A 57,558-nucleotide genomic window follows, 5' to 3' on the forward strand; every position below is an offset into this window, starting at 1 on the left:
CGGCTACAGTATCTCTTCGACCATCCTCTCCTCCACTCGCAGTCTTGCTGCACCCTGCTGCTCAATGCGGGCCGATACTGTTATAAATATGTGCTCCGCTGGGTACCCCGTCAGGAGCCAGCTCTTCGCTCACTGCTCATAGCCCAGCTCCGTCATTTCGGTGGTTGGGGTCTCGGTACCTTTGTTGTCTGCCATTTTGTGTGAATACGTGCCCACCAGGTCACGCGCATAAAAGGCTACAACTCTGGAATGCTTACACCGATAAGCTTGTAGTTTGCTGATGCCGTGGGGCACACATTCCGACGCCTCTGCTGATGTTTTCAGGGACTTTTAGATTGATTTAAGCGTGTTACTACGGATCGTCATCGGATCAACAGGAGCTGCTGCACCGGAGCACGTCCTACTTCGTGGCTAGTTAGCCACGCCCCCAGGTCACATATGAGAGGTATATAGCTTGCATTATTTGGCATGGGTTGTGGAGTTGTATGACACGTATTATAGTTATATAGCCTGCTTATGTTGGCATCAGTTGTGGAGCTGCATGTCACATATTACAGTTATTTACCTTGCATTATTTGGCATGGGTTGTGGTGTGTAGTTCACATATTAGAGTTATGTAGCTTGCATAATTCGGCATGAGTGGTGGAGATGTGTTGGGTGAAATATAGACCCTGGGTGCCAGAAATAGGCCAGGGCAGAAAGGTGCCTGACATAAGGCCGTTGGAGCCCAAATCAAAATGAAAGAAAGTGGGCCTCAATTTCAAAATGCAGAGAAATGAGCAATGCATTTCATGAAGGGAAAAAAAGATACATGGCAATGATGTTTGACAAATCCATGGAGATCTACACCCACACATATGAAACATCAGTGCACAGTATCTTCAATGGGATGCCAGAATTGTGTTCAAGCAGCAGCAGTGAAACTGAGTATTTTACATGTAAAATAAATAAAAGAATGTCATTTTCGTTTTTCCCTCATCTAGATTAACAATATGCCCAGCAAAATGCCCACCAGACTTTCAAGCTTGGGCACAGTGTTCTCATGTACATGTACCATTGAGAAATAATATGCCTATATTGTTAAATTGTGTGCCGTATGAGATGTCATTTAAAGCAATTGTATGTGAGTTTGAAAAACCATGTGCTGCTGGCCATTTCTTCAGAGATTAAACTAAACTCCAGGACTTTCTTCTGTTGCCCCTGGAGTTTCAGGCCTGGTTGTCTTCATCCATCAGTGCCCTTTCTTAAATATATAAGAAGGAATACTTTTGAGATCAGAAATGCAGTGAAGACCAGATAAAGTTAGGTCGGTTCTGCGGCACTAGTCCCTTAAAGAAAATCCATTAGTGGAATATTAGGCAGCTCTGCTTGTGTCATGTGCCCAAAGAGGAGAAGAAGTGAAATTTTAAAAAAGGTAGGGTCCCAGCAAAGGAGGAGGGAAACTGCACCTTGATGTCAAATGGGAGAAATGTATTTTATTGCATAAAATGGACAGTGTACATCACACAACAGTCATTCCAGACTGTTATTAAAGGTGACAGCTAACCCATTATAACCATGTTAAACAATTTTGATGGGATAAACACAAGAAGTTATTAATGAAAATGTGATTTGGGCCTTCCTGTGATTACCAGAGATGTGAAAGTCAATAAAAAGCATGACAATAATAATTAATATGATGCCGGTAAAGTGAAGTATTTTCAAGAGATATGGTTCCTGAGTAAATGAAGAAAAACTGTATCTCTGCACGGGAAGGGCGTGCAGAGTCCATGCTAATATTGCCCGATTTGCCTTAAAATATAGTTCTCAAAAATGTATTCATGCATGTAAAGATTTGGAAATTAAGGGCACTTGACATGTTGAGAAATTTTGTGAGCTCAATGCAGACCAAGTCCATCTGTCAAAGTGGGATGATGAAGCTGTCTCCTCCCACAGCTAACCCAAAGCACTGCCCCATGCTCTCGTCCAATCAGCACACAGGTGGGAGGGGTGTAATGATGACTAGCCAATCCCTTTCACGAGAATCATGACAAGTGAGTGATGTAATTTGCCCTATATATAAGCCAGTTTGCATCAGAGTTGGACTTCTTCAACTTATTCCAAGAGATGACCTGCTGCAGAAATCTGGCGAGAAACATCCCAGCAAAAAGAGCCTAATCTTGCAGTGGAGACAGGAGCCAGGAGACATAGAAACTGACTGGGACCACTTGTAGGAAAGAGAAGAGATCCTTGACAGATGCCCTTGCTGTCCCAGTGCTGTGTTCTGATGCTCCCTGATGCCAAGTCCAGACATCTGAAGGTGGTCATTCCCCAAAACACAGATCCCAAACTCAGAATAGATGGACACACCCCAATAGGGAATGCGACCAGGAGAAGGATTGCAAGTTTTTATCAGGTATATATGGAGTATATGGCGTTGCTGTTGGTACTCTTGTTCAGAAAGGAATTGCCATAGCATTTTGTTGCTGGACTGCCCATGTGGGCGGGACAAAGACTGATATGCAAATGGATATTTCCCATCTGTGAAAGGTACAGTGAGCAAAAAGCGTGTGCTGTAAACTCTCATCTCAGAACAGGTTATCATGCCAAAGAGAGCTTTCACTTGTGCCAGTGCAACAGCAGACTATTCATTGAAGGTGCATTGCATTTAGTGGATAGAAAGTTGTATTGCATTGTGTAGGCACCATCCAAACCTGTGCACTGGGTTTCAGGGTGGTGTGTTTATATAAACGTAATAATTGAGTTGGCATTACACATATAAATTAAGCAGGAACAGGGTTGAGATGTTGCCCTGGCATTTAGAGCTCATTAGGTGCAGAACACATATCATAATGAGCACCGTCGAAATCAATATGGCTAGGAAGCACCTTCTATCCAAATCGTTTATTAAAGTTGAATAGGTAGAACAGGAGAATGACATGTGGTAATCTAGAATGATGCAGGAGGTTACCTCTATAAGTGTGGTAAATGGCAGGATAATGGACAGTTGCACCAGGTCCTGACAGACCGTTAAATAACACAGACCACCAGAGATGATCAAATTAAATGGCTCAGCTCACAGCATATATGTACGTCCATATGGTGATCTTGGAAGAAAGATATGAGAAGATTGTAGCGTCTTTCCAAACCAAATCTGAGCTTTTGGATCATGCACAGAGAGAGTTGATGGAAGTAGAGGAAAAAGTGCAACAAAGTCAAAATTCTGAGTTAAACTTAGAAAACCTAATTCAGCAGCTAAAAGATGAGTTAGTGTCACAGCAGTAAACACGTTTAGAGGGGAAAGTCCCAATTTGCTCCACTGATGTGGGAATATCAAGAAGGTGTGGAAAGTCTGAGAGAGAGTCAACAAAAAGTAAGTGAGGAATTGATGCACAATAAAGCCTGTTTAGTGGACATTTGTGCATTTCAAGTGCAAATTAAACAACTGAAAGATGTGAATAGCCAGATGATCATAAGGGAGGTCGATTCCCAGGCGGAATTCGATCAGGAGCGCCACAATCTGAACACTCTGAAACAACAGAGAGAACACCTAAGCAAAGAGAATAGCAAATTGTGTCAGGAGAAAAGTGCTCTGTGTTGGGAAGTGTGTCAGTTAAGGAAGGACATGGAGAAAAGCAAGTTATGTTCTCAGGAACTGTCTAACATGAGGATAGAAAATGAAAAATGAATGGGACATGTGAGGCAAGCAGAATTTAAACTAGAGCAGGCAACAGAGGCCAAAAATGTGCAAAGTGAAGAGATTAGTCTCCTGCAAAAGAAGAGGTCTGAGTACGCCGAGATAATACAAGCCTCACATATGGAAAATGAGTCCCTTTGTGAGGAGAACAAGGGACTCAGTGACCAAGTAAGGTCACAAAACAACGTAATAGAAGCTACTCAAGCCCTGATAGCAGAGCTGAAAACTCAAGCCTCTATCAATCACGAAGAGATAGGGGCTGAGAAAAACAAATCTGAGAGATTGGAGAAGGAAATGGCTAGATACAAACAGGCTTTGAAGCACCCAGAACAGTTAGAGTATGTAAAGGCACCCTCAAATCAGTTTGCAAGAACAGGGAAACATGAGGCTGCTGGACTCAATCAGCTCTAGTATAACTGAGCCAGAAGGCTAGTCCCTATCAGATATTGACAGATATTCATCTTTTCAAGACTTAAAACTACCCTAGCAGATACCTCTGACCAGGAGGGCTCCTATGATGAGAAGATCAGGGAGTTAGACTGTCAGAAACACAAGTTAAAAAGGGAACAGCTGGTCCGCTTTGCAGACAGATAAGAACCAGAGTCCAGGCCTCAAAATAGTATTTTGAAAATGTTCACAAATTCAGGGAGATGGGGAGAATTCTCCACCACACCCAGAAGAAGGGATGAGGAAGATGAGTACTCCCTTGTGTGAAAAGGGGAGCTCGAGGGAATTGACCCAGGGAGTCCACAGCACCACAGGGGAGAAGAGGCCAGACCCCGTCATTCTAGGAGGTATTCCTGGTCTCATAGGGATCGGGAGCACCTAGAGGACAGGCTGTGGACCACCAATAGTAGCAGCTCTGAGTCAGAGGGCGAGTGGTCTCAGGTGCAGCGAAAAAAGAAGGCTGCCAAACAGAAGAGAGGTCTGGTACTGGACCAATTTCGGCAAATAAAACCCACCAAGAGCTTTACAACACCATATCACAAGAATGACCAAATGATGATAATGTAATTTGGCATCAAAAATTATCAAAATTCCATAGAGTTTGTCAAATGGACATTCTTCCCGGAATACTACAGCTTCTTTGCAGTGCTGTAGGACCAAGATCACCAAAGATGGTCCACCTATAAGGCCACCATCTTAAAGCATTTCTCTGTTCACAGGAACCCTCAGAAGGCATGCAAAGTGGCCTACAACCTGCAGTGTAGAGAAGACCAGGCACCCAGAGAGTCTGTGCAAGAACTGAAGTGGGAATTTGCCCAGAATTCTGTACTGGTGCGCACAAATAGCTGGGAGTTTATTAATACTTATTTCCAGGCACTCGCAAAATAAATAATGACCCGACTGGTTAGGGACTTCCATGAGCGTAGGACCCTGATTGGGTGATAGAAAAGACCCAAACACTGCAAACCATTTAACACACACGCTGCTGAAAATGTGGCAGAGGTGGAGAATACCCCCATTTTGGACATAGAAATGGGGGGGCCTATAAATACTCCTCCCAATAATAGGCAGAATGAGAGGCAGAGGAGACACTCTGATCCAACACAATCAGGTGGTAGCCAGGCAGGGTATCCAAACAACTCTTCACCTATATCAGCCCTACGTACAAGGGCAACAGACCCATCTTGGGGCATGTATGGACTCCTCCAGCACACAGGGGTTCCAATCAGGTAAGTGCTGCACTAGGAAACATCCCTCAAAACTTCCCACACAACATCCCTCAGGAGGGAAGATATACTCCACCCTCAACTTAAGCTTCTTTCCCACATAACCGCCAAACCCCAACTACCAGAACAATCTTCCTCTCTCTCCCGCTTTCAGGCCAATATAACCTCAAATTAGGGAGAAGGGAGACCAAGGATGGAGGGTTATCAGGGAAACCCTCAATACCCAAGCTTATCTGGGAGAAGGGGCATCTACCCCTTCCGAGAGCAGCAAAGGTATAACTCTAGAACCACATACCAACCAGTAAGGATGCCGCAACTGGAGCGCCAGGTCCAAAATTTGACACAAGACCTGGGTCGCATGTTGAGGGCTCAGCAAGTACCATACAAGCAGACCCTGAGTGAATGAATGTGAAGAAATGTGTGTGAGGAACTGCAGACACCCATAAGTGAGCCCTACATCCTTAGAACCGTAGTGCTGCCTAGATGACCCTGCACGTGCAGTGCATCAATGTTAGGGGCAGGGGATAGACATCCATAGCCATGGGACAGCTACGTAGAGTATGAGTGTGCAGGAATACATTCCCAAGACCCTGAGCACAGTGCACCCCACCCACGCATGCAATCTTGTCACACAAACCATTCCATGCAGTGTACCTCCATACTCACTCACACCAAGCACCACATGACGACTGAACAAAATGAAAGTTGAATGCATGATTGATACTGTCTTCAATCCTACTTGATAGCATGAACTGCATGACGCTAATGTAGGTGGCCTTGAACTCAAACCACACCCTATGCACCCCACAGGCACACGGCAAACCCAACGGGATGAAGATGATGGGGAGGAGGCCACACCATCACAGCGCCCAAGGCAGCGATCCACCACCAGCACCACCACCCCACAAAGAGGCCGCACGGAAGGGAGCCGACGCAGGGCACCACCCACTTCACCACAGCGCAGCCCTTCCAGACTGCAGCAGCACCCATATGCCCACAGGGAGGCCATGGCCAGCTCACCCCAAGCCGCCACCAGGCATATCCCTGATGCAGAGGAACTGACCTGTGGATCGGAGCCTGACGTAGGAGTGACACCTCCACGTGCGCATCATGCAGGAGGACTGCATTCAACCGGAAGCAGTGACACAGAAGGGATGGTCACACCACAGGGAACCCCAAGGCCAGGCACACAGCAAGCACAAAGCCCACACGTGCATGTGCGTCATGTCTCCACACCACAGCCTGACGAGGACACGCCATCATATGGCAGCCTTGAAGACCAGCACTCAGAGCCTGGCAGCCCAATCCCAGTCGGTGACATGTCCCCATCCAGCCCCCCCCCTGACAGGGTACAAGTGGCAGGCCGGCACCTGCCACACCAGGGGTGCCCTTCATCACAGGGGAAGCAGTGATGGGCCGACTGGACGTGATTGAGTCTAAACAGGCCAATGTAGAATCAATGGCCAATGTGCACAGCCGGCACATCAAGGCTATCAGTGCATCCATATTCCATGGATGCAATTACATAGCGTGTGACGTAGAGCAATGTACCGCTGCCCTGACAGGGTTTGGACAAAGGGTGAGGGAGTTGTGCGAGGCAGTGTCAGCACTTGCTGAGCAGACAAGGCAGGGAAACAACCTCATCCGACAGCACATGCAGGCAACCGGGTCAGTCCCTTCAACCTCAACCACACCCACGGAAGGATCCCTTGAGCCATCTCCTAGGCGCCGGTCTATGCACCACCTGAGGTCACACACACCAGAAGGGCCCAGACAAGGAAAGCGCCCACAACCATCCTAGTTGTACATGGCATTGTTGTGGGTGTCCTGATAAGGAACAGGCACCTACCTGCACTGTTGTGGGGAGTTCACTGGGGGGAGGGGGATTGTGTGCTGGGTGTTCACTGGGGGGAGGGGGATTGTGTGCTGGGTGTTCACTGGGGGAGGGGGGATTGTTTGCTGGGTGTTCACTAGGGGAGGGGGTTTGTGTGCTGGGTGTTCACTGGGGGAGGCGGGATTGTTGCACTGAGAATACATTACTGTTCACAAATCACAAAGCATGGACATTAGTGATTGTGTAATATTGCTATTTAATGTTGAAGTGACATTTGTTCAATTTAGCCATCACCCATTTTAGAAAAATACATCAATCAATCCCTGTCTGGCCAACCTCCCCTCCCTCAGCCCAACCCTTTGTGCACGTGCCACACCTTCAGGCACGCCATCACCCTCACTCTCATCCTCAGGTGGCTGCAGATGAGCATCAGGGGGCAGTGGCATATTTCTGCGACAGCAGATGTTGTGCAGCATGGCACATGTCAGTACAATTTTGCCAACCTTTTCTGGTGCATACATCAATGCCCCTCCCGTGCGGTCGAGGCACCGGAAGCATGCCTTCAGTAGTCCAAATGCCCTCTCTACGCAGATCTGTCTACAAGCATGGGCAGGGTTGTATGCCCTCTCCGCTGCAGTGTGTGGATGACGCACAGGGGTCATGAGCCACGTGTACTGGGGATATCCAGAATCACCTGCAAGGGAGAGAAAGCCGGTATGGGGAAAAGGTAAATCCAGTGGGTGTACAGAGCTCAGTCATCAGTGTCATTTTGGCATACTTGTCATTAGGTCAATAACATTATGGAGTGTGCTTTGCTTCGAGCAGCATTGAATCATTGAATGGAAGGAGACACCTAAGCACTACAGGAGGCTATTTAAACCACACCCGATGGATGAATCTTGCTTTGCGTTATTCTGCATCCTCTGCAGCAGAACGCTCATCGTGTCTTCTGCATCTGATCCTGGGCCTAAGGAAAAAGGCTTACCATCCTGAATCCAGTCTTCAGCAACACCTATAAAGACAAGAATGAACAGGTTAGCATTACGGGCTTCAGTGACAGCTCTTCACTTACCTGGTCCATCGGCTGTCACCAACGCCTCGCGCTGCATTCCGGCATCTGAAAGACAAAGGCTTACCTACTCTTCGTGCGCTCCGGAGGTCCTCACACTGCATTCCGGCATCTGAAAGACAAAAGCTTACCAACTCTTCGCACGCTCCGGAGGCCTTCGGCGCTGCATCCCGCATCTGAAAGACAAAACAAGGTACGTTTAAAGACATTGGGGAACTTTAATACTCACGTGCCATTACTCCTTTCCACATCTAACCCAGTGGGTATTCCGGCACCCTGCAGCCGCTCCGAACTGGTACCTGCAAAATAAAAAGACAGTTAGAGCGCATCGTGAAGCAGGCAACAAGCGCTTACTTACGTGCTTCCAGGCGCTTCTATTCATCACACGGGCTCCATCTTCAACTCACTTCAGCCCGTCATCCGCCATCGCCGGAACCCTGCAAAACAAGAAACATCATTACTAAAGACTTTAAAGACATTAGAATTACTCGAAACTTACCGTTCGTGCAGTAAACGACAGACAGCAGTCCTCTGAAGTCAAGAGGCCTGCTCCCCTTATCCAGTGAAGAAACTGGTTACAGCACCCTGCCCCGAGGCAGATGGAGAGCACGGCGTTCACTTACCTAAGGTGAGAGCGTTAACCTTTGGGGTTCTACAGGAGAAGAGAAAGGGAAGAAGAGAGAGACATTCAATAACCCAGTTCCTTAATCCCATATTTTCTATCTGCAGACATCTTACCCTTCAAGACAGACATACATTGCACAGAGGTCCAGCCCAAAGAGCCAGCCGTGTGTTACACATCACCTTTGAAGATACGGTATACGCCCAGTCAAGACCGGCGCCTCTACGGGAATCAGGTGAGCGTTACACCAACTGACCATCACTCAGGGACCAGGGTGTTGGCCTGACCCTGGGGATGGCTGCCCGCCTTGCTGGTGCTGCTCTGCTCCTCCTTCTCCTCATCCCCACCACCCCCTCCTCTACCAGGGCCCTGGCCTGGTTGGCTGGCCTCTGTAGCTCCAGGAGCAGCAGGTAGAAGTCCACATCAAGGATCCTGGCTCCAAATGGCAGCATGGTGTTGGGGAGGATGTGTTGTGCAGGGGTGGGTCCTTTGTAGGCCTCTGATTTTCATTGGTTTCACCTGGGCCATTATTGCTGTCTCCTCCCTGCTCCTGCTGGTGTAATGGTGTAGGGTAGGGTGTGTTGTGCATGAGTGAGTCCTTTGTAGGCCTCTGATTTGCAGTGGTTCCACCTGGGTCCTTATTGCCGTCTCCTCCCTGCTCCTGTTGGTGTAATGGTGTTGGGGAGGCTGTGTTGTGCAGGGGTGGGTCTCTTGTAGGCCTCTGAATTGCATTGGTTTCACCTGGGCCCTCTTTGCTGTGGCCTGTGTTCTTTTACCTCCAGCTTTTTTCTGGGCGTATTTTCGGCGGATTATCTGCCGCTTTTCTGGCGCTAATTGTGCCTACGCCGGACGTGTGATTACAAATGTTTTAGCGCCATTGGTTACTGGTGCTTTTACAGCCGACGCTCGTACAGCCGGCTGTACTTGCGCCTTCTGTAATGGTGCTGGCGGTATTTGGACTCGTGATCCGACAAACCCTTAAAATCGGCGCTGATAGCGTTAATGCCGATTTTGAGGGTTACCGCCGAACTCGTGATGAGGCCCAATGTCAGGAATGGGTTCGTGGAGTAACTGATTAATTGGAAAAATTTGAGGCATGCTGTGTGCGAATAAAAAAATGCTCAAGCCTGGGAAATTAATCCAAGCCATTGATGATCTGGTCATCTCTAATGAGAAGACCATCTACTGGAAAAAAATCAAAGGTCACTCCAGAATTATGGCACCAGACAAAACTGGAAATGACTTGGCTGACCAGTTGGCCAAAACCAGAGCCATCCACAGGGATCTCATAGAAACCACATCCTTGTTGGGGGGAAATCCAGGTCTCTGCTGTCACCAGGTCACTAACAAAGACCCAAAATGAACTCTCAACTGGCCAGTGGAGTAAAGAAAGCCCAGATGCTGATTTGATTACTGCACAAAAAGGGTACCCGATTATTGGGAAAGGTAATCAACTGATTGAAGAACCCATGAAGTTTTTCAAAATGTTCTGAATCCAAGATGGTTTATTGGTACAGAGATCCATCTCTGAATGTGACCAGTGGGTGGTACCTACCTCATTGCGAAGCCTGATGTTAAGTTACGCCCATGACGCGGCTACTGCCAGTCATAGGGGGTTTCATACAATGTTAGAAATCTTGCCAGAGGTCGCATACTGGCCACACATGGGTCAGGACCTTGACCTATAGTTAAAGGGGTGTCTTGTCTGTGCTCAGTTTCAGCCAAGTTCCCTCACACATCGAGCTCCCATACAAAAAAGGGGACTGACACTGCCTTGCTTGGACTTGCAAGTCGATTTCATCGGGCCCTGTGATTAGCTCCTCTAGAGGAAATAAGTACATGTTGACTGTGACATGCTTGTTTACCAAGTGGGTGGAATGTCTCCCGGCCCCAAATTGCAAGGTAGAAACAGCTGCTGCCCTAAGGATCAATCACATATTCTCACATTTCGGCCTCCCCCAAAGGATTGAGTTGAAACGAGGAAGTCATTTTACCAGTGAGGTGATGACAAAGATGTGGGAGATACTCGGGGTAAAGAGAAAACTCTACATTGCCTACTGAGAAGCCTCAAGTAGGGGAGTTAAGAGGTACAATAAAAATGATTGTGAGCATCTTGAAGAAGTTTATGGCGGTCTCTGGACCTAGTTGGGACATCCATTTATCACTTGTCCTGGTGGCCATCAAGTGTACACCATCCTCTGTGAGAAAAATGTCACAATTTGAGCTCATAACTGGACGGAAAATGGTGCTACCTCTGCATCTGCTCTACAGAACTCAAGAGCAGACCCAGATAAATGCCTCCACGTTCCCTGAGTACATTGTGAATTTATGAAAACACCTTCAGCATGCTTTTGCTTACGCTCAGGAAAATTTAAAAAAGTCAGCAGAGGGGATGAAAACCCACTATGACTTAAAGTCCACCAGAAAGAGTACCAAGTAGGAGACAGGGCTACCTGTACAATTTCCCAAGGAACCAGACCAAAGACCAAAAGGTTCCTCCCCTCCTAGAGTGGCAACGTTGAAATTGTAGATGCTATCTCACCTGTTGCCTATAAGATCCCCATCCCTAAAGGAGAACAGACGGAAGAGAAATGGGTTCACATCAATCAGTTGAAAAGCTGCCATCCACGACAGATTTTGCAACTGATTGAAGAACCCAGTGAGGGTAGAGCTCAGAAACCATCTGTAGAGTAAAGGTAAAGAATGGAAACCCAGATGGAGAAAATCACACATTTACATGGAGTAAAACAATGTATACTTATTTTGAAGTTATTACGAACAATTGTCATGTTCCAAAATCGTGATGCATAAAAAGGCTTGTGTATCTTGTTGTTTTGTTGTCAATCTGCACATCAATATTGGGGGAAATTGTATTGTATGAAATACTTAACCTCTCTTTTATTCTTGACAGATTAAATAGCTCCTCACTCTACAGGTCAGAGGTGGAGGTGCCGGAAAGGGAGGGTCCCAGGACCAAAGCCCAAAATCCGAAAAGAGTGGAGTGCAGACCAGAGCATCACTCCCTCAGGACCAGGAAAAGTACAGACGTCCTCCCACAGAGATCCCTGGAACAAACCCAGGCCACAAGAAAATGGACACCACACTCTCTCCTTGCTCTTCTCTCTGTCTCATTAATCAAAGATCCAGGAGGGGCAACTTGTGAGATGAAATATAGCCCCTGGGTACCAGAAATAAAAAGGCCAGAGTCAGGTATGAGGCTCAGCAAAACACAAGGCCAGCGCGGAAATGATGTCCGACATAAGGCCTATGGAGCCCAAATCAAAAGGAAAGAAAGTGGGCCTCAATTCCAAAATGCAGAGATGTGAGCAATGCATTTCATGAAGGGAAAGAAATACACATGGCAATGATGTTTGACAAATACATGGAGAGCTACACCCACACATATGAAACATCAGTGCACAATATCTTCAATGGGATGCCAGAATTGTGTTCAAGCAGCTGGAGTGAAACAGAGTATTTTACATGTAAAATAAATAAACAAATGCCACTTTAATTTTCCCTCATCTATATTAACAACATGCTCAGCAAAATGCCCACCAGACTTTCAAGCTTGGGCATGGCGTTCTCACATACATGTACCATTCAGAAATACTATGCATATATTGTTCAATTGTTTCTTATATACGATGTCATTTAAAGCAATTGTGTGGGAGTCTGAGAGGCAACGTGCTGCAGGCCATTTCTTCAGAGGTGAAACTAAACTCCAGGACTTCCCTCTGTTGCTCTGGAGATTCAGGCCTGGTTGTCTTCATCCATCAGTGCCCTTCCTTAAAAATGCAAGCAGGAATACTTTTAAGATCATAAATAATAAGTGAAGACCAGATAAAGTCAGGTATGTTCTGCAGCACTTGTCACCTCCAGTACCATAAAGAAAATCCATTAGTGGCAATTAGGCAGCTCTGCTTACGTCATGTGCCTTAAGAGAAGAAATGAAACTTTAAAAAAAGTGATGGCCCAGCAAAGGTGGTGGGTAACTGCACATTGACTTAAAATTAGAGAAACACATTTTATCGCATTAACTGGACATTGTACTTTGCACGACAGTCATTCCAGGCTTTTATTAAAGGTGATAGCCCACCCCTTCTAACCATGCTAAAACGATTTTGGTGGGATAAACACAACTAACTTTATTAATGAAAATGTGATTTGGGCGTGCAGAGTCCATAAGAGTCTTATCTTATTTTCGTTAAAATATAGTTCTCAAAAAATGTATTCATGTATGTAAAGATTTGGAAATTAAGGGCACTTGCCATGTTGAGATATTTTGTCAGCTCAATGCAGACCAAGTCCATCTGTCAAAGTGGGATGATGAGATCCCTCCTTGCACAGCTGTCCAAAGCACCCCCCATGCACTTGTCCTATCATGACACAGGTGGGAGGGGTGTAGTGATGACTAGCCAATCCCTTTCACGAGAATCATGACAAGTGAGTGATGTAATTTGCCCTATATATAAGCAAGTTTGCATCAGAGTGTGACCTGCTGCAGAAATCTGGCGAGAAACATCCCAGCGGAGAGAGCCTGATCTTGCAGTGCAGACAGGAGCCAGGAGACATAGAAACTGACTTGGACCACTTGAAGGAAAGAGAGGTCCAAGCAGTGTGTTCTGATGCTCCCTGATGTCCAATCCAGATCTCTCCTGTAAGTAGAACTACCCCCAAAGCCCTAGATTGTTTCGACCGTATATTTTTCAAGCATTGTGTTAGTTATTTCCCCATTGAAAATATCCTGTTTGCTTCTGTAGATCGTTAGCCTATTTATTGAAGTAAATCAATTAATTCCCCCATTAAATCCACGTGATCTGTACTGTTTGCATTCAAAACCAACAATCTTTAACAAATGTGTTGTGAGCCGGTATAGACATAAATATTTGGCAGAAGAATTAACCCCAAAAGCCTTGTTCCACGTGTGTGTTCAGGGTGTAAAAACAAAATTCCCCTAAAAACAAAATTCCCCAGTGACCCCTTCAAGTGGGTATCCCAGTATTGCCTGTGCATATGCAAGGTGCAAAACAAAATTGCCACCGTGTACCCATTGTGCTCTGCAAATGAATTTTCTATCTGCATTTTCTTTCTTCCATTGCAGCTGTGCTAAACATCCCAAAATCGATTTTCCCATTGTGCTCTGCAAAATTATTTTTCCCATTTGCATTTTCTGTCTTGCATTGCATCTGTGATTTCAACCCAAAACCAATTTTCTCATTCTGTCCTGATAAAAAAAACAAAGCCCTGTGTGTTATTGTTAGGTGTAGCAAAACACATTTTTCCCCTTTGCATTATTTGGCATGGGCGATGCAGATGTAGGTCACACATGAGAGTTCTATAGCTCACATAATTTGGCATGGATGGCGGAGATGTAGGTCACATATTAAAGTTAGATAGCTTGCCTAGTTTGGGATGGGTCGTGGACTTCACTCGAAGTGCAATGGTTGCATTCACATAACACAGCAATGTAAGCAACAAAGTGTTAATTAGGCATGACCTGCATCAGAGTGTGGCATGTTTTGCATGACAAGGCTTATTGTGAGACGTTCTACCACTGGTCATGCTGGTGGACCTTGCAGCACAGACCTGGACGCGGAAGTATCCGGCATGCAGACTAAGTGCATAGATGTGAAGTGCCAGCAGGAAGGGCCAGCAAAGACCTGTCTCTGGCAGTGAGCCCTGCCTGGCCCCTGCCTGCCCCCTGCACCACCCATTCTGTAATGGGGAGGGACCAGCGTGCAGAGGGATGATTGAACAGCATACAGTTATGAAGAGCAGGAACAAAGGTCAGGTTTCACTAGTCTTCTTGCTAGCTGCTGGCAGAATGGACTAGTGGTTTGGGTGTAACTGTGAGTGCTTCACCCTCATCAGTCCAAAAGGCTAAACGCAAGGCCACTGTTTCACCACAGGAAAGGGAGGTGGCCAAATAAACACACACAATGGGTACTCTTGAGTTTTATCTCAAGCAAGTCTGAGCTAAGGTTCAGGGACAAGGTTTAGCCGAGCGCCATAAATCGGGGAAAGATATTGATCCCAAGTGATAATGACCCTCCAGAGGCCCATAAGGCTGTTTATGTTAACACACGGTGGAGCAATACAAAATGAGGACATGTTGTGCTGAAGTAAAAAAGAATTGCTTTAATACTGCATAAATAGACAACCTGCATTACTACCTTAAATGTGGTTTTGTTTTTTAGATTCTAAATAACATTGTTGTCCTGAACTTACGCATGTCAATTGCAACTTGGTTGAACTAGAGCAGGTTTACCATGACCTTGCATGAGGTGTTATGTAAAAGTAAATGGTTTCTCTATAAGAAACTGAAAGGGTTTGCCACTGTCTTTCTCTCTCTCTCTTTCGTGTATTAATTAGGATGTTGCAGCAAAAAAAGTACTCACAGAGGGGAAGTGTCCTGTTGAAACAAGATCTTACCTGACAATTGCATTGTTATTTCCCTCGGTTCTTCAGAAGGAAAAAAAAAGATTTTCAGAATGCAGTCAATTCCGGTAGTTATTGGCTGCACTCTACATATTCCGTTTGGCTGAGAGGATGCCATTAACGATTTCCATGTGCTAAGGTTATTGCCTATTCTGTCTTTACCCACCAACTGTCTGCTGATCAGATGTTGAATGTATTCCCATGTATTCAGACTGATAAGTATATTGAACCCATCTGCCAGCTACACATGTGGAGGGCTAAGTTCTCAGGCTGGCAGAGCGAGAGGACCTTTCAAGTCTCCTTTAGAGAGGGCTTAGAAATACCAACCTGTACTGCTGTGTAGTGTTTATCTTCAGGTTAGAGTGACTCTCGCCATGGCAACGTGGCAGAGCACCCCGACTGCACTCTGGGAAGGAGAGTGGGGTAGTCATACTTAAAAATAGTTCATTTGAATGTACATTTCAACCCCTTTGCACATTTACACAAGTAGGGGTCTGTTCTTGTGCATTTCAGTGTGCAAAGCCCAGATCTCGAATGGGCTGTGGGTTGAAATGCACTAAAAACAAACCCGTCCGCTGAGCCTGTTTTACAGGCACAGGAGGGCGGGGGAGGGCCGCAACATGATGGGGTCCTTTCTGATCCTTTAATGCATAAGTGTGCCAGCAGAGGTATTAAACACCACTGTCACATTAATCGGTCCTACAACCATTCTGAATAAGACCGGGGATAGATGGGCAATGTTGCCCGAGGGCGGAGGCAATGTGGGTGAACCAAGCTCCATGTTGGCTTTGCTTCTCTCTGCCATTTACCTCTCATCACACTGGTGTGTTGTGACCACAGTCTCCTCATTCCATATTTTCAGCTCTGATAACGAAGGCAATCATGGTTTCATGAAAACACACGGCTCTTTATTGGTTTTGCATGTTTTACACACACTGATTGTTTTCTATAATCATCATTGCAATTTGTTTGTTCATTGAACTTAAACATTCAAAAGGAGTAATGTTCAGGCGATTGGGGCGAGGCCGACGTAGTTGTTAGTTCGGTCAAACACCACGTAGTATTCCCTGATGAAGACGTCGCCCAGGATCCAGAGGTCCACGGGGGTTTGCTGGACGTTGAGGGTGCAGTAGTTCTGTGAGGGGACAGGGACACATGTGTTAGCCTCAGGCTTGTGGCGTGACTATTCACTGCATGCTTTGCTCGCTGAGGTATCTCGCGCGGACACACGGAACCTTCTACCTTCAGCAAGGCTTGCACCAAACATTAGATGGAACTCACCCATGTTACATTGCTATATTGTACGCCGTGATACCCAAGGGTTTGGGCGTGTAATTAAATGAAATAAATAAATAAAGAACAATATATTGCTATTGCGATAAATCCATGATGTCCGGGCTCCTATCTCAAAGAGCACGGCCAGGTCTCAGGTGGCTGCAGGGTCACACAGAGGTCAGACTTCCAAAAGCTAGACACTGTCATCTTTAGAGCCGGTGCTCAGCATTGGCTCTTTAACCCCTGCTACCGCCGACCCCCTCACACTCTTTCTGCCACCTGATATCCCGGTGCTAACAGGATATCATGAGTAGAGGTGGAAGGGTAAATCCCCATTGTCGTGGAATCCCACAGGACTCCACAGGAACGGGGACACTGAAGAACCGGCTCCGTTGCTAATGGTGTCGGTGCTTCAGTGAAAACTCTGCTGGTAGGGACCTGAACATGGGAGTTCCATGGCCCCTACAGACAGACTCGTAGTTTATGGTCAGGAAAGGCTGTTGGTACATTGCTACCGGCACCCTTATTTCCAGACTGCCAAACGTGTAATGAGGCCCCTTAAATGTATGGGCCTCATTACACGGTAGGCGGTGAGCCATGGCGCTATTAGCGCTATTAGCGCCATGGCTCATGCCGGTAAAATACCGGCACCGCCTTGGCGGAAAGGGGATTTACCGCCCCATCCCAAGGTTGGAGGGGCAGTAAATCCCCCTTCCGCCATTGCCCTTCCCCATTCCCATTTCTGCCCCATAGGGCTCTATGGGAATGGGGAAGGCGCTAATTACGGCACCGCAATTTTGCGGTGCCGTAATTAGCTCCGAGGTCCTTTAGCGGGTTGGTATTTAACGCCTGCAAAAAGCAGGCGTTAAAACTCCAACCCACTAAGGGACCTCGTAGTAAGGCGGCAGGGATTTACCGGTACCGGTATTTTACCGGTGCCGGTAAATCCCTACCGCCTACCGTGTAATGAGGCCCTATGTCTTTACTTTATCTGCAGCCACTTTGTTTTTTTAACCTATTGTTACCTTATCGTCCCCTCGCTTTCACTTCTTCTAAATTTCAGTTTGTCATTTCAGGGGAAACCCATTTTACCCCCTTCTTTTAACACTCTAATCCTGCTCCTAGTCCAAACTCTAATCCTATGCTAATACCTTACCCAAGCCCTTATCATAACTCTAATCTTGATCCTAGCCCTAATAACTTATATTTACTTAACTACCATATTTCCCCCCATTCCAATCCTGTACCACTCACCCTCTCCTTACCCGCACCCTTAAATATAACCCTAAACCAAACCCTTACCATAACCCCAATCCCATCTCTTACACTGATACCTAACCTAAAGCAATATCTAATCCTTGATATGTGCCTGACCCTGTGACGATGCAGACATGTTAAAGACAAAAAGTACATGTTTAAAACAGTGATTGTAGAACAGGCAAGTACACCCACTCAAGTCTGAGGAATAACAAGAAACACAACATGAATCAGTCCTTTACCTGGTTGATGTAGGCACTGGCAGGGACCGGGTACTGAACGCCGTTGATGTTGAAGACCATGTCGGGCAGAGAGCCAACAGAGTTGCAGTTAACCACGTACTGACGTGCAGAGGAAGAAACGAGATTGTGTTACACTCATGAGTGACCACTACAGAGATTTCTGGTGGAAGCAGTCCAGCTATTTTCAATTCTGGGCACTCACTGTAGTTCATATTTACAGCCTATGGCTTAGCTCTGTTCAGACTAGATATTGTATAGAAAGTATGGAGAAAGTGAAAAAGAATATTTAACTGAAAACCATTTTTTGCCCTACAAAAACATTCATGCTTGAAGTACAAGCCACCACACAGCAAGTGCAATTGTCAGTTCCTACTATTACAAAATAGGCAGGACAGTCTTATTTATGACAGTCTTAGTCATGAAGGTCTTAGCAATGACAGTCTTAGTGATGCCGGTCTTAATCATGACAGTCTTAGTCTTGACGTTCTTAGTCTTGACAGTCTTAGTCATAACGGTCTTAGCAATGATGGTCTTAGTAATGAAGGTCTTAATCATGACGGTCTTAGCAATGATGGTCTTAGCAATGATGGCCTTAGTAATGATGGTCTTAGCAATGATGGCCTTAGTAATGATGGTCTTAGCAATGATGGTCTTAGTAATGAAGGTCTTAATCATGACGGTCTTAGCAATGATGGTCTTAGCAATGATGGCCTTAGTAATGATGGTCTTAGCAATGATGGTCTTAGTAATGAAGGTCTTAATCATGACGGTCTTAGCAATGATGGTCTTAGCAATGATGGCCTTAGTAATGATGGTCTTAGCAATGCTGGTCTTAGTAATGAAGGTCTTAATCATGACGGTCTTAGCAATGATGGTCTTAGCAATGATGGCCTTAGTAATGATGGTCTTAGCAATGATGGCCTTAGTAATGATGGTCTTAGCAATGATGGTCTTAGTAATGAAGGTCTTAATCATGACGGTCTTAGCAATGATGGTCTTAGCAATGATGGCCTTAGTAATGATGGTCTTAGCAATGATGGTCTTAGTAATGAAGGTCTTAATCATGACGGTCTTAGCAATGATGGTCTTAGCAATGATGGCCTTAGTAATGATGGTCTTAGCAATGATGGTCTTAGTAATGAAGGTCTTAATCATGACGGTCTTAGTCATGGCGGTCTTAGCAATGATGGCCTTAGTCATGACGGTCTTAGCAATGGTGGTCTTAGTAATGATGGCCTTAGTCATGACGGTCTTAGTCATGATGGTCTTAGCAATGATGGTCTTAGCAATGATGGCCTTAGTCATGACGGTCTTAGCAATGATGGTCTTAGCAATGATGGCCTTAGTCATGACGGTCTTAGCAATGATGGTCTTAGCAATGATGGCCTTAGTCATGGCGGTCTTAGCAATGACGGTCTTAGTCATGACGGTCTTAGCAATGATGGTCTTAGCAATGATGGCCTTAGTCATGACGGTCTTAGCAATGATGGTCTTAGTCATGACGGTCTTAGCAATGATGGTCTTAGTCATGGCGGTCTTAGCAATGATGGCCTTAGTCATGACGGTCTTAGCAATGATGGTCTTAGCAATGATGGCCTTAGTCATGACGGTCTTAGCAATGATGGTCTTAGCAATGATGGTCTTAGCAATGATGGCCTTAGTCATGGCGGTCTTAGCAATGATGGCCTTAGTCATGGCGGTCTTAGCAATGATGGCCTTAGTCATGACGGTCTTAGCAATGATGGTCTTAATCACGACAGTCTTAGTTATGATGGTTGTAGTAAGCATATTGTAACAGCATGTGTGCTATAACACTTCAGTACAAAGTGTAACTGTTCGCAACTTGACACTGTGGCTTATTCTACTTGTGAATATGTGGGAGTCCGTTAAGCAAGTCATTGGCTTCTACTTGAGCAAATAGCAGAGATCAAGGTGCTCGGGTCCCTTCACAGAGCATGTTAGTGTGTCCGACTGCCATATCTCGCCAAACCATACAAATGCGAGTCAATGACCTAAGGGTTTTCTGATTCATTCAAACTGCAAGAAACAACCACATGGCAGCAAAAGTGTCTTTGGATTTGAGTGACCAATTACAGCAGAATTTAGAAGTAGGGGAGATCCATTCTAAAATGAAAATCCATCTCAGAAGATAACATTTTCCTTGCAAGCTTTCTGAGCTAGAGCTTTGGTGCCTTCTCAGCTTTGGCTCTGTCTCCCAAGGATCTCTTGAAGATATCACTCTTTGGATTCTACTTTGCTGGTCCAGCTAGAATGTAATGCTGTTTCTTATGTTGGTAACAGCTATTTGTGATCTTATTCTCGGTCTCAGCTTCCACCCGGACCTCTCTGCCACGTAGCTCCCGATATATGGCACTACGTGGTCTAGTGCTGAACTCCTCCAAGTTTGAAATAATCTACTTTCCGGCCTCCAAGTCCTTCCTCTCATTCTGTATCCCATCTCGTTTCCACCTGAACTAGTGTTCCCCTCCCGCACCCAAGCACCATACGTTGGGGTCCATTTTGACAGTGACCTTAACTTTTACCACTTTATTACTGCTTCTTCAACTCTGGCGACGGTTCATCTGATGAGCATCAGTAAAATCCACTCCCTCCTTACTTACAGAACTACTACAACCCTTGTCCTAAGCCTGCCTAATGGCCCAGACTCCTCTCTCACTCTACATCTTGTGTACTCGTGTTAAGGCACTCAACTTTACGACCCATGGACAATATATATGGTTCCCCACACTTTTCCTCTTTCGATCATCCTCTGATTGTTTTCAAATCGCTACATTGGCTTGCCTCCCCCTCCCACTTGCCTCACCAATAAATACAGGCCTGAATCAAAAGTCTCAGTGCATGGTATGTGAACATAGAGTGCATAGGTCAGGCCGATATATAATACAAGTACAAATCTCACCTCGCCGTTCGAGTCCTGATAAGCTCCGACAGCATTCTGGATGTTTGCTACCCCAGAGGATGAGCCGGCGATGAGAGACGTGCCAGTGTCTACGATGGCCTGGCAGCCGCCATTGCAGGCGATGACGTTTCCGTTCATGGTGACGCTGAGGTAGGAGACAAAATGAGAACAGTTACAGAAAGTTCCTACACATAACGCTTAGGTGAGCGTAAACTATTAGTCTGCCAATCCTGTCCTGGGAATGGCCTCCGTGTTTTTACTTGCTCCAATATCATATGTCCGTTTCATGGTAGCATCCCCCGCATAAGCAGGACACATGTGCCCACCGCCATCTTCTCTGATGGCCTCGCGAGACTGTATAATAGTCACATGCAGAGAATGTGCTATCAATGTGAGACACATGTCTGTCTTCCCTTGAGGATACTGGGGTGTGTGTGTTTGCTCTACAGGTCCTGTGAAGCCAACCTGCATTGCATCTGGCTCCTCTTCCATGTCACAGGATGTGCAACCATGAGGACCATCCACAACCCCCAGCTGCGGACACTCAGACACGAGAAGCAAGGGCCTCCCATTGGCTCCCCCGAGCAGGTGACACTGAGTTCTGGCCTCATATTGGCCTGTCTCTCACAGACATCTGCTGAGGCTGAGGGCTAGGCAAGAGATCCTGGACTTGCAGAGCTAGGCCTGTCCCTCTTCAATGCACGGGTAGAGGCTCCTCAGGTCTTCTTTCTAAGGTTTGAGTTACATCCTGTTGGTAATAGTAATGATACTGTTTTCCAGTAGTCATGTGACCTTGCTGCCTTCACTGTGTACCTTTTGACTACTGTGTATTATGTAATCTTTCATTAACAGATCTATTTTTGGATTGGAACCTCAGGGGATCATATTGCCTTCTCTTTTCCCCTCACCCCAGTTGAATCCTGCGCTGAGGCGGTTCTTGGTCGTTGCATGCATGTGGGTGGGGCAGTTGAATCCTGCGCTGAGGCGGTTCTTGGTCATTGCATGCATGTGGGTGGGGCAGTTGAATCCTGCCCTCAGGCGGTTCTTGGTCATTGCATGCATGTGAGTGGGGCAGTTGGATCCTGCGCTGAGGCGGTTCTTGGTCATTGCATGCATGTGGGTGGGGCAGTTGGATCCTGCCCTCAGGCGGTTCTTGGTCATTGCATGCATGTGGGTGGGGCAGTTGAATCCTGCGCTGAGGCGGTTCTTGGTCATTGCATGCATGTGGGTGGGGCAGTTGGATCCTGCCCTCAGGCGGTTCTTGGTCATTGCATGCATGTGGGTGGGGCAGTTGAATCCTGCGCTGCGGCGGTTCTTGGTCATTGCATGCATGTGGGTGGGGCAGTTGAATCCTGCGCTGAGGCGGTTCTTGGTCATTGCATGCATGTGGGTGGGGCAGTTGGATCCTGAACTCAGGCGGTTCTTGGTCATTGCATGCATGTGGGTGGGGCAGTTGGATCCTGCGCTCAGGCGGTTCTTGGTCATTGCATGCATGTGGGTGGGGCAGTTGGATCCTGACCTCAGGCGGTTCTTGGTCATTGCATGTATGTGTCTTGGGCAGTGTAGATCTTTCGGCAGGTCGTGCTTATTAAATACGTCTGAATTTCTCTTTAGTTTTAAATGGTTAAGGCCTTCCCGCCTGGAGACAGATGGACCAGACTGGGCAATTCTCGGGGTTGCACGTGGGGTGGGGGTGTTTGCCTTGCAGGGAGCAGCTGGAGCCCCTCATTGTGATCACCGGATGTGGTCCTGGATGCTGCTTGGGCTTCACCATCCAGTTCATAGTCACCTCAAGCTTTGTGCGAGTGATGACGTGGGATGTGGTCCTGGATGCTGCTTGGGCTTCACCATCCAGCTCATAGTCACCTCAAGCTTTGTGTGAGTGATGACGTGGGATGTGGTCCTGGATGCTGCTTGGGCTTCACCATCCAGCTCATAGTCACCTCAAGCTTTGTGTGAGTGATGACGTGGGATGTGGTCCTGGATGCTGCTTGGGCTTCACCATCCAGCTCATAGTCACCTCAAGCTTTGTGTGAGTGATGACGTGGGATGTGGTCCTGGATGCTGCTTGGGCTTCACCATCCAGCTCATAGTCACCTCAAGCTTTGTGTGAGTGATGACGTGGGATGTGGTCCTGGATGCTGCTTGGGCTTCACCATCCAGCTCATAGTCACCTCAAGCTTTGTGTGAGTGATGACGTGGGATGTGGTCCTGGATGCTGCTTGGGATTCACCATCCAGCTCATAGTCACCTCAAGCTTTGTGTGAGTGATGACGTGGGATGTGGTCCTGGATGCTGCTTGGGCTTCACCATCCAGTTCATAGTCACCTCAAGCTTTGTGTGAGTGATGACGTGGGATGTGGTCCTGGATGCTGCTTGGGCTTCACCATCCAGTTCATAGTCACCTCAAGCTTTGTGTGAGTGATGACGTGGGATGTGGTCTTGGATGCTGCTTGGGCTTCACCATCCAGTTCATAGTCACCTCAAGCTTTGTGTGAGTGATGACGTGGGATGTGGTCTTGGATGCTGCTTGGGCTTCACCATCCAGTTCATAGTCACCTCAAGCTTTGTGTGAGTGATGACGTGGGATGTGGTCCTGGATGCTGCTTGGGCTTCACCATCCAGCTCATAGTCACCTCAAGCTTTGTGTGAGTGATGACGTGGGATGTGGTCCTGGATGCTGCTTGGGCTTCACCATCCAGTTCATAGTCACCTCAAGCTTTGTGTGAGTGATGGGAGCTTCTTTTAGGATAGGTGACTCCCACACTCTCTTTGCCTATGCACGTGCTTCCCTTTTGTTAATCTGCTTTTGGATCTGTTCTGTGTTTTCCCTAGTCCATATTGGCTTCTTGCTACGTGGTCAGAGTTGTGAGGAAATTATTGGTAAAGATGTATACGGTGCAAAGACCTGCATTATTCACTGACCCCTTTGATGGGCCTCGCAAAGGGATACCGGGCACCGTTAAGGACATCGGTGCCGGTAATCCCATTGTGCCCTATACCGAGGTCCCTTAGCGGGTCCCTTCCTTAATGCCTGGTTTTACCAGGCGTTATGGACGGGGCCCGTTAAGGGACTTGAGAGCTAATAACGGTACCACAGTTATGCTCAAATGGGAATGGGGAATGGCTTTTTCGATGAGGACTTACCGGTCCCGCAAAGGTCGGAATAGACCGGTAAGTCCCCATTGAACAAGGGCGGACTCGGTACCAGTATTGGAGGTAGTCATGGCGTTAATAGCGCCATGACTACCTCCAACCTCGTAATGAGGCCCGATGACTCCTTTGCCTATACCCGGGAACTCTCCATACTGTCCTTCACCTACCCTCTGCTGGTCTATTGCTTTACAACTGGGATATCACCTGTGTGCTCTATAGAAGGTCACAGGACAAGAAGTCCAAGGTATGGGAGTTGTGTCAAGGGTTGTTTTTTAGGAGCTTGTTGAAGGGTCAGCCAACTTCCTAACTCTTGGACTTGACCAGATGTGTAAGCATTGCGATAAAGAATAGCGTGGCTAGATGTGCGGACGATAGCCTGAGAATGCCTTGGCATTCCGGGATATCCACATTTCCTATTTCTCATGGAACACCCTGGAGACAGCGCTGTACTGGCCCAAGGTAACCAGGGGAATCAAGGCTGGACATCTACATCTGTCATTGTTTTATGTAGCTTTAGTTGTTAGCCTCATAGGTACATACACACACATAGACCCAACATACGTATAGGAACACACATCGACAGGGTAGTGCCTACGTATGCGCATAGCGTTAACTGCATGTGTATGCCCCCATATAAGGGTACAATGCAACGGTATCCATAATAGTTTGCCATAGGCACTGCTAGAATGGTACACATGTACATTAAAGGGGAATACAGATATAATTAAGTCAATTTAAGAAATTAGGTGTAGCCTTTAAATACTGAAGAGTTGGGGCGTTGATGTTGGGAAGCAAGTGTGTGACACCATGTGAGGAGGGCACGCAGATGGTGCTCCTCCGGAAACAATGGCCACACTGGAAAACTCAGACAATTCTGCATATTTTTGACTTTGTTGTGTTTATTATCTTTAGGTTTTCAGCAAATTTTGATTCTGCTAAATGTCCTTAAGCTTAAAAAATGTAATATGAAGGATTTCAGATCTAAGGATTTTCTACAAATACCTTGAATGGATCTACACATTCTGCCATCCTGTACGTCACGCCAGAGGTTGGAACCCATGGTGGGGTATGTAGACGGGTCGGGTTCTGGATCCACTGAATAATGAAATCCAGTTGGGTTTTAAGGATGGCCAATGAATGGGCAGTCTACACCACTGGAGGCCATCACCTAGTCTCTCATGCACGTTGCGTGTGGATCTCCTGGAGGTCGGACTGGATTCCATCACACAGTGGATTGAAGAATGAGGATAGAGCTCTGACTAACCAGAGCTGGGCACCTCTTAGGGCAGATTACAAACCGCGCACTGGCCTCATCAGACACCACAATGCACCCCCTCCGCGCCCAGGTCAAGTGAAAACAGCATCAAAGCAGATGAGGGGGCCAGTCTAACCTTAGGCCCGTGGATCACAATCTTATTCCAGGGCCCAGCCTAGAAAGCGGTCTGGCTATGCTCCTGGAGAATGGCAATACCCGGTTGGGCCAAATGTCTGTGGCTAGATTCTGGCTACCTCAGGAGTGTTTCTGTATAATTTACTTTCCTGGTGGTTACACAAGTCTAGTGTTACCAGCTCTTGAAGTCCTTGGCCAAGCACTAGGAAAGCACCCTAATGCACTGCAATGGATTCCTGGTGTACACAACAATATGAATGCACTCCTATTATAAGGAATAGCATGGAAACGTGCTGATAAAGAACACACTCTCTGCTGATACTTAAAATCTTGCGGTCAACGTTATGCGATGGTGTATTGTGCAAGGTCTTGGCTATGAATGCTGTAGATTTAGAAGTGCAGCTGAATGTCTTCCTGTGTGAAGGTCATGTGATTCGCCATCTTGCATTGGGGTTAGTCCCATCTGGGTCTATGGATGTGGTGCTGAGTGTACCTCTGTACACCACAGATAACACTTGGTTTAGGGTTGCTGAGGTAATGGCGTGCCTTACAGCTTTACAGATAAATTGGCTGAACTTATTCAACCTTTGCTCTTTACACATGTACTCTACCAAGAACGTGTTTGCTTCTTCCAGTTGCACAATCCCAGCTCTAACATTTCCTGTCTCAGATCAGGGGTTTGTCCCCCAAGACTTCCTATTGTGCAGAGCTTGGCGTCTATGGGGTGTCTATCAACAAATGCATATGCTAGGAATTTTTAAATTTAATTTTAAAGTAATGGCGTCCATTCCTGATTTTCTTCCTTCATTGTTTGTGATACTGGCATCTGATTTGGGAAGGCATGTGCACTACACAAACTTCTAAACATATGTCCCAGTAATCCAATAAAATGGATGACATGGTGGGTATCTTGCTATTTGTACTAGAAAATACATTTAGGCAAAACCCTTGCTCAGGGATTCTATAGTTTCTGTTGACATATTTTTAAAGATGCAGAAATGTAAATAAGACATGCACTGTCCATTTGTGAAGGGAGCTTTGGGCCTGCATATAATGAGGTCACATATCTTGCATAGTGAGCCATTTCCAGCTCTATGCCCCCAGAAGGAGGTACCTGTCCACGGTGATCTGCCAGTAGCCCTGGGAGGAGAGAGGGATCCAGTTCATAGCGCCGGAGTAGTAAGAAGTTTCATATCCTCCGAAGATCACCACGCTCCCGCTGGCTTCGTTCCTGCAGAGACGAAGAAGAGGGAGGGACTTGACTTCTGAACCATGAACATAGAGAAGTTCTTAGAGGTGTTTGACAGGGGAACGCTGCACTGTGGGATTCATCAGAGAGTCAACAATGGGCAACATCAAGCATTAACAACAGTTACATAGACTACAGAGAGGCAAATAAGGCTGGAGGTAATGCCGACACATTGGCAAAAGGGCATTACCTGATCTGTACACATGCATTGCCCATGCATATGAAGTAATACACTTGTGTGCGTCCGCATTCACTCTTACAGAAGTGTGCGGGTGCAGCAAAACACAATGTGCACGAAATTTCGTTGACATTGGTGATATTTAAAATTGATCTCCCAGGCTGTATGAACACCATCTTGTATATGCATAGATGGCACACCAGGCCCTGACTTACGCGCTCAGGTAGACGGAGAAGAGATCCTGCGAGAGCAGACCCTGGCTCCACATGTTGTCAAAGACAGGGGTGGCTCCGTCGGAAGCAATGCTCGGATATGCCACGCCCAGGATGCCGTCAAACGGCATTTGGGAAAAGAAGTCGGCTTCAGTGTAGGCCAGACCGAAGACTTGGTTTGTAACTGTGAGGCCTCCAACCTGTGAATGGAAGTACGATAATGGTATTAACCAGTAATCAACACTGGAGTTAGCAGAAGACGACGACTCAATGTCAAGGCCTGTAGCGCCTACCTGGACGGTGTCGTATCCCAGGACTCCAGTCATGCTTCCTGTGCCATACCCAATTGACAGGCTTTGGCTGGTGGCCTGGAACGTGGAGGAGCTGGAAGGGTTAAACTCGTTGTGATTTGCTGCGGATAGAAAATGTTGCTTTTTAGTGCCTGTCACTCATTAGCATTAGTTACAATGGTCCTTGCTATTTTCGGGCCATCCCAGTGAGCCGGTGGCCCCTATGATCCTGTTTAATTTTGCTTATTGGATCTTATTTGAGGTCACAGGAGAAGCTCCTAGATCACTTCAAAATACACTTTAATAAACAATGCAATGCAGCATACTGTACCCCCAAATGGATTCCCAGGCATCTTAACCTGATTCAACATTGCAAAGATCCTAGCGACAACACGATGGACATTACCTGACACCCGCCAATCAAATTGTCATTCATGGAGCAATGACATGAGGCATCAATAGCCCCTCCCTCCCACAAACACCCCACCGCTTTGCCATGTTGCAAGTAAATGGAATATTGCGCAACTCAATGTTACTCAGTGTAGCAACCTCAGAATATTACACAACTCAATGTTACTCGGATTAGCCACCTCAGAATATTACACAACTCAATGTTACTCAGTTTCGCGACATTGTGATATTACATGACTCAATGTTACTCAGTTTAGCGAACTCAGAATATTACACCACTCAATGTTACTCAGTGTAGCGACCTCAGAATATTACACAACTCAATGTTACTCGGTTTAGTGACCTCAGAATATTACACAACTCAATGTTACTCAGTTTCGCGACATTGTGATATTACATGACTCAATGTTACTCGGTTTAGTGACCTCAGAATATTACACAACTCAATGTTACTCAGTTTCGCGACATTGTGATATTACATGACTCAATGTTACTCAGTTTAGCGAACTCAGAATATTACACCACTCAATGTTACTCAGTGTAGCGACCTCAGAATATTACATAACTCAATGTTACTCAGTTTAGTGACCTCAGAATATTACACAACTCAATGTTACTCAGTTTAGTGACCATAGAATATTATACAACTCAATGTTACGCAGTTTACTGACCTCAGAATATTACTCTACTCAATGTTACTCAGTTAGCAATCTCAGAATATTACCAGAAATGACATCTGGAATAATCACACTTTTACAAGTCTGCTTATGAAGAAACAAAAAGCCTTCAGAGGAGACATGTTTAAATTACAAGAACCAAATAAAAGAAAATAGTCAAACTAACCTCTTAACTATAATGAACAAAAATCTACTAAAGAAAGCCAGTGCCTTTTTTTCTCCAAATTAAACGATTTTGTTTTTTTTTGTTGCAAACACAGAGGTAACAAACATTGGAAAATAACAGACCAAGGAAGATACCATCATGTTGGACCAATTCATAGAAAATAATGGAACAACTATTTGCAACATCACTTACAAGGTGTGCTTCTGGGAACCATCTCAAAGGAAACACCCCTAGGGTCCAGACACACCAGTTCCTGTTTGGGCACATTCCATAGCTCTGGCAAAGCCACCACCGTTGGGTTGCAATTATGGCCACATGAGCGATTGTAATCGATGTCGCATCCCCAGGGAATCCTTCTAATAGCTACCCAAAAAATCGAAAATGCTGGTCCTCTGACTTTCTACCACTCAAATCAAAGAGCACAAACTGGGCTTCGTTCCATTGGCAGACTAAGGAAAGATGTCTTCTCGTGATAGGAGGGAAGGAAGCGGTGATCCGCCATGCATTGCCTTAGGAAATTTAATGCACATTAGAGCCTCCAGTGACAGGAGGGAAGGAAGCGGTGATCCGCCATGCATTGCCTAGAGCCTCTAGTGACAGGAGGGAAGGAAGCGGTGATCCACCGTGCATTGCATTAGGAAATTGAAAGCACATTAGAGCCTCCAGTGACAGGAGGGAGGGAAGCGGTGATCCGCCATGCATTGCCTTAGGAAATGTAATGCACATTAGAGCCTCCAGTGACAGGAGGGAGGGAAGCGGTGATCCGCCATGCATTGCCTTAGGAAATTTAATGCACATTAGAGCCTCCAGTGACAGGAGGGAAGCAAGCGGTGATCCGCCATGCATTGCATTAGGAAATTGAATGCACATTAGAGCCTCCATTGACAGGAGGGAGAGAAGCGGTGATCCGCCATGCATTGCATTAGGACATTGAATGCACATTAGAGCCTCTAGTGACAGGAGGGAAGGAAGCAGTGATCCGCCATTCATTGCATTAGGAAATTGAATGCACATTAGAGCCTCCAGTGACAGGAGGGAAGCAAGTGGTGATCCGCCATGCCTTGCATTAGGACATTTAATGCACATTAGAGCCTCCAGTGACAGGAGGGAAGGAAGCGGTGATCCGCTGTGCATTGCCTTAGGACATTTAATGCACATTAGAGCCTCCAGTGACAGGAGGGAAGGAAGCGGTGATCCGCCATGCATTGCCTTAGGAAATTTAATGCACATTAGAGACTCCAGTGACAGGAGGGAAGGAAGCGGTGATCCACTGTGCATTGCATTAGGAAATTGAATGCACATTAGAGCAACCTTACAAGAAAGACAACTGATCCAAAAGTGGAAAATGGACAGGAAAGAAGTGGTCCCAGCAAGGTTGTTGCACGTTTAATGATTATTGATATTATAGTTATTGATCCATTGGAGATACTTACAGCAGGCACTACTGGTGCAGGAGGTAGATGGGACCCAGAGGTTGGCTGAACCGCTGTCAAAGATGACATTGAAGTTCTGGGGCGGTGTCCCGATGGAGATAGTTCCATAATAGGTTGTCTGTCAGAATGCAAAAAAACAGTATGCAATGAGTTCTCATTCCAGCAAAAAGAACTGTGTTATGATATGATGTGATATTTTATTTGTATCGTGCTCGTACATGAGTGATTTAGAGCGCAACAAGGCAAGGGAGGGGAACAGGCGAGAACAACAACAATGATCTTACTAGGCCCAGTGACATTGAGAATGTGCAAGTGCATGGGAGAGAGAAAGGGGAACAAGTGCATGGAAGGGGGAGAGTGCAAAGTGCAGAGCAGAGGAGAACAGATACATAATAAATACAAATAGATAGAAAATTGAGTCAATAAACTGTGCTAGTGCAGCCAGCAAGTAGCAAGAGCTGTGTTTACGGCAGCAGACTGGGTAAGACTGATAAGGGCAGAAAGAGAAAAAAAAAGTGTGGGGGGTGGTGGGGGACTGTATGGATACAGATACAGTCACCAGTGCAAGGGGTGGCCAGGAGGCAGTGCACGAGGGCTGCAGGGTTATGAGGTATCTGTCCCCAGGGGACAGAGGGTGGCCAGGTGCGCAGTGCCAAGAGAGAGCAGATCTGCAGGGCAGAGGGGGTGCAAAGGCAGAAGCAAACAGGAAGGTCTTGAGATGCTTCCGGAACTGGAGATGGTTCTCCTCAAGTTTCAGAGTGGCAGGGAGGCTGTTCCAGAGGGAGGCCCCAGCCGAGGACTGAGATCTACCCTCAGCTCGTTTCTTTGAAAAACGACTGACCATGAGTTAGTTAGAGGTAGAGGAGCGAAGAGCTCGAGAGGGGATTTATTTGCGGAGGGATAGCTGAAGCTATTTTGGACCCAGGCCCCAGAAAGCCTTGTGGACAATGCAGAGGGTTTTGATTGTAATCCTTGCATCCACTGGGAGCCAAAGGAGAGATTTCAGAGCTGGAGAGATACGATCCCAGGGCTTGAGGACAAGGACAAGTCTGGCAGTCCTGTTCTGGATTAGTTGTAAAGGGCGGAGAGTAGAGACAGGTAGATTTAGAAAGAGGCTGTTACAATAGTCCAACCTAGAAAGAACCAGAGCTTGGGAGACAGTGAGTTACTGGGGGAAGGAGAGGAAAGGCAGAGTACCTCTGAGGAGGTGCAGTAGGAAGTTTGACTTTTTAGTGACCTCAGAGATGTGGGCGAGAAGGAAAATGTGGAGTCAAAGATGACCCCAAGGTTCTTAGCCTTGCAGGTGGAGGTAGGAGGATGGCCAAGGGAGGCTGGCCAGAGAGTGAGGGGAAAGGATGGTGAAGGTGTGCCGATGAGGAGGATCTCCATCTTGCTGACATTCAGACAAAGATCATTGGCGGCACACCAATCATAAATGGCAGTTAGGCAATCAGAGATCAGAGAGGGAGAGGAGGTGGCTGAGGGCAGCCCGAAAATGAGTTGAGTGTCATCAGCATAGCACTGGAAATCTGAGCAGAAAATGGCAATGCAGTGTGCTAGAGTTGCCATGTACTGGTTGAAAAGACAGGGTGAGAGGTTAGACCCGTGGGGAACACTACAGGTAGAGAGGAAGATAGAAGAAAGGAAGGAACCCAGTTGGACCTGGGAGGGTCAATCAGAGAAGAAAGAGGTCAGCCAGGCTAGAGCCTGATCAGTTATACCCAGAGACGGTTGAGGATGGTATGGTTGACCGTGTCGAAGGCAGAAGAGAGATCAAGAAGGATGAGGACAGAGGGAATGTTAGAGTCATGGTTGGAGAGCAGATCTTCACGGATGTTCAGGAGAGCAGTCTCTGTGCTTCTGGCTGCTCTTGAGCCAGACTGGTGGTCATGTTCTACTCTCTGCACCAAGTGAAAGAGCTCATGCGTAGTGGGTAGAGGCAGTGACATGGAATGATCTTGGCTAAAAGTTGACGATATCAATTTCCAGATAACCAACACAATATCAACACATTATTGGAACAGAAAGGTACGATATTGTTTTATGGGTGCATCAGAAGGAGTTAAATCAGTCCCCTGATTGAAACTGTTCCTAATTAAGAAAGAACCACATGTATCTTCTTGAGTTAAGGCATGTGTATGCATCAATCATATTGAAAGCAGCCCCATAGAGTGCACTAAGTGCATTTTGCCCTAGCGGTGGTAATGGTGATAACGACTCACCAGCAGGCTGTCCCGGCAGGTACTGGCACTGCCCAGCCTGTGTTAAGCTGGGTTGCGGCCATTAATGGCAAGGATGGTAGATATCTAAGTTATGCTTGTCTCAATGTGACCTGTCAATCAGTTTGTGGTGCATGGCTTCGCCTTGGATTGATCTAAGCAAGGACAGTTAATACTCTGCTCTAAGGTGATAGTAGTAATTACTTCTGGCACCATCACAAGCTATTGTTCAGAAATCATGATATGCGGCAGAGGTTAAATCACAAGTACCATAGTGCCGCTTTGTGAGGAACGAGGAACTACCTGGGGAAATGTCCGGCAATTTCTCTCCCATGCTCACATAATGCCCCAATCTGTCGACATATTAGAAAATTGCCCTCAATACTATCCCTGCTCTTTTGAACATGAGTTTTCAGACTGGTATCTTCACGGAAATGTTGCGACATACATGGCGCACGGGCACAATTGTGCTAGCATAAACTTATACTCGTGGCCCAATTAACAGCTGTGCCCTTTCAATGAGCAAAGCGCTCAAGTGGGATTGTTTAGTAAAATGATATGGTGGAGGTTGTCTATTATAAACAAAGAATCTGCGTGGCTCAAGGGCAGGAGGCCACAGTGACTACCAAGCTTTAGGAGTAATGTATAACTATGCTGCCTATGCGCCGGTGTGATTACTTGCTTTGTGAATCCAAGATGGACAACATGATCGTTGTGTGCTCTGCTCAGCACAAGCATAAACAACACGATAAAAAAAGAAACTAAATGATCACAGGAAGCTCTTGTTGAGGGTCACAAAGGGTTTGGGGGGGATGTGGCATGCGTCGAGAGAATGACTCACGTCCATGTAGTTGGTCATCGGCTCGGTGGCCACCTGTGCCGCCAGTCTTGGGAAGTATTTGGAGGCCAGATTCACTTGGTGAGTCTTCAGAAAATCCTTCAGCTTCCCATCTTCCCTGAGGCGATCCCGGAGGGATTTCCCTTTGTGCAGAGGAACCCTAAAAGGAAGGGGCATTGGGTACAAGTTGGGTGAAGTAGAAGGAGAATAAAGCATTCAGAACCTTAATGTATTGCCTTTCTTCTAAGAAGCGCTTAGTGATGTCAGGCAGCAGTCATAATATTCACAAGTTACAGTAAGTCAGATCATAATATTGCATGGAAGGTAGCTACACATCAGATGGGAGTCATGGGCAACTATGTGCAGCAAACATGACGTAGACGCGCAGCTGCGGAGGAGTATGCCAACATAGACAGTAACTGTGATGAGTAATCTTCTTTATAACTGTGCTGAATGAGTGCCTGGTTTATCCCTCAAACAGGTTATAAGGTGGAGCACAAGGGGCAGAGTGGAACCTGATGATGCATAATGATCGAAGACTGAGAAAAAGGATCCAGCACCGTGTGCCGCACTATGCCGGCACGACCGGATGAGTCTGCTCGCTGTGAGATCACTTATACATCAGTGCCTTACCTTCCTTCTGTGTTGTTTTTCTTGCTGGGCTGTTGTGCTAATACAGTTTCACCTAAATATATTGCGGTCTTAATGTCATTATATCCATGATCTATTTCATGATATAATTCTATTACGTGTCTATAGTGGACCGCAGTACAGCTGGTTTAGGACAACATGAACAGGCGAGAGAGTTGAAAGGCAGACAGTTACCATGGTTACACTGTGATGAGTTGCCGATAGTCACCCCAGGAGTGGTGAGTAGTAGCCCGAGAATCTGTAACGTCAAGGTGTGATGAAATAGCCCGGCTTTTAGCCCTTTCCAGAACAGGATGCCCGAGGGTCCAGATTCCTACTGGGATGGAATTCCAGAGGACTGGAGCATAGCTGGAGAGTCACTGTGCCCTAAGCATCTCCTTATGTAACATGCTATCTTCAAACCCAAAACCCTTTGCCTATGGGGGGCCCCATTAGAGAACATGGCATGGGTGCCCGAGCTAACCATGCTTCTGCATAGAGACTGGGCAGTGCCCTCACTGGTCCCAAATAGAATATAACACCAGGAAATCTCTCCTAAATCATGAGCATAATCCTACAAAGCCTTTCACAGCAGTGCACTGCGAGCTTCATGCAGCTCGGCTGGAGCAAAATGCCCTGAACATCAGCAGCTGCTGTAATCCCCAGAATTCCCAGTGACAGGGATGTGCACGCCAGAAGAGAGTTGTTGGGGCATAAGAGTAGCTTATTAATATAGGGCATACATAATATACCTGTTGCAATTATGTTTACTGTCATTATGCATGTTTTAATTTTTGTACTATTCCATATTTTGCAGTAAAAAACACGGTGCCTGAGAAACTCAATAACAAAACTGCTTCTTAATAATTACAGCATAGATCGTGGGAAGTAGAAAGAGCCAGTGGAGTGGTCTATTCCAAGGAGGTGCCCGTTCACTCCACTCCACTACAGTCAGCTTAACATTCTAGCTCCACGGACACGCACGACGCCACTCTGGCTACTAATGCCTCTATGCTCTCCACACAAAGCTCCTAGAAACCAACCTGCAGGCAGAGCTCAGGGGGTGTAGAGCATGCATGCATCCAACACAACAGCCAAGCTATCTTGCATTTCCCAGATCTGCGAGCATGTACATGGGAGAAGCACACGATCCATCCCCCAGTGGCATAGCATGGCATGTCCAGGTAGCCTGCAGCTCGATATATGACCTCCAGGACTTCATGTCATTCATGGGGGCCATGAACCCTCTGCGTGCCTCTCACAGACCCCCCTGGGAACGCCGCGGGTCCGGTGAATACTCACTTGACCAGGCACTCGGAGAGGGCCACCAGCCCTAGAAGGAACAGCCACTTCATGGTTCTCTCTTCTGCTTCAGTGTCAAGGAAGGGACTGGGCTCTGGACTGCAGATATGGAGGCCCTTGTGGAGGGGGCCCTTATATACACTGCTGCTCTGTCCACCAGACAACCTTCACAGGCCGATAAGCAGCGGGAACATATCATATGGGACTGATATAGCATTGCACGCGCTGATAAGAGTGTTTTCCTCGACATGTAATCTTAGTGTAATTCTATGATCTTTCCTAATGCACGCGCACTCCACTGCTGGCGTTCAGAAGGTGGACTTACATTGAGTTCCATGAATACTCACAGTTGTGTAGCCAGCACAGACTTCGTGCATATTTTCCTATCATATAGTCAAACCCAAGACTGTGTTGGTGACCTTCCAAGTGCTTAGTCTCAGACACACATTGCCTACCCCCTGGGCCCTGATTCACTACCTGCACATGGTGTGTCCACATGAGTCGACTCACCCTGGCCTTTTCACACTACAGAGTTGGGCATGACTTAGATGCACGCAACACGAACCCTACAATGTGACTCAATTCTTTTGGATAGCACTCTCAAATAAAAAGGTCAGTAAGCAGATGTTCTGCAATGCTAGTTGGTCACAGATGTTTGCATTTGGACAGACTCTTAGCTCATTGCTTTCTGCAAATGGAATGTGAGAGAATGTTTGGGTTCGTGGGACTAGACGCAGCGGAGCAGATGCTGATGTTTCATCATTGAGTGAATCTGGCCTGCGTGCACTTGTGCTTTGCTTGTGGTGTCCGGGTTTTGCTGGACATTAGTGTTCAGAAGGACAAGACCTCTTACCCATGTGTGGGATGTGGGGTACACATATGGTGGTGTGCCAAGGGCCAGTCAAATTCATGGATCAAATGTGTGCTTGCTTTGGGTGATGCATTTTGTATCACGTTAGGAAGGCAGATGGAGGGAGCTAATGCAGAGTTGTGTCTGATACAGTAAGAGGCTGAGCGTTAGATGCCGGGCACATGTTAGATTTATTTACCCTGCATAATTTGGCATGGGTGGTGAAGATGCAGTTCACATATTAGACAAATGCCACACCTAGATGGAACTGGGATGTTAGCATGTGCCATACGTAGAACTGAGAACATTAGCTGCGCTGTATCTAGATAGGATTGTGAATGTTGGCATCTGCCACACCTAGATGGAACTGGGATGTTAGCATGTGCCACACTTAGAACCGAGAACATTAGCTTGCACCGTATCTAGATAGGATTGTGAATGTTAGCATCTGCCACACCTAGATGGAACTGGGATGTTAGCATGTGCCACACCTAGAATTGAGAACATTAGCTGCGCCGTATCTAGATAGGATTGTGAATGTTAGCATCTGCCACACCTAGATGGAACTGGGATGTTAGCATGTGCCACACTTAGAACCGAGAACATTAGCTTGCACCGTATCTAGATAGGATTGTGAATGTTAGCATCTGCCACACCTAGATGGAACTGGGATGTTAGCATGTGCCACACTTAGAATTGAGAACATTAGCTGCGCCGTATCTAGATAGGATTGTGAATGTTAGCTCCTTCCACACCTAGATGGAACTGGGATGTTAGCATGCGCCACACTTAGAACCGAGAACATTAGCTGTGCCGTATCTAGATAGGATTGTGAATGTTGGCATCTGCCACACCTAGATGGAACTGGGATGTTAGCATGTGCCACACTTAGAACCGAGAACATTAGCTTGCACCATATCTAGATAGGATTGTGAATGTTGGCATCTGCCACACCTAGATGGAACTGGGATGTTAGCATGTGCCACACGTAGAACTGAGAACATTAGCTTGCACCATATCTAGATAGGATTGTGAATGTTGGCATCTGCCACACCTAGATGGAACTGGGATGTTAGCATGTGCCGCACTTAGAATTGAGAGCATTAACCAGCTCCGTATCTAGATAGGATTGTGAATGTTGGCATCTGCCACACCTAGATGGAACTGGGATGTTAGCATGCGCCACACTTAGAACCGAGAACATTAGCTGCGCCGTATCTAGATAGGATTGTGAATGTTAGCTTCTGCCACACCTAGATGGAACTGGGATGTTAGCATGTGCCACACTTAGAATTGAGAACATTAGCCTGTGCTGTATGTAGCTAGGATTGTGAATGTTAGCTTCTGCCACACCTAGATGGAACTGGGATGTTAGCATGTGCCACACTTAGAAGCGGGAACATTAGCTGTGCCGTATCTAGATAGGATTGTGAATGTTAGCTTCTGCCACACCTAGATGGAACTGGGATGTTAGCATGTGCCACACTTAGAATTGAGAACATTAGCCTGTGCTGTATGTAGATAGGATTGTGAATGTTAGCTTCTGCCACACCTAGATGGAACTGGGATGTTAGCATGTGCCCCACTTAGAATTGGGAGCACTGGCCTGCGCCATATCTGGATAGAATTGTGAAGGAAAGCGAGTGCCACACTAAGACGGAATTATGTAGATCAGCAAGTGCTACACTTAGACAGAACTATGAATGTTAGCATGTTAAATGTAATTTAACTCACTAACCAATATAAGCTCAAAATCTCTGCATACTCATCTCACCAACAAAAAAAAGTCACACAATCATCTCTCGCACAACAAGCTGCATGCATTTCACCACACCACAATAGCACATAAACTGGACCAACAGCACACGCAGATTGATGCCAATTCAATATTCGCACCAAAGCTCAGCACCCAGGGTCTACCGAGCTGAAGCTGCCAACAGTACACCACTCCTCTCACTATCCTACTCCCTCTTCACCTTACTAACCCATCCTACCTTTTCATTTACAGATCCACCAGAGCACCTGGTGACCAATTCAATTTTTGACAGTATGCTATATAAGTACCTTGCATAATTTGGCATGGGTGGTGGAGATGCAGGTCACATATATATATTTTTTTAAAACATTTGATTAATTTCAACCAAACAATACAAACCAAACAGGCAGTGCATATATCAACAGTTCTATTGTACATTGCTTACTTCTAGCCACTGCTTCCCTTATCCCACCCCCCATTTCAAGCCTATTACTGCACACAGTCCATTTCTGCATCCTGTTGTAGGGTCTCGCCTTCCATAGGTTCTGCTGGGTCTCGTATTGACCCAAACAGCTCTGCTATTAATGATTTCCAGGCCATCAGGGACTCTGTCTCCTCCTCCCTCCCAAGCATTGCTCGTTTCTTGCCATACCATGGTTTCTGCCTCCGCCCATTTCTGCAAATCTTTCCACCACACCTCCACTCGCGGTCTATGGCATGTCTTCCACCCCATAGCGATTCTCCTCTTTGCAAGCGCATATGCCAAATCCCTCAGTTTACTCACATGATTGAGCTTCTGTGATCTTGGGAACCCCCCCCCCAACAAACAGGCCCACACTGTGTCCACTACAATCTTGACCCCCTTCTCCGCTAGTTTTCGCTCCACTTCGTTCCAAAAGCGTTCAATGACCGGGCATGACCAGAACATATGCACCATGCCCGCCTTCTCCTCATCACACTTGGGGCATGCTTGCCATCCCGCATTCTCAAACCTTGATATCCTCTGGGGTGTCATATATGCCCTGTGCGTAATATACAGTTGTATCTGTTTCATTTCTAGATACCTTCTTATGATATCCCTGAGCCCATTCCCACATCCCGTCCTCCATCGGGGCTCCTACTTCCGTTTCCCAATCTAGTCTCAACTGTGTGACCTCCTTCCCCATTTTAAACATCAACATCTCATATGTTCTAGATATCTCATGGCCCCCTTCCGCTATGTCGTATATCATATCTATGGTGGCATCTGGTTCTTCCTCCAGCACAGTTTCGGGCCATGTTCTCTTAATTCTCTGCACCATTCTATGATGTGTAATATACTGGGCCGCGTGCAACCCAGTTTCTTCCCGCAGCCCCTCAAAGGTAATAATTGATCCCTCCCGCCAAATATCTCCCATTGTTGCCAACCCAACCGGTTCCCAGTGGTTTCTAATTATCATCCTTAGCTGTTCATCTGCACCTGTTAATGCAACCAGTGGTACCTGCGGAGAGCATGGAGACAGGTTCTCCATCATCGGCACGCCCTACGCCACATCTTCCACCCCAGTAACATCATCTTGGGGCACCCTTTCATTACTGCCTTGGGTACCCACATCATCTCTTTCAAATAAAATGGTGCACAATCTTGTCCACACAGCCTGGATTCAGAGGTCTCTTCATCAGAGAGCCATTTGGCAACATACTGTAGCTGGCTCGCTACATAATAAACCTCATAGTTAGGCAATTTTATCCCCCCTTTTTCATAGAAATTCTGTAGCTTCCATAGCGCCACTCTGTTCCGCGTGCCATGCCACAGGAAATCCATGCACATACTGTTCAGTTTGGTGAAGAACTTCTTAGGTATCAGGTATGGTATGTTCCCAAAATAGTGCAGGAGCCTAGGTAGGACCACCATCTTGAGCATCGCTCTCCGTCCCATCATTGCTAAGGGCAACCTCCTCCAACATTGCATGCAATTTTCAATTTTTTTAATGGCCACCTCCGTGTTGCACCTTTGCTCCTCTTCCACTGTGTGGTATATGTCTACCCCTAAGTACTGAAATGTACTGACCTCCCATGGTACCTGCAATACGGGTAACTGTTCCAATGGAATCCCTCTATACCCACCTAATGGGAACATGCTAGACTTCTGGGGGTTCACCGCTATACCAGACAACCCTGCATATCTCTCCATTACTTCTAGAATATATTGGAGATTTTCTTCCGGGTGCTGCAAGTACAGCAGCATATCATCTGCGTATAGGGAGATCAGATGTCGTTCCCCTTTCACCTCGATGCCTATGGTGTCATATTGCTGCCTCAGATATATTGCTAGAGGTTCCAGGGCCAGTATGTAGAGCATTGGAGACCACAGACATCCCTGTCTGGTGCCCCTGCGAAGCTGCCATCTTTCCGATATCACTGATCCTGTCTTGACTCTAGCCAGCGGTTCACTATACAGTATTTTCACCCACCGTACATATCCAGGCCCCAACCCATAGCACTCCAGGGCCGCACCATGGGCACTTGACTGAGTCAAAGGCCTTTATTGCGTCCAAGGACACAATTGCCATTTCACCTGCGTTTTTGCTTCCACACTCAATAATTCGTTGGAGTCGTCTATGATTATTAGAGATGTTCCTATTTGGGACATAACCCATCTGATCAGGGTGTATTAGTCTATCAATAACCCTCTTCAATCTATTTGCCAAGACAGCCGTCAATATCTTGCTGTCTTGATTCAGCATCGACAAAGGTCGATAGGAGCTGCAATTATGCCCAGGTTTGTTAGGTTTGGGAAGCGGTATTATGATCGCTTCTCTCAGTGACTCTGGCAAACTTCCCGTCTCAAACGCTTCATTTAGCATTTCTAACAGTGGGGGGAGAACCTCTTCCATGTATACTTTATAAAATTCACTTGGCAGTCCATCCGCCCCCGGGGTCTTGCTAGTAGGCAATTGTCTCACCACCTCCCCCAGTTCTTCTAGGGTAATTGGTGCATCTAGCTCCTCTTTCTCCTCCGCACTTATCTTTGGCAATCCTATATCCTCCAATGTTTCTATTATCGTAGCGCGACTGCTCTTACCACTCGTCTCCATATAATAACTTATAATAGTCTGCAAACTCTTGGTTGACTCCCTCTTGGGTGTCCGCTACACTACCGTCTTCCCTCGTTATAGTTCTGATTGTAACTCTGGGGGTTTCGCTCTTAAATGGCCACGCCAAGAGTCTCCCTGGTTTATCACCTCCCGCATGCTGTCTCTCTACATATTTTTTATAGTTGAGGTTACACAATCTATCCCAGTACTCCGCCTTTTTTGCTGTAGCTTGAGTATCCAATTCCTCCTTAGTGCCATCTTCGCCCCTTAAAGCCTCTTCCAGTTTCTCCTCTGTCTCTCATAGATCATATAGAATCCCGCCCTGCAACCTTTGGATTTTGCTATGGCTACCCCTCTCATCACAACTTTGAAGGCCTCCCACAGTGTTCCTGTTGAGTCCACACTACCAGTATTCGTCTCAAAATAGTTTACAATCTCCTCTCTCATGTCCTCCCTAAAAAAGGAGTCTCTCAGTGCTTCCGCTCGTAGGCGCCATGTCGGAATCCTTGTTCTCGGGGGGGCAGTATTGCCATCCGAGGATCAGGGCGAGTGGTCCAAAAGGACCCTTGCTTTATACTCTATTTGTGTAATCTCTGTTATAACTTCAGGTGACGTAAAGACGTGTGTAACTGCTGCGGGGCAGAATAATGTGAATATTGCCTCTCCTGGGGGTGTCTCATTCTCCGTGCATCTTCCAAACCAAAGTCACCCAGCAATGTCTGCAGCGCTTTGGCAGCAGGGGAGGGTCTATCCATCTTCTCATCCAATCTGTCCACCTTTGGGTTAAGTACACAGTTAAAGTCCCCTCCCCAAATCACCGCGCTCCCCACACACCTGCTCAGATTAGTACACAATGTTCTGATGTACGCCGCTGTGTTATGGTTCGGGGCGTATGTATTTACTATGCTTATCTCCCTATTCTCCACCAGTCCAATCAATATAACCATCCTCCCATCAGCCTCAGCTACCTCTTGCAACCGTTGAAATGGGACATGTGGCGCCACCCAAATAAGCACACCACTGGCATAAGCAAAATATGCTGAGCCCACCATCACCCCCTTCCACTTCCCAGCAATCGTATCCATTCTCTCCCGTGTCAGGTGGGTCTCTTGCAGCGGTGTAATGTCTATTTTCTGCCTACGCAGGTACAACATGACCTTATTTCTCTTTAGATAACTATTGAGCCCTCTTATATTCCATGTAACTATTTTAAGGTCCCCCATGGCTTCTCCGAGTTCCATTCCACCTCCCACAGGTGCAGTCCAAATCTAAGTTCCATTCCATTCTGTATAGGCTCGTTCCCCAGTTTAAACTCCCCTTAACCAAACACAGGCCAAACTCCCCGCTCCTCCACCCTCCCACCTCCCTTCCCATCCCCAACAACACACCCCTCAACTGTTGCCCAGCTCCATCCCTGGATCTCAGGCACCCCCGCATCTAGCTCTTTCTGGCTATCGCCTGTACTCGAAGCTCTGCAGGGTGAGGTCGCCCTAGTGGCTAACCTACTACTACTACTACTATTGCACGGGGGGGTAGGGTGCTTTCGTCCTGCCGCTCCTGTTTGCTTCATTTCAACCACACATTGCTACTCAATTTACATATATATACGAACTGCTATATTCCAGTCCCTTAAGTTCGACACAATCAAAGGTACCACAGCCAAATATCAACTTTACTCGGTCGCATCCTTTATCTTAATCTCTATCATAGTCACCGCTGGGGTAACCACTCTGCGTCATATCAATATACATGCAATATCCCAATCACTTATTGTGTTCCTCTTGAGCCTGCTCCGTGTCTCGTTCCGGGCAACCCTGTAGGTCCAGCCATGTCGCTGCTTCTTCTGGAGTGTCAAAAAAGTACATCCTGCTTTTGTGCAACACTTTCAATTTCGCGGGGTACAGAAGCATGTATTTGATTCCGGCCATGCGTAACCTCCTTTTGATTGCCACATAGCTGTACTGTTGTCTCTGGACCAACATTGTATAGTCAGGATACGCCGTGATGGTGCTTGCAGCCCTTTCAATCGTTCCCCCTTTACGAAAGTACTCCAAAATCTTCTCGCAATCTTTATAGTTCAGTATCTTTGCGATTATCGCACGGGGAGGGGCCCCAGGCTTCGGCTTCCTCATAACGGCTCTGTGTGCGCGCTCCACGGCAAATACTTGCAAGAGTTTTTAGGCCCCTAATCCTTGTAAGATTAGGTTCTCAACATAGTCTGTAGGTTCTTGGCCATCCTCCCCCTCCCGCAGTCCGACCACGCGGATATTGTCCCTTCTTGCTCTCCCTTCCGCTTCCTCCACACGATTCTCTAGGTTAGCTACCTGTTGCTTCAGTACGTGAACCTGCTTTGCATTGTTGGTGCTAGTATCCGTGTTGGTTTTCACTGCACTCTCCAGACTACTCGTTCTCCCTGCCAACGCGCTAACATCTTGTCGCAGCAGGGTGACTTCTATGCCTACTGCGTCTATTTTGGCCTCCAGTGAAGTGTGCCCTGCCATCTTGCAGCCTCAGTTATGTGTCTGAGGCTGCTTGGTCTCTGGTGTATCTATCCTACTCCTCTGTTTTGATGCGGCACCAGTGTATCACTCCAAGCCTGGGGCAATGGTCCTAGAGGAACCCCTGTATAAGTTTGTGTTCGTTGGGCTATTTCCCCGAGTGGGTTGTGTCGTCCCACATTTCAAATTATCTTGCTGCGTCTTGGAGACAACTCTTTTCCCCTATCCTAATCACCCAGCTTTTGGGCTCTTTGCGCACTTCACACCACTGCTTATATCTGCAGCACTCTCTCTTGTATCCTCATCAGTTTGGATCAACCCTATATGCCGTACCTTTCTATGGTGGCGCCCATTTTCTGGCTCATTCACTCCCCAGGGTCGTCTGCTTGTCTTCAGCACCACAGAGTGCCCACAGCTCCTAATACTGTACTCCCCTTTCTCTCTCAGAGAAAAGGATCGCCTCCATCAGTGCCAGCCCAGTGGTCTATTAATTTGTCCTCCCGTAGCCGTTGCTACAAGGTGTCCGTTTCCACAGTTATCAGCTGCTGATATCATTAGTGAGCAGCTGCCATTTGGCCCCAGCTGCCATTTCTGCTGGAATCCCAATGATCTGTCCTCCAGCTTGACTTTCGCGCACCTCCGTCCTCTATAAGGCCATCCCGAACTCCTTCATCCCAGTCCAGGCATCCACTACTGGTGTTGCCACACGTTCCTGCAGTGCACCCGCTGCCTCCGCTACAATGTATAGAGCAGTTCTGGTCCATTGCGCCTATGCTCTGCACGAGGAAGCGTTTGGATAGCCGCTCCTAACACTCTCTGTCCCTCGGCGCCTGGCTACATCAGCTTCGCGCAGCCAGCTCCCCCCGATGGAACCCTCAGGGAGCCCCACCTGTGGCTACAGTATCTCTTCGACCATCCTCTCCTCCACTCGCAGTCTTGCTGCACCCTGCTGCTCAATGCGGGTCGATACTGTTATAAATATGTGCTCCGCTGGGTACCCCGTCAGGAGCCAGCTCTTCGCTCACTGCTCATAGCCCAGCTCCGTCATTTCGGTGGTTGGGGTCTCGGTACCTTTGTTGTCTGCCATTTTGTGTGAATACGTGCCCACCAGGTCACGCGCATAAAAGGCTACAACTCTGGAATGCTTACACCGATAAGCTTGTAGTTTGCTGATGCCGTGGGGCACACATTCCGACGCCTCTGCTGATGTTTTCAGGGACTTTTAGATTGATTTAAGCGTGTTACTACGGATCGTCATCGGATCAACAGGAGCTGCTGCACCGGAGCACGTCCTACTTCATGGCTAGTTACCCACGCCCCCAGGTCACATATGAGAGGTATATAGCTTGCATTATTTGGCATGGGTTGTGGAGTTGTATGACACGTATTATAGTTATATAGCCTGCTTATGTTGGCATCAGTTGTGGAGCTGCATGTCACATATTACAGTTATTTACCCTGCATTATTTGGCATGGGTTGTGGTGTGTAGTTCACATATTAGAGTTATGTAGCTTGCATAATTCGGCATGAGTGGTGGAGATGTGTTGGGTGAAATATAGACCCTGGGTGCCAGAAATAGGCCAGGGCAGAAAGGTGCCTGACATAAGGCCGTTGGAGCCCAAATCAAAATGAAAGAAAGTGGGCCTCAATTTCAAAATGCAGAGATATGAGCAATGCATTTCATGAAGGGAAAAAAAGATACATGGCAATGATGTTTGACAAATCCATGGAGATCTACACCCACACATATGAAACATCAGTGCACAGTATCTTCAATGGGATGCCAGAATTGTGTTCAAGCAGCAGCAGTGAAACTGAGTATTTTACATGTAAAATAAATAAAAGAATGTCATTTTCGTTTTTCCCTCATCTAGATTAACAATATGCCCAGAAAAATGCCCACCAGACTTTCAAGCTTGGGCACAGTGTTCTCATGTACATGTACCATTGAGAAATAATATGCGTATATTGTTAAATTGTGTGCCGTATGAGATGTCATTTAAAGCAATTGTATGTGAGTTTGAAAAACCATCTGCTGCTGGCCATTTCTTCAGAGATTAAACTAAACTCCAGGACTTTCTTCTGTTGCCCCTGGAGTTTCAGGCCTGGTTGTCTTCATCCATCAGTGCCCTTTCTTAAATATATAAGAAGGAATACTTTTGAGATCAGAAATGCAGTGAAGACCAGATAAAGTTAGGTCGGTTCTGCGGCACTAGTCCCTTAAAGAAAATCCATTAGTGGAATATTAGGCAGCTCTGCTTGTGTCATGTGCCCAAAGAGGAGAAGAAGTGAAATTTTAAAAAAGGTGGGGTCCCAGCAAAGGAGGAGGGAAACTGCACCTTGATGTCAAATGGGAGAAATGTATTTTATTGCATAAAATGGACAGTGTACATCACACAACAGTCATTCCAGACTGTTATTAAAGGTGACAGCTAACCCATTATAACCATGTTAAACAATTTTGATGGGATAAACACAAGAAGTTATTAATGAAAATGTGATTTGGGCCTTCCTGTGATTACCAGAGATGTGAAAGTCGATAAAAAGCATGACAATAATAATTAATATGATGCCGGTAAAGTGAAGTATTTTCAAGAGATATGGTTCCTGAGTAAATGAAGAAAAACTGTATCTCTGCACGGGAAGGGCATGCAGAGTCCATGCTAATATTGCCCGATTTGCCTTAAAATATAGTTCTCAAAAATGTATTCATGCATGTAAAGATTTGGAAATTAAGGGCACTTGACATGTTGAGAAATTTTGTGAGCTCAATGCAGACCAAGTCCATCTGTCAAAGTGGGATGATGAAGCTGTCTCCTCCCACAGCTAACCCAAAGCACTGCCCCATGCTCTCGTCCAATCAGCACACAGGTGGGAGGGGTGTAATGATGACTAGCCAATCCCTTTCACGAGAATCATGACAAGTGAGTGATGTAATTTGCCCTATATATAAGCCAGTTTGCATCAGAGTTGGACTTCTTCAACTTATTCCAAGAGATGACCTGCTGCAGAAATCTGGCGAGAAACATCCCAGCAAAAAGAGCCTAATCTTGCAGTGGAGACAGGAGCCAGGAGACATAGAAACTGACTGGGACCACTTGTAGGAAAGAGAAGAGATCCTTGACAGATGCCCTTGCTGTCCCAGTGCTGTGTTCTGATGCTCCCTGATGCCAAGTCCAGACATCTGAAGGTGGTCATTCCCCAAAAGACAGATCCCAAACTCAGAATAGATGGACACACCCCAATAGGGAATGCGACCAGGAGAAAGATTGCAAGTTTTTATCAGGTATATATGGGGTATAGGGGGTTGCTGTTGGTACTCTTGTTCAGAAAGGAATTGCCATAGCATTTTGTTGCTGGACTGCCCATGTGGGCGGGACAAAGACTGATATGCAAATGGATATTTCCCATCTGTGAAAGGTACAGTGAGCAAAAAGCGTGTGCTGTAAACTCTCATCTCAGAACAGGTTATCATGCCAAAGAGAGCTTTCACTTGTGCCAGTGCAACAGCAGACTATTCATTGAAGGTGCATTGCATTTAGTGGATAGAAAGTTGTATTGCATTGTGTAGGCACCATCCAAACCTGTGCACTGGGTTTCAGGGTGGTGTGTTTATATAAACGTAATAATTGAGTTGGCATTACACATATAAATTAAGCAGGAACAGGGTTGAGATGTTGCCCTGGCATTTAGAGCTCATTAGGTGCAGAACACATATCATAATGAGCACCGTCGAAATCAATATGGCTAGGAAGCACCTTCTATCCAAATCGTTTATTAAAGTTGAATAGGTAGAACAGGAGAATGACATGTGGTAATCTAGAATGATGCAGGAGGTTACCTCTATAAGTGTGGTAAATGGCAGGATAATGGACAGTTGCACCAGGTCCTGACAGACCGTTAAATAACACAGACCACCAGAGATGATCAAATTAAATGGCTCAGCTCACAGCATATATGTACGTCCATATGGTGATCTTGGAAGAAAGATATGAGAAGATTGTAGCGTCTTTCCAAACCAAATCTGAGCTTTTGGATCATGCACAGAGAGAGTTGATGGAAGTAGAGGAAAAAGTGCAACAAAGTCAAAATTCTGAGTTAAACTTAGAAAACCTAATTCAGCAGCTAAAAGATGAGTTAGTGTCACAGCAGTAAACACGTTTAGAGGGGAAAGTCCCAATTTGCTCCACTGATGTGGGAATATCAAGAAGGTGTGGAAAGTCTGAGAGAGAGTCAACAAAAAGTAAGTGAGGAATTGATGCACAATAAAGCCTGTTTAGTGGACATTTGTGCATTTCAAGTGCAAATTAAACAACTGAAAGATGTGAATAGCCAGATGATCATAAGGGAGGTCGATTCCCAGGCGGAATTCGATCAGGAGCGCCACAATCTGAACACTCTGAAACAACAGAGAGAACACCTAAGCAAAGAGAATAGCAAATTGTGTCAGGAGAAAAGTGCTCTGTGTTGGGAAGTGTGTCAGTTAAGGAAGGACATGGAGAAAAGCAAGTTATGTTCTCAGGAACTGTCTAACATGAGGATAGAAAATGAAAAATGAATGGGACATGTGAGGCAAGCAGAATTTAAACTAGAGCAGGCAAGAGAGGCCAAAAATGTGCAAAGTGAAGAGATTAGTCTCCTGCAAAAGAAGAGGTCTGAGTACGCCGAGATAATACAAGCCTCACATATGGAAAATGAGTCCCTTTGTGAGGAGAACAAGGGACTCAGTGACCAAGTAAGGTCACAAAACAACGTAATAGAAGCTACTCAAGCCCTGATAGCAGAGCTGAAAACTCAAGCCTCTATCAATCACGAAGAGATAGGGGCTGAGAAAAACAAATCTGAGAGATTGGAGAAGGAAATGGCTAGATACAAACAGGCTTTGAAGCACCCAGAACAGTTAGAGTATGTAAAGGCACCCTCAAATCAGTTTGCAAGAACAGGGAAACATGAGGCTGCTGGACTCAATCAGCTCTAGTATAACTGAGCCAGAAGGCTAGTCCCTATCAGATATTGACAGATATTCATCTTTTCAAGACTTAAAACTACCCTAGCAGATACCTCTGACCAGGAGGGCTCCTATGATGAGAAGATCAGGGAGTTAGACTGTCAGAAACATAAGTTAAAAAGGGAACAGCTGGTCCGCTTTGCAGACAGATAAGAACCAGAGTCCAGGCCTCAAAATAGTATTTTGAAAATGTTCACAAATTCAGGGAGATGGGGAGAATTCTCCACCACACCCAGAAGAAGGGATGAGGAAGATGAGTACTCCCTTGTGTGAAAAGGGGAGCTCGAGGGAAGTGACCCAGAGAGTCCACAGCACCACAGGGGAGAAGAGGCCAGACCCCGTCATTCTAGGAGGTATTCCTGGTCTCATAGAGATCGGGAGCACCTAGAGGACAGGCTGTGGATCACTATAGTAGCAGCTCTGAGTCAGAGGGCGAGTGGTCTCAGGTGCAGCGAAAAAAGAAGGCTGCCGAACAGAAGAGAGGTCTGGTACTGGACCAATTTCGGCAAATAAAACCCACCAAGAGCTTTACAACACCATATCACAAGAATGACCAAATGATGATAATGTAATTTGGCATCAAAAATTATCAAAATTACATAGAGTTTGTCAAATGGACATTCTTCCCGGAATACTACAGCTTCTTTGCAGTGCTGTAGGACCAAGATCACCAAAGATGGTCCACCTATAAGGCCACCATCTTAAAGCATTTCTCTGTTCACAGGAACCCTCAGGAGGCATGCAAAGTGGCCTACAACCTGCAGTGTAGAGAAGACCAGGCACCCACTCTGTGCAAGAACTGAAGTGGGAATTTGCCCAGAATTCTATAAGGGTGCGCACAAATAGCTGGGAGTTTATTAATACTTATTTCCAGGCACTCGCAAAATAAATAATGACCCGACTGGTTAGGGACTTCCATGAGCGTAGGACCCTGGATTGGGTGATAGAAAAGACCCAAACACTGCAAACCATTTAACACACACGCTGCTGAAAATGTGGCAGAGGTGGAGAATACCCCCATTTTGGACATAGAAATGGGGGGGCCTAAAAATACTCCTCCCAATAATAGGCAGAATGAGAGGCAGAGGAGACCCTCTGATCCAACACAATCAGGTGGTAGCCAGGCAGGGTATCCAAACAACTCTTCACCTATATCAGCCCTACGTACAAGGGCAACAGACCCATCTTGGGGCATGTATGGACTCCTCCAGCACACAGGGGTTCCAATCAGGTAAGTGCTGCCCCAGGAAACATCCCTCAAAACTTCCCACACAACATCCCTCAGGAGGGAAGATATACTCCACCCTCAACTTGAGCTTCTTTCCCACATAACCTCCAAACCCCAACTACCAGAACAATCTTCCTCTCTCTCCCGCTTTCAGGACAATATAACCTCAAATTAGGGAGAAGGGAGACCAAGGATGGAGGGTTATCAGGGAAACCCTCAATACCCAAGCTTATCTGGGAGAAGGGGCATCTACCCCTTCCGAGAGCAGCAAAGGTATAACTCTAGAACCCCATACCAACCGGTAAGGATGCCTCAACTGGAGTGCCAGGTCCAAAATTTGACACAAGACCTGGGTCGCATGTTGAGGGCTCAGCAAGTACCATACAAGCAGACCCTGAGTGAATGAATGTGAAGAAATGTGTGTGAGGAACTGCAGACACCCATAAGTGAGCCCTACATCCTTAGAACCGTAGTGCTGCCTAGACGACCCTGCACGTGCAGTGCATCAATGTTAGGGGCAGGGGATAGACATCCATAGCCATGGGACAGCTACGTAGAGTATGAGTGTGCAGGAATACATTCCCAAGACCCTGAGCACAGTGCACCCCACCCACGCATGCAATCTTGTCACACAAACCATTCCATGCAGTGTACCTCCATACTCACTCACACCAAGCACCACATGACGACTGAACAAAATGAAAGTTGAATGCATGATTGATACTGTCTTCAATCCTACTTGATAGCATGAACTGCATGACGCTAACGTAGGTGGCCTTGAACTCAAACCACACCCTATGCACCCCACAGGCACACGGCAAACCCAACGGGATGAAGATGATGGGGAGGAGGCCACACCATCACAGCGCCCAAGGCAGCGATCCACCACCAGCACCACCACCCCACAAAGAGGCCGCACGGAAGGGAGCCGACGCAGGGCACCACCCACTTCACCACAGCGCAGCCCTTCCAGACTGCAGCAGCACCCATATGCCCGCAGGGAGGCCACGGCCAGCTCACCCCAAGCCACCAGGCATAGCCCTGATGCAGAGGAACTGACCTGTGGATCGGAGCCTGACGTAGGAGTGACACCTCCATGTGCGCATCATGCAGGAAGACTGCATTCACCTGGAAGCAGTGACACAGAAGGGATGGTCACACCACAGGGAACCCCAAGGCCAGGCACACAGCAAGCACAAAGCCCACACGTGCATGTGCGTCATGTCTCCACACCGCAGCCTGACGAGGACACGCCATCATATGGCAGCCTTGAAGACGAGCACTCAGAGCCTGGCAGCCCAATCCCAGTCGGTGACATGTCCCCATCCAGCCCCCCCCCTGACAGCGTACAAGTGGCAGGCCGGCACCTGCCACACCAGGGGTGCCCTTCATCACAGGGGCAGCAGTGATGGGCCGACTGGCTAAACAGGCCAATGTAGAATCAATGGCCAATGTGCACAGCCGGCACATCAAGGCTATCAGTGCATCCATATTCCATGGATGCAATTACATAGCGTGTGACGTAGAGCAATGTACCGCTGCCCTGACAGGGTTTGGACAAAGGGTGAGGGAGTTGTGCGAGGCAGTGTCAGCACTTGCTGAGCAGACAAGGCAGGGAAACAACCTCATCCGACAGCACATGCAGGCAACCGGGTCAGTCCCTTCAACCTCAACCACACCCACGGAAGGATCCCTTGAGCCATCTCCTAGGCGCCGGTCTATGCACCACCTGAGGTCACACACACCAGAAGGGCCCAGACAAGGAAAGCGCCCACGACCATCCTAGTTGTACATGGCATTGTTGTGGGTGTCCTGATAAGGAACACGCACCTACCTGCACTGTTGTGGGGAGTTCACTGGGGGGAGGGGGATTGTGTGCTGGGTGTTCACTGGGGGGAGGGGGGATTGTGTGCTGGGTGTTCACTGGGGGAGGGGGGATTGTTTGCTGGGTGTTCACTAGGGGAGGGGGTTTGTGTGCTGGGTGTTCACTGGGGGAGGGGGGATTGTTGCACTGAGAATACATTACTGTTCACAAATCACAAAGCATGGACATTAGTGATTGTGTAATATTGCTATTTAATGTTGAAGTGACATTTGTTCAATTTAGCCGTCACCCATTTTAGAAAAATACATCAATCAATCCCTGTCTGGCCAACCTCCCCTCCCTCAGCCCAACCCTTTGTGCACGTGCCACACCTTCAGGCACGCCATCACCCTCACTCTCATCCCCAGGTGGCTGCAGATGAGCATCAGGGGGCAGTGGCATATTTCTGTGACAGCAGATGTTGTGCAGCATGGCACATGTCAGTACAATTTTGCCAACTTTTTCTGGTGCATACATCAATGCCCCTCCCGTGCGGTCGAGGCACCGGAAGCGTGCCTTCAGTAGTCCAAATGCCCTCTCTACGCAGATCTGTCTACAAGCATAGGCAGGGTTGTATGCCCTCTCCGCTGCAGTGTGTGGATGACGCACAGGGGTCATGAGCCACGTGTACTGGGGATATCCAGAATCACCTGCAAGGGAGAGAAAGCCGGTATGGGGAAAAGGTAAATCCAGTGGGTGTACAGAGCTCAGTCATCAGTGTCATTTTGGCATACTTGTCATTAGGTCAATGACATTATGGAGTGTGCTTTGCTTCGAGCAGCATTGAATCAATGAGGAACTCACAACTTTGAACGCCTCTGTTTCAGAATGTAACAGTACGCATTTACTTGTCGCTGGGTAAGGGGGCCCTTCCATCTACTTGTGCATGAGAGAAGTGGCTGCCTCATGTCTCATTGCCATTCCATTTGGCTGCAGTTGCATTTGCTGGTTGTCACTATTCTGCACTGTTCTCCATGCATTTTATTAGCCAATCAGGGGACAGTGTTTGTGGGATGTACATTGCCATTACTCAGTCTGCTTATGTGCGGTGCATTTGTGGATGTGGCGACTTTTGTGTTACATTTGCATGACTGCCGGGTGGGCAGGGTGGAATTGTTCTACTGTGTCAGTGTTGGGAGCCATAGTGCTACTCACACAGGAGGCTTTGTGGTGGTGGGCCTTCCATATGTCACTGTGCTGCCACAGGTAATTTACATCCTGTATGGGTGTGTTCTGCTGTGTTGGACATGTCCAAGGTTTCTCGTGCAAGGTGCTTGATTGGGAATGCTGCATTAATGGTGCTGCCTATTGAGATTCAGGGATTTCATTGTGTGTGACCAGCCCCATCAGTTGTGGGTTTACATGCAGTATGCTATACATTTGTACTCACCCAGCAGCCATGTGTTTTGCCCCTCGGTGCCTTTCCATGTAGCCTGGCTGGGTACTGTTGCGCAGGACCATGGAGTCGTGGGTGGATCCTTAGTAGCGGGCACAGCAGTGGCTGAAGGTGAGGTCAGGCCCACATGTCATCTGCACATTCAGGGAATGGTACTGTTTCCGGTTTCTGTAAACTGCCTCATGTGCCTGAGGTGGTACGAGTGCTACATGTGTGCAGTCCAGGGCTGCTATTACATTTGGGACTTGGGCAATGGCATGGAATTCACCCTTAACTGCTTCACCTGTGCCTGTGTGGCTGGCAATGCGATGTGCTTGTTCACATGATTCAACAGTGCATCGAGCACCTGTCCCAGCATGGCACTGAATGTGGACTGGGCCATGCCAAGCATCATGGCAACGGTGTGCTGATAGCTGCCAGTCCCAAGGAATTGCAGCACAGACACGAGCTTCACTAGCGGAGGTACTGCTGTGCTGATGGTGATGCAGCTGCCGATGTCTGCCTGGATTGTGTCCAGCAACTGGGTGATGGTTGCCCTGTCCAGCCGATATTCAGTCACCAACTGACCATCACTCAGGGACCAGGGTGTTGGCCTGACCCTGGGGATGGCTGCCCGCCTTGCTGGTGCTGCTCTGCTCCTCCTTCTCCTCATCCCCACCACCCCCTGCTCTACCAGGGCCCTGGCCTGGTTGGCTGGCCTCTGTAGCTCCAGGAGCAGCAGGTAGAAGTCCACATCAAGGATCCTGGCTCCAAATGGCAGCATGGTGTTCGGGAGGATGTGTTGTGCAGGGGTGGGTCCTTTGTAGGCCTCTGATTTGCATTGGTTTCACCTGGGCCATTATTGCTGTCTCCTCCCTGCTCCTGCTGGTGTAATGGTGTAGGGTAGGGTGTGTTGTGCATGAGTGAGTCCTTTGTAGGCCTCTGATTTGCAGTGGTTCCACCTGGGTCCTTATTGCCGTCTCCTCCCTGCTCCTGCTGGTGTAATGGTGTTGGGGAGGCTGTGTTGTGCAGGGGTGGGTCTCTTGTAGGCTTCTGAATTGCATTGGTTTCACCTGGGCCCTCTTTGCTGTGGCCTGTGTTCTTTTACCTCCAGCTTTTTTCTGGGCGTATTTTCGGCGGATTATCTGCTGCTTTTCTGGCGCTAATTGTGCCTACGCCGGACGTGTGATTACAAATGTTTTAGCGCCATTGGTTACTGGTGCTTTTACAGCCGACGCTCGTACAGCCGGCTGTACTTGCGCCTTCTGTAATGGTGCTGGCGGTATTTGGACTCGTGATCCGACAAACCCTTAAAATCGGCGCTGATAGCGTTAATGCCGATTTTGAGGGTTACCGCCGAACTCGTGATGAGGCCCAATGTCAGGAATGGGTTTGTGGAGTAACTGATTAATTGGAAAAATTTGAGGCATGCTGTGTGCGAATAAAAAAACGCTCAAGCCTGGGAAATTAATCCAAGCCATTGATGATCTGGTCATCTCTAATGAGAAGACCACCTACTGGAAAAAAATCAAAGGTCACTCCAGAATTATGGCACCAGACAAAACTGGAAATGACTTGGCTGACCAGTTGGCCAAAACCAGAGCCATCCACAGGGATCTCATAGAAACCACATCCTTGTTGGGGGGAAATCCAGGTCTCTGCTGTCACCAGGTCACTAACAAAGACCCAAAATGAACTCTCAACTGGCCAGTGGAGTAAAGAAAGCCCAGATGCTGATTTGATTACTGCACAAAAAGGGTACCCGATTATTGGGAAAGGTAATCAACTGATTGAAGAACCCATGAAATTAACAACATGCTCAGCAAAATGCCCACCAGACTTTCAAGCTTGGGCATGGCGTTCTCACATACATGTACCATTCAGAAATACTATGCATATATTGTTCAATTGTTTCTTATATACAATGTCATTTAAAGCAATTGTGTGTAGCTCTGAGAGGCAACGTGCTGCAGGCCATTTCTTCAGAGGTGAAACTAAACTCCAGGACTTCCCTCTGTTGCTCTGGAGATTCAGGCCTGGTTGTCTTCATCCATCAGTGCCCTTCCTTAAAAATGCAAGCAGGAATACTTTTAAGATCATAAATAATAAGTGAAGACCAGATAAAGTCAGGTATGTTCTGCAGCACTTGTCACCTCCAGTACCATAAAGAAAATCCATTAGTGGCAATTAGGCAGCTCTGCTTACGTCATGTGCCTTAAGAGAAGAAATGAAACTTTAAAAAAATTGATGGCCCAGCAAAGGTGGTGGGTAACTGCACATTGACTTAAAATTAGAGAAACACATTTTATCGCATTAACTGGACATTGTACTTTGCACGACAATCATTCCAGGCTTTTATTAAAGGTGATAGCCCACCCCTTCTAACCATGCTAAAACGATTTTGGTGGGATAAACACAACTAACTTTATTAATGAAAATGTGATTTGGGCGTGCAGAGTCCATAAGAGTCTTATTTTATTTTCGTTAAAATATAGTTCTCAAAAAATGTATTCATGCATGTAAAGATTTGGAAATTAAGGGCACTTGCCATGTTGAGATATTTTGTGAGCTCAATGCAGACCAAGTCCATCTGTCAAAGTGAGATGATGAGCTCCCTCCTCGCACAGCTGTCCAAAGCACCCCCCATGCACTTGTCCTATCATGACACAGGTGGGAGGGGTGTAGTGATGACTAGCCAATCCCTTTCACGAGAATCATGACAAGTGAGTGATGTAATTTGCCCTATATATAAGCAAGTTTGCATCAGAGTTGGACTTCTTCAACGTATTCCAAGAGGTGACCTGCTGCAGAAATCTGGCGAGAAACATCCCAGCGGAGAGAGCCTGATCTTGCAGTGCAGACAGGAGCCAGGAGACATAGAAACTGACTTGGACCCCTTGAAGGAAAGAGAGGTCCAAGCAGTGTGTTCTGATGCTCCCCGATGTCCAATCCAGATCTCTCCTGTAAGTAGAACTACCCCCAAAGCCCTAGATTGTTTCGACCGTATATTTTTCAAGCATTGTGTAGTTATTTCCCCATTGAAAATATCCTGTTTGCTTCTGTAGATCTTTAGCATATTTATTGAAGTAAATCAATTAATTCCCCCATTAAATCCACGTGATCTGGACTGTTTGCATTCAAAACCAACAATCTTTAACAAATGTGTTGTGAGCCGGTATAGACATAAATATTTGCCAGAAGAATTAACCCCAAAAGCCTTGTTCCACGTGTGTGTTCAGGGTGTAAAAACAAAATTCCCCAGTGACCCCTTCAAGTGGGTATCCCAGTATTGCCTGTGCATATGCAAGGTGCAAAACAAAATTGCCACCGTGTACCCATTGTGCTCTGCAAATGAATTTTCTATCTGCATTTTCTTTCTTCCATTGCAGCTGTGCTAAACATCCCAAAATCGATTTTCCCATTGTGCTCTGCAAAATTATTTTTCCCATTTGCATTTTCTGTCTTGCATTGCATCTGTGATTTCACCCCAAAACCAATTTTCTCATTCTGTCCTGATAAAAAAAAAACAAAGCCCTGTGTGTTATTGTTAGGTGTAGCAAAACACATTTTTCCCCTTTGCATTATTTGGCATGGGTGATGCAGATGTAGTTCACACATGAGAGTTCTATAGCTCACATAATTTGGCATGGATGGCGGAGATGTAGGTCACATATTAAAGTTAGATAGCTTGCCTAGTTTGGGATGGGTCGTGGACTTCACTCGAAGTGCAATGGTTGCATTCACATAACACAGCAATGTAAGCAACAAAGTGTTAATTAGGCATGACCTGCATCAGAGTGTGGCATGTTTTGCATGACAAGGCTTATTGTGAGACGTTCTATCACTGGTCATGCTGGTGGACCTTGCAGCACAGACCTGGACGCGGAAGTATCCAGCATGCAGACTAAGTGCATAGATGTGAAGTGCCAGCAGGAAGGGCCAGCAAAGACCTGTCTCTGGCAGTGAGCCCTGCCTGGCCCCTGCACCACCCATTCTGTAATGGGGAGGAACCAGCATACAAAGGGTCGATGGAACGCAAGCACCCAGGCAAGAAGAGCAGGAACAAGGGTCAGTCTTCACCAATCTACTTGCCAACTGCTGGCAGAATGGACTAGTGGTTTGGGTGTAACTGTGAGTGCTTCACCCTCATCAGTCCAAAAGGCTAAACGCTAGGCCACTGTTTCACTGAAGGACAGCGAGGTGGCCAAACAAACACACACAACGGGTACTTGAGTTTTATCTCAAGCAAGTCTGAGCTAAGGTTCAGGGCCAAGGTTTAGCCGAGCGCCATAAATCGGGGAAAGATATTGATCCCAAGTTATAATGACCCTCCAGAGGCCCATAAGGCTGTTTATGTTAACACACGGTGGAGCAATACAAAATGAGGACATGTTGTGCTGAAGTAAAAAAGAATTGCTTTAATACTGCATAAATAGACAACCTGCATTACTACCTTAAATGTGGTTTTGTTTTGTAGATTCTAAATAACATTGTTGTCCTGAACTTACGCATGTCAATTGCAACTTGGTTGAACTAGAGCAGGTTTAACATGACCTTGCATGAGGTGTTATGTAAAAGTAAATGGTTTCTCTATAAGAAACTGAAAGGGTTTGCCACTGTCTTTCTCTCTCTCTCTTTCGTGTATTAATTAGGATGTTGCAGCAAAAAAAAGTACTCCCAGAGGGGAAGTGTCCTGTTGAAACAAGATCTTACCTGACAATTGCATTGTTATTTCCCTCGG

The 57,558-nt window shown here is 46.8% G+C and overlaps 1 protein-coding gene across 1 annotated transcript; it reads right to left on the reverse strand.

Moving 5' to 3' along the window:
* Positions 1 to 16,224: 16,224 nt before the first annotated feature.
* On the reverse strand, positions 16,225 to 33,382 carry LOC138528291 (pepsin A-like). The gene is made up of 8 exons (XM_069639754.1): positions 33,232 to 33,382; positions 30,172 to 30,289; positions 27,488 to 27,606; positions 27,198 to 27,394; positions 26,670 to 26,786; positions 21,010 to 21,154; positions 18,090 to 18,188; positions 16,225 to 16,450 (listed from the first exon to the last, which is right to left on the reverse strand). Exons 1-8 carry the CDS (start codon positions 33,247 to 33,249, stop codon positions 16,322 to 16,324), a joined length of 942 nt encoding a protein of 313 aa, XP_069495855.1. The 5' UTR covers positions 33,250 to 33,382; the 3' UTR covers positions 16,225 to 16,321.
* Between the last annotated feature and the right edge of the window lie 24,176 nt (positions 33,383 to 57,558).

This window comes from Ambystoma mexicanum, chromosome 7q, assembly GCF_040938575.1.
Source record: "Ambystoma mexicanum isolate Mex_15411 chromosome 7q, UKY_AmexF1_1, whole genome shotgun sequence".
NCBI classification, from domain to species: domain Eukaryota; kingdom Metazoa; phylum Chordata; class Amphibia; order Caudata; family Ambystomatidae; genus Ambystoma; species Ambystoma mexicanum.

What these genes read in the sequence shown, in the direction of transcription:
- LOC138528291 (XM_069639754.1), bottom strand. An exon ending in TGGGATACGACACCGTCCAG is followed by an intron (nt 27,395 to 27,487) that starts GTAGGCGCTACA and finishes TTCCATTCACAG; the next exon opens with GTTGGAGGCCTCACAGTTAC. An exon ending in CCAGTGCCTACATCAACCAG is followed by an intron (nt 16,451 to 18,089) that starts GTAAAGGACTGA and finishes GTCCCCTCACAG; the next exon opens with AACTACTGCACCCTCAACGT.